Source organism: Lolium rigidum, chromosome 4 (genome assembly GCF_022539505.1).
Source record: "Lolium rigidum isolate FL_2022 chromosome 4, APGP_CSIRO_Lrig_0.1, whole genome shotgun sequence".
NCBI lineage: Eukaryota > Viridiplantae > Streptophyta > Magnoliopsida > Poales > Poaceae > Lolium > Lolium rigidum.
In genome coordinates this window covers 175,053,155-175,121,880 of record NC_061511.1, presented here as the reverse complement: position 1 = coordinate 175,121,880, position 68,726 = coordinate 175,053,155, and the positions used below count along the sequence as shown (strand labels likewise).

Sequence of the window (68,726 nt, the reverse complement as noted above, 5' to 3'; positions counted from 1 at the left end):
AAGCCTCGTCGCGAGAGCCCTCGAGGCGAAAAACCACGATACGGAAAACCTTCCCGAGGCGCCGCGCGCCGCCGATCCCATCTCGGGGGATTACGGGAGATCTCCTCCGGCACCCTGCCGGAGAGGATTCATCTCCCGGGAGGACTCTACACCGCCATGGTCGCCTCCGGAGTGATGAGTGAGTAGTTCACCCCTGGACTATGGGTCCATAGCGGTAGCTAGATGGTTGTCTTCTCCTCATTGTGCTTCATTGTTGGATCTTGTGAAGCTGCCTAACATGATCAAGATCATCTATCTGTAATTCTATATGTTGTGTTTGTCGGGATCCGATGGATAGAGAATACCATGTCATGTTAATTATCAAGTTATTACATATGTGTTGTTTATGATCTTGCATGCTCTCAGTTTACTAGTAGAGGCTCACGGCCAAGTTTTTACTTTTAACTCAAGAGGAGTACTTATGCTCGATAGTGGGTTCATGCATTGACACACGGGACAGTGATGAGAAAGTTCTAAGGTTGTGTTGTCTTTGTTGCCACTAGGGATAAAACATTGGCGCTATGTCCAAGGATGTAGTTGTTGATTACATTACGCACCATACTTAATGCAATTGTCATTGTTATTGCAACTTAATCTTTGGAGAGGGTTCGGATGATAACACTGAAGGTGGACTTTTTAGGCATAGATGCGAGTTGGATGGCGGTCTATGTACTTTGTCGTAATGCCCAATTAAATCTCACTTATACTTATCATGTCATGTATGTGCATTGTTATACCTCTCTATTTGTCAATTGCAGGCTGTAATTTGTTCACCCAACATGCTTTTATCTTATGGGAGAACACCTCTAGTGAGCTGTGGACCCCGGTCCATTCTTTTTTATCTTGAAATACAAATCTCTTTGCAATACTTGTTTTCTGTTTTCTCTGCAGGCAATCATGAAACATGCAAAATAGATGAAATAACATAAGTATCATCTCCAAATATGAAATATATCAATGAATAACAGCAAATTATGATATAAAATAGTGATGCAAATTGGACGTATCAGTGATCACAAATAAAACCTGAACCACAATTAAGATTCAACCCATGTGTCATCATGTAAATAACAATTGAACCCTAGATTTGCACATCAAATAAATCTTCTGCTTCAATTCTTGAACATAAGAAAAACCTTGTGCTACATTATATGGTTAAAACCATATGTGTAGTGATCAACCATTTATCTTTGTAACCAAGATAAACCATGATGGAAACAAAACCTACTGAGATACTTTCAAATGTAGTGATAAGTATTAACCTTAAACAAGGGGTTTATCATAGATACTATAAAACTCTAATACATTGGTGCTCACATAAAATCAGGTACAAGTGACCAATTACCTAAATTGAAACCAAGTCTTAATACAACCTTTAAAATACTTTGAGTTGAAAGTATCAACTATAATAATCCACATAATTTGATTCACAAGAAAATGGAAATTATAATGAGAGCACAAAATCATGATTAATTAAAATTGCAATAGAAAGTTCTTACATAAAGATTAAATGATCATTCAAAAACAATTCAGTATTAAAATGATCTTCTTATTAGTCCTCAGTAAATTCCAATTGTCAAACACCTGCAAAATAAAAGGATTCAAATTTGAATTATAAATAGAATTCAAAAATAGAAATACAAAACAGAAAAAGAAAACAGAAATAAAGAAAAAGGAAAGGGACTTACCAGACTACCTGGTCGTGCAGCCCACCAAGTGCAGCCCAACACGAGCCTAACGTCAACCCAAGTCCAGCCCACCGTAACCCTTCCTAAAAATAGACGAAGAAGAAAAGCTTCTTCTTCCACCTCCATCTGCTCGACACCACGGCGATGCCAGTCGGCGCCGGCCACGCCGACGATAAGGATGGCCGGACATCGCCAATCATCCCGCAGCCTCGTTCTAACCCTCTCACGTCCGTGCCTATCCGAACTCGCCAAGATTCGTGCCCAGAAGCAGCACCGACATCGTCATGCATCCCGGCCAGTCACCGTCGTCGTGTCGACGTTGCTGACAACCTCTCGAGCTATAAAAGCACAAGGAGCACTTCCAGGAAACCCTAGACCACCTCCGACCCTTCTGGATCTCTCGTTCCCTCTCATTAGCCCACAATCATCTGCAGCACCTCGCCGGAGTCCATGACGCCACCGTCGATAGAGACCACCCCGGAGTCCGTGGAGGGGACGTGGAGCTCCGTCACGTCGATTTGATCATCCCGTATCAAGGAATCGGGAAGGGGAGGCTTCAATTGCCGAAATCGACCGATTCCCTTCCGACGGTTATCGCCGGAGTTGTAGACATTGGCGTCGCCTCCGTCTCCATTCGAGCCCTCTGAGCACTCCATTAGCATCCAGGTGAGCCTGCGCAACCCTGGAGCTCAGTATCATGGTTTATACTCGCGTGTAGCTAGCAGTAGCTTGGTGGCGGGGGTTGCGCCGCCGCGGAGGAGTTCGCCGGAGCCATCTCCGGTGACCTTTCGGAAACGTCGATACCACCATCGTTCTCAGAACACCAAGGGGATGCGGAAACACCTATTAGCTCATCCCGGGAGGCAGTAGAACGGCGTCGCCGCCGTGCACTTGCTCGCCGGCGTTGAGCGGTCGGCGATGCCTACGTGGCGGTGGGGCCCGTGGACTGGTTTGACCCAGTCAACTGCCAACGAGGCAGCTGACTCGGACCAGACCCCACCTGTCTGCGTCTGGGGTGCAAATCGAACCGGTATCTTTAGTATTTATAGTTGTTTCCTTATTCCAGAAAATAGTAGAAACTTTAGAAATTCATATCTAATTCATAAAAACTCAGAAAAATATAAATGAGATATTAAAATGTTCAGAAAAATAAAATCTATTCAATAAAAATATAAAATGAAATTTTTATTTTAAATAAAAATTTGATTATTTAACCCTATTAATTTAAGCTTATTTATTAATTCTAAATTCAATTAAAATTCAATAATTAGGAAACTTTCCAAATCAAATAAAAACCAGTAAATAAATAAAGAAAAATTTAAAACTAATTTTCTTTATTTATTAATTTTAAAAATTCTTATTAGAAGGATTTAACCCTAATTAATAATTACCTTAATTATTAATTCCTTAAAAATAATAAAATGAAAAGTCTAATGTTATTTTTATTTCAAAGTTAGTAATAACTTCAACTTTATTAGTGAAGTTATTAATTCTAGAAATAGGGTAATTAGTAAACCCTAGTTCCATAAGAGGAAAACTAGGAACTCATCATTTCATGTGTAATCCTAAAACCCTAAATACTATTAGGAACCCTAGTTCCATTATTACATGTGAACCCTAAATTGCTTCTCAACCTAAACCTAGGTTGGAGCATGTGATCATAATAGTTCCTTTCAATCATAGAACCATAGTAGCTACTAAATGTTTACCATGACCACATAAAATGTAGTAACCATCATTACTAAATTAGTATCCCATGTGTTCATCTTCATCAGACCTAAATAATCAAGTAGGGTCAACTAAGTGTAAACCCTAGATCCTATTACCAAAGCCATCCTCCTTATCTATTCCTATTTAGCATCACACCATTGTGATGAACCCTAATAGCAACCATACCTACTATTTTACCTTACATAACCCTGTTCCACTAAACCCTACTAGTGTGAGATACTTATGAACTATCCTATTTAGGAACCAACCATTCTCTACTTAGAGATCCAATAGCTAATAAAAGACAACCTCAACCTTAATTGTTATACTTATTATTTAAGAAGTATGTTCTTCAAAAGTTATTCTTTTGAAGTAAATAGGAAGTAGTCATCAACCTTGCCTAACAGGACCTATCAACCCTAGCTAACTATTACCACTAAGATATATCATCATGATAGCAACCATTAATTGCTTAAGATACTTATGCTTCACTAAAACCATACAAGCCCTAGTTATTAATGAATCCAACTTTGTTGAGATCCATCTAACCCTTACTCCAGAAACCAATTAGAAATATAGTAAACCATAGAACTCCACAACTCTAATTATCATACTTGTTCATTATTAAAGAACATGTCCTTCAAAAGTTATTCTTTTGAAGTATATGATAATTAATCATTAACCATGTCATATAGTGCTAAAACCAACCACTATTCATTACATGTTAGTGTTATACCAAATGTTATTATTGTGTGCTATTAGTATTATTATTATTATGATATATTACAACACCTGTTTATGATATCAAGCAACCAATCCTCAATAAGAACCTTGTTTGTGAATCACTCTAAAAGTGCAACACACCCTGAACAAATCATTACAACTCACTGATCCTAAATCACCGGGGTTAGATCACGCTTAGAGCGATTGCATCTCATACTTATGCATTATTGCATCATTGTCAATCTTTTAAGCATCGTCCTTACCGGACGATGATGCTATTTCAGAATTTGGAGTTATTGCGTATCGAAGACCTTGCCTGCATAATCTTGCAGTCAAGAAAGGCAAGTTCATCGCTTGCTCATGTCATTTGAGTATTTTTACCAAATTACTTGCAAAGTACTATGTTTATCAGTATTGCATAAAAAGCAAAACCACTATTTTCATAACTATGAATATGACTATGTGGTGGGCAATGGAACCATGGATTGTGTTGATATGGTGGAGGTTCCATTGCAAGGGTTTATATCCATCTAGGATTAAACAAAAAATGTCGTCCAGTGATTCTTGTGCCGTAATACCCGTGTTAACCATAAGATCCGGAGTGGGACGGAGTAGTCAAAAGTGTTTCCACCTCTCGTTCATCAACGGATGCTCATTACTGGGTGCACTTGATCTCGAGAGACAAGATGCAGGGGGAACCCGTAGAAGTCCCCACGGTAATGAGGTCTATGATGGGTTGCAACTACCGGCGTAGGAATGTATGGTAGAGCCCTGCATTGTCGTCGTGGTCGGGGCCCATCCTTAATTGGTGTAAGTGAACCGGCGTGGACCCAGGGTCGGAGATTGCAACAAAGGATGGGTGTTCGAGGTAGCGGAGGAACATGATTGGCTAGACCTTATACCGGGCCTCACACCAAAGGAAGTGTGGACGAGAACATGACTCGGTTGGCACCAAGGTTAAGATTTCTTATGGATAAAGCAACACACCTCTGCAGAGTGTAATGAATCGTGACCTGTCACTCCCTGTTCCGGGATATGAAACTGCGAACGCTGCCGAAAAGGAGCTCCATGAAGTTCTAGTAAACCGGTGAAGGCCGACGGACATAGTTTTTCTGAATAAAAGCAACCTTTTGAAGAAATGGTTATGAAAACCTGCATTGGTATTAGACTTTCTGGTCTAATGCCGTAGCTAGTGCATTAAACACCTCTTTCCTATAATGAACTTGTTGAGTACGCTCGTACTCATCCCACTCTTAAATCCCCTGCTTAGATATGGAGGCATTGAAGAAGGATCTACAGTGCAACTCGAAGGCCGAGGAGTCAACAACTACTTCAAGGGTCAGGAACCTATCAGAAGAGACAAACACCACGTCCAACAAGTATAAAACCTAGATTAGACATAGAAGGGAACTAGCTTCCTAAACCTAGCTCCTATTTTGCTAGAATCTATTCATAGCCTCTATAGCTAGTTAAATACTCTACAAATAGAGTTCGTGATAGGATTAGACCACGAGTCGTTCTTCTGGAGTTTATTTGCGGCTTTACCTCATTGTAAAGTAGGAGGCTCGTGTGGATCTTTTGTAAAGAGTCCGTGTTGTAATTCTATAGACATGCCTTGGACCCGCATATGTTTCTGTTGTACCACTCTGAGCGATACAATACTAGTGGAACGGTGTTTCATTGGTGTTATATCAGACTTGCATACTACACCATGCAGTGGTATGCCGGGTCACCACACCAGGGGGGCTCTGCCTTGCAGCTCCTCAGTAGCAGAAGATCCGCGGTCGCTAATTTATTCATGGAGACTGTGGTTCCCTCGTCGCTTCCATGCTCCAACCACAGGAGACAGAGGAGCAAGAAGAAGAGCCCTACTCCCCAGATCTTGCCGCCTAGATCCGAGGCACAACTCCAAATCGCCACAGAGGGACGAACACTAGAAGGAAAACCTAAATATGTACAGTCGGCGCCATCTCCTCTCCATCTTCGATCGGCTAGTCCGGCGGAGAGGAGGTGGGAGTGGCCCGGTGAGGAGGGGAGGGGGCAGCTACTGTAGCTCGATGAGAGCGAAGCAGGGGGAAATGAGAGCGCTCCTGTTTTTTTAAGCTAATTTTTTGGGAGTTGTAAATAAATACTATAGGTATGTTGTAAGCTTTTTTCACCGATTTTTCACATTTTGTAAATATGATTTTTATGAACTAATCATATGATCTCATGATCCTATACAAGTCTCCCCCATGATGTTTATGAACTATGATGCCTAGGTCGTACTATTATGGCTGGCGAGCGTTGTTCTTGTCCATTATGGACATGGTCATGTGTATCGCTTGTTTGAAGGCTTGCAGCCGCGTCCGTGGCTCGGGTGGTAGTAAGGAAGTTTGCATTTTTTTTGTGGTGCTACTTGACTACTGAGTCGTGATTTTCATGGTGAAAACTAAATGTCTAACATTCTATTGGTTGTACCAAGCAATGATCTTGTTGAAGACATCGTTTGGGGACTCGGACTTTCTCGAGGGTGAAAACATAAGATCTTCGATCGGACGACGATAACGCTTCTGCATTGTTTTCTTCTTGAAGGTCAGTCTAGGGCGTTCGAGTTTTCCCGAATTTCTGGGTCGGGTAATTAAGGATAAAATTATTTTGTGTCTTCAAAATTGACACCCGATATTTGTGTAGAAAATTTGCTACCCGAGAATTCGGGTTCGGGTAATCCCAAAATGCCCGAATTACAAATACAAAGAACTAAAGAAAAATTTGACAGCAAAAGGCCAATGCAGCTTGCCCCCTCCTCGGTCAATCGGCGTTGCAGCTTGCCCCTCCACAACCATTGCAGACGAGGCGACATCGGGGAAGTTGGAGACATCATCGTCGCGTCGCATTGAGAAGATGAGCAGAAATATGGAAGGGGCCGACGAGCTAGGGTTTGCACTTCGCGGGGAGATTTTGGGTTGGTCCTCCTGTGTGTGCAGGAATTTTATTGGGCTAACATGTTTAGTTCGGGCTATTTGGGAAATTCGGGTGCCATGACTTCTAACCGGAATTACCTGAATTAAATTGCGTTATTCAGAACTGCTTCCCGATATGACACTAGGGTTTGGGAAATTAAGATCAGATTCTGGAAATTCGGGTCCGGGGTTCGGGTATCGGGAAATATGCCCAGCGTGATTTGAAGGCGTTGCTTTTAAAGAATCTCTTTTGTAATCTGGTGCTATCTGTCGTGGCGGTCAGAGTGTTATTGTTGTGTGTGTTCGATCACCGCGATGAGTCTTTTCTCTATCATTTTATTTTATATTTTTAGTCATGTGCATCCTTGATGTTTTTAACAATCTTGTTGGGTTTTTTTTTTTTTGAGAAAGAACAATCTTTTTTTGTTGGTTTGGGTTGCTCATCAAACATATCGCTTGATGAAAAAGAACAATCTTGTTGCTACAGCCAACAATTCTCAAAAAAAAAAACAAGCTGCTACGGCCCATTGTAGAATGGAGGCTCGCCAATAACCCATCCACTTAACTGGAACCACGCGGCCCATCACAAGCCTCGGCCAGCGGCGGAAACAAAGAGCAGTGCACGAGGTCCACGCCAGCCCACGCGCATCACGTCGAATCGGTTGTGGACCCAACCGTGCAGTGAGTCACACGGCGCATTGCCCTTCTCGGCCGGGCGGAGCACGCGACGGCCGGTGGCATCGCATCCTCCGCCACACAGCACAGGACGGATCTGCCGGGCCCCACCGATCGCCAGCCTATCGTCACTGCCGTCCGATTCCAAGCGTCCAGCCAGCTAACCCACACCCAACGGTGAGCTCACCGCATCCGATCGATCGTCTTCCATAGCTCTATTCGTGTAGGCATGGCGGTCCAGTGCAAAAGTTGATCGGAAGTGAGCGGCGACTACCGGATTCACCCGAAGTGTAAGCCTGCAAAATACCTGCACCACGCTAAGATCGACACTCTTGTCATTTTTTTTTACCTAACATACATATTTACTACTACTACCTCAGTTTTCCAAACTAAAATATGTTTCGGCACCGAACGCAGGTAATATTTCACATTCGAATTTTGCTCACATATATGATGTACTAGCATCGACTACATCTAGAATTTTTGATACAAGTTTTTGAAAATTTTGAATCGAGTTTTTGTTCTCTTTTTTTCCAAAAAAAATATATGGGGCTCAATCTCGCTCGGGCTCTAAATGGCTGCACCCCTCTTTTAGTGTGAAGGTGGGACAAATCCCATCCACACGTGCGTACAGCTCCAGAGCAACCAATATGAAGATTTTTTTTTGTTTACTCAATCATAACAAAATTTTAATTTCAACTTCGTCCTTGTTTAGGTAGTAACTATTTCCTTCTTTTAAACAACCGAAAGGTCCTAGAGAATCCAGATAGACTTTCATTAGATAAAGGATCAGCGGATAGCATACAAAAGGACACCAAATAAACATAGAAATACATCCAAGTCCCTGAATTTTACATGAAGGACCCCAAACTAAAAGTAAGAAATGTGATCGGGTCCTTGATAGCCATCGTCCGGACTAAATCTCCCTGCAGCTCGGGACGAACCACTTGGCACAACGAAATCGTCATGGCACTAGAGTTTGCACACCATGACCTCCATACTGCAGCTGGAACTGCGTCACATCATGCACCCAGGCGAGGAGGAATGAAGAAAACCACCCTTCGACTAGAAAAAGCACATAGAGCCTGCGAAGATCGACATCCAGCGGATTGTGCCGTCGCTCCACCAAGGAATCCTGTACTGATTTGGTCGAACACGATCTAAAGGATTTCGATATCTGCAACGCACATGCTCTTTAACCACCACGATGGCAACATGACAAGAAAGTAGCAGCAGAGGCCAGTCCTCTAGATTAGAGAAGATATGACAACGAGCTTACTGAAGATGGAGATCCGACCAGACTCCCACACGGTTGTCGTCCATGATGGATGCCACGAAGGGGATAAATCTTCCCCCCTTCCAGTGTCACTCGCCAATGCACTTGAAGCACTCCAAGGATGACATCAAGCGAGGCAACACCATGAAGGCAATACCAAAACTAGACCTAATGTAACAGGGGAGGTAGGCCTCCTAGGCCATATCTACACTGCCCAGCAAGAGTGGTCGGATATGGTGGTTTATGGGAGACTCTCAAACGAACAATGTGGGGATTGGAATAGATTAGAATAGTTCTTCGTAGTAACTATTTCTAACTTACACTAATTGTTACATCCAAACACTAAAATTGGTGTAAGCGTAAAGGAGTGAGATGGTCTTTATTGGACTACGACCATGAATATAGATCGAGAATTAACCGCTTCCATTGCGACAATGAGAAAATTACCCGCTATATATTACTTTGAAATTCTTGACTCGCGAGATATATGAACTTAAAAGTTTAGACGTGCAAGAGGGCCCATCTTTTCCAACTTTTGTATTTATAGAATATTTACATCATCGTAGTGAAATTTTCATGGCTATTTCCACCACTTTATTTTGATATGATCTTTGTATCTCTAAAATCGTGAAGACATATATATGGAAAACAACAAAAAGATGGTGTGATGGGAGAAGAAAGGAAGAGAAGGCATGGAAGGGGGCGGGGGGCAAGAGGGTGCGTAGGATAGTGGACGGATTAAGAAGGTGAGTGATGAAAGGGAATATTCGTTTGATGCATGCTCGCACAAGACGGATCTATGACATCCTTACTAGGCTTCACTCCAATGCGAGTAAGAAGGGACGTCATCGATGACCGATGTTCCACCATTGGTTAGCCTGAGAAGGACGTGCCACTAGTATCATGGTATCATCTAGAGGTTGGTACCATTTAATATAGTCCTATTATCGAGAGACGTCTTTTTTTGCATTCACGTCTTTTTTGTAGAGACGCTAAATTGAATTATCTAACAGAACAAAAGAATTGTGATTACTTATCAATAGTAGGGACTCAATGTGGACTCATTTATGCCTCTACTACCTCTATTCATTTTTAATCGACACGTGCTATCTGCATAAGCTACCTTTTCTACACAGCTTGCCTCGATTTAATCCAAACAAAGGGATCATTTTATAGTCTGCTAATGTAATCACCATCGTACTACTCCTCCATCCTATTAAGATTGTCTAAGATTTATCAAAATTTAGATTTAGATGTATCTAGATACTAGATAGCGTTTAAATACAATCTTCACGGGAAGGAGGGGCACTATGGATAGATTGTCCACTAATGTTCGAGCTTTTTTTTAAATGTTCGAGCTTAATTAGGCTGTCAAATGGATCCCACTTTTTTAGAGACAAGTGGATCCCACTTATAATGCATTTTAGTTTTTCAGTTGGGTAGGATCTCAATAGTAGACACCTTTTAAGCTTAATCCAAAGTGGAGTGTTTTTAATGCGGTTGGGGCTTGCTGTTCCTTCCGTGCACGGTAAGCCCAGCTCGTAGTCCGCATCTGCCACGTGATGGTGTCCTCTATCCCAACCACGCGGACGCGGTAACCCCACCGCAACAAACCGCCGGAACCTTCGTCTTCGTCTCCGCCTGCACATCCTCCACTGTCCGGCACGCTCGCCTCTCTCCTCGCCGTAGCCCTTGCCATGATGTCCTCGTCGCCGCTCGCCGGCACCGGCGACGGCGACATGGAGTCACTCCCCCTCGCCGCCGCCTCCGACTACGCCTCCGTGGCCTCCACCTTCGACCCGCTCCTCTCCAGCTCACCCCCCTCCCCTCCCGCCCCCACCGCCGCCGCCTTCCCGCTCTCCCGCGCCTCCTCCTCCTTCGTCGACCCGCCCTCCTACGCCGACGTCGCCGCCGCCTCCTCCCCGCGCGCCGCCTCCTCCCCAGCCACCCCAAGATCCGCGCGCGCCGCCGCGTCCTCCTACGCCCACATCGCCGTCTCGGACCCAGAAACCGCGGCCGAGCCCGCCGCCACGTCCCTCGTCTCCGGATCCGCGCCCACCTACGTCTCCTACCTCGTCACCAGCGCCGCCCTCCCCTCCGGCCGCCGCCACGCCGTGCGCCGCCGCTTCCGCGACTTCGTCACGCTCGCCGACCGCCTCGCCGACGCCTTCCGCGGCCACTTCGTGCCGCCGCGCCCCGACAAGAACACCGTCGAGAGCCAGGTCATGCAGCGCGACGAGTTCGTCGCCCAGCGCCGCGCCGCCCTCGAGCGGTACCTCTGCCGCCTCGCCGAGCACCCCGCCATCGGGCCCAGCGACGAGCTGCGCGTCTTCCTGCAGGCGGAGGGCAGGATGCCGCTGCCCACCAGCACCGACGTCGCCTCCAGGATGCTCGACGGCGCCGCGCGGCTGCCAAGGCAGCTGCTTGGGGAGGACGCCGTCGCGCCGCCGCAGGACGTCGTGCAGCCGGCCAAGGGAGGGAGGGACCTGCTCCGGATATTCAAGGAGCTCAAGCAGTCCGTGGTCACGGACTGGGGTGGTGTCAAGCCGCCGCTCGTGGAGGAGGACAAGGAGTTCCTCGAGAAGAAGCAGAAGGTGCAGGATTGGGAGCAGCAACTCAATAGCGCATCCCAGCAGGTAATTTCCTAATTTAGCTAGGATTATAACTAGTTCTGCCCATAGTCAAAACTTTTAAGCTGCTTTTATTAGTTGAGTGATGAAATGCCTCAAATTTTCTAATTTCTGAACACTCTGTTTGTTGAACAATATTGCTCTTCTCCATTATCTAATTAAAAAACTACGGTGTTCAACTATCTAAACATTCTCCTCCATACATGTTCGACCAATGCAAGAAGATAGTGTGGTGCATTGCGGGAGCGAAAAAGCTCCGGGTTCTTAAGGAATAGGTTGTGGTCTTTAGGTTTTTGATGTGCGTTCTACGATGTATCAACGTATTTGTGGTCACCATATATCACTATTTGTATTGAGGGCAAAAGTTGCAATCTTTCGATGCAAGTCACGCAATGCCCATGTAATTGTAGCACTGTCCTGTAATTACTATTTATACCATACTACGATACTAAGGGTCTTAAGTAGTGTTGCGCTTGGTCATTTTGTGTAGAACTAGAATGCCGGTAATGCTCAGATCATCTGATGGAACGATCTTCCCAATTAGGTTTGTCTTAGGCTGTGTCTTATTTTTGTGTTTACCAATCAGCTTGTCATTGGGGTTCGGAAATATTAGGGCCACAAAGATAGATACAAGAACCCACCACTTCGACGTATGTATCTTAGTTCTTTGTTTGCTCAAAAAATGTTTGCTCAAAAAATTGCAACTTTTATCTCACGCAAGATACAAGAGCCAACTTGGCATGAGTTCAGAAGCAAATGAGGTGGGCTACTGTAGGGAAGCATTTAATGTAGTATGAGTACATTTATCGTTGTATTTGTAAGGTTTCATGTAGTTCAGCACTAAATTATGTGAGCTCATGGACGAAGAAGATATGGGAAGGGAAGAAAAATCACATCTTAGATGGAAAATTGGTAAAATACAAATGGGAATTTATTACCACACGTAGAAATCAGATATAGGTAGAAGTGCACTGCAATTAATTTTGTGAACAGAAAGGTGGTACTCCCTCTGTCTCGTGGTCATAAAAAAACTGTTCATTTGCCGCCATGCTTGATTACACAGAGATGTTACATCCTGCAAGTCTTGGTCTCATTTGTTCACTACTTCACTTATGCCTCTAATAGTCTACCCACAAATGATTGCAATCGTATGAAGTACTTACTTTATTGTTCTTAGTGTGCCAAACACATGAGCCAGCTCATCAACTTTATGGACCTACTTTGCTCCCTGCTGTAATATACCCCTTCAATACTACCAATATATTTATTATATCATGACCTATACATACACCCCCAATATGTAGCATTGCACACCAATTATATGAGGTATGAGATTGATAGGACAGCATATGGATGCTATGATGTTGCAGTTAGTTCAGTGCTGAAAATGCATAAATTTGGATAAGTATGCGGGACGAGTTAGTAGAGACATCCAGGTTTTAGAGTCGCTTCACTGCAGTCAACTAGTACTAAATATTTCTAAAGTGACCTATGCAAACCTTCTGTTTCCTATCTGTAAAGGCCATTGTGGTACTGTGCCTATCCCCAGTATGTAGTCTTTTTTTTGTTTCTGATATATCTATGCTTGGACAAGCGTTTGTTTTCTCATAGATGGAGTTCTTTTGGGTGTCGTTTCTCAATTTGATCCAGAATTTGCACCAACGTTATACACTGGAGGGAATGATCATGTCAGTTGAGCCTAGGACCACACTACTAGCAGTTGTAAGATAAAAGACCTGGTAGCATGAAGCGAATAAATGATGGGGTATTTAACTTGGAATAATGTTACTTCATGCCAAAGGGTGCATACAAAAATTTGGTGGAAGCTTTTGAGGAAGTCTTGGTAGTATACACCTGGTGCGGTTTGAAATAGTTTATCATTGGTTTATGAGTTCTCTTTGTTTCTATTTCATAGGCTGAAGCACTTGTCAAGGCTCAGCAAGATATGGGTGACACAATGGGTGCTCTTGGATTGGCATTTGTCAAACTTACAAAGTTCGAGACGGAGGAAGCAATGTATGATTCTCAGAGGATAAGAGCTGTTGACAGCAAACGTATAGCCACAGCAGCTGTCAAAGCTAGCAGGACATGTCGAGATTTAAATACACAAACTGTTAAATATCTGGTACTATTTCAATTCCTCCAGTTCTATTTTTAGAAACTTCCATAGCTATCAAGTAATTATATTCCATGGCTCGTTTCTTTTTTGCAGGATACTTTGCATGAACATTTGGGGATTATGCTCTCTGTCCATACTGCATTTTCTGACCGGGCAAGTGCATTATTAACTGTACAAACGCTTATGTCAGACCTTGCATCACTACAATCAAGGATTGAGAAACTCGAAGCTGCGTCATCAAAAGTGTTTGGTGGTGATAGAACTAGGCTGAGGAAAGTTGAAGAGCTGAGGGAAACAATAAGGGCTACTGAAGATGCTAAGTGCTGCGCGTTAAGGGAATATGAGAGAATCAAGGTAACTGGCATGCATTTTATCAAAGATAAACTGATGGATGCTTTCATAACTAGCAATGAGCATGACAAGGCCAGTGGCTGTGCAAGCATCAGTACTACTTTTAGCTGATAAAAGTGTGATGATATGTTATATCATTAGTTTCTTTGCTTTTGCAAGGAATCAGTTTCTAACAAGAGTTAGCTCAGCTTTGGAATAGATAGATTCTGCCACTTCCGTGTTGAAGTTTCTAGTTGAGCTAGTTAATAACTTTGTTGAACATTTTACTTCAGTTGATATCTTATATTGTGTAAGATACTACTCCCCGTCATGTCAACTGTAACAGTATGGTGTTTCCTATACCTATATTTGCAAATCATTTAACACATATTAACTCTAACCTGGTGCTAATAGTTGAAACCCACCTAAAAAGTTGTCTCTTCTAATTCTGTGGCCCCTCTCTTCTGCCGCTTCAGGGCGTTTTGTGCAAAATACTGCCTATGTGGCGCCGTGGCGGGGGTCAAACCTCCACGCGCGTGCAACCCAAAGCTAATTGAGCATAGGACCTGTGGTGAACAACTTAAATACTTTTAGGATCCAGATGTGCAGTTTTGGAGAATTGGGAGCAAATCTACACCTTTGGAAAAGATTAGGACCTCCGATGCATTTTACTCTATTTCAACTATTCGGTCGTATAATTGGAACTACTAGTCGAGCCAGCATAGGAAATATCATTGATCTTCCTACTTTGTGAGCATGCCATATATATTTCTTGTTTATCTGTTTGCATGAATCATAATGTGCAACTAGTGCAATGAAACCCTCCAGGGCCCATTTAGAATTTCATTGGAATTCACCCAGAAGACAGGATTTTGTGTGTGTTCTGAGCAGAGGTCCTTACTGGCCCGTAGGTGGCCAATATTACAGTGGCGGCCGTAGCTTTGTTTCCTTCGATGAACTTGTTTTGAGCATTGTGCTTTTTATTTTTTGCAGCTTTGCTTAGGTGCCCAATGTATGAATATTTCAAATTTGTGGCAGATATCTTACTCTTGTTTACACATATTATGCAGGAAAATAACAAAGTTGAACTCAGCAGATTAGACAGAGAAAGGAGGGAAGATTTCCTGGAGATGTTGAAAGGATATGTTACAAGCCAGGTATTATTTCAGATATCCGAACATTGCATTAGCTCTTTTGTGCAAACGACCCTAGTTAGAAAACCTTGTCAGGACTATTACATGGCACTGTTCTGTACCTTAGTGATTAGATAATTAATTGTTACATAGACTAGAATTTGCTCACCAAGTACTTTCTGGAGTAGATGACGCATGCTAAGCCTGCTGCCCAGATTTTTTTTGTTTTCTGAGAAACATTGGGGTTTTATTAATTCACTGGAAAGATGGTGACAATAATCTATAACTGGGCAATTGGAGAAACAATAAACACATAAGTACTACAACCAAATTTAGCTAAAGCATGCGGGGCTGTGATGCTGACTCCTCATTGCCCTGTGCGAACTCCTGCATCTTTGCCTCGGTGAAATCATTAAGCATTCTGGTATCTCATGGACCAAGGATCCCGGCATGGACAGGTCCTTCCGCAACACTACCAGGCACCTTCAGGCTACTGTTTCAGGATGGCAAACAGAGAGCACAACGATTCAGTTTTGGAAATCAGCGTTCTCAATGTGTAGCCTTTTTAGCTAAAAAAATGTCTGTGTCGTCAAAATAAAGTAACGAATAGAATTGACAGTGAGTAGATCTCTTAATGGTATATCATCTGCTTCATTTTGTTGTTTCCAGGCAGCTCTGCAAATGTTTACCCTTGATTCTAGTGGTTCCTTCTATACATAATAATATAATATACTCCTGTTTAAACCTGTTCTTGACAGAATATTTTTATTTGATATGTACACAGGCGGCATATGCAGAGAAAATAGTTGATGGTTGGGAGACGGTAGCGGAGGAGACAAGCGGATATGGGCGAAGATCAGATAACATGACATCTTAGTCTGTGGTTTATTGGATGCGTGTATGTACAATGTAATTTTAGGATGCATTGCGAATAGAAGAAAGATGGACCCATTTAATATTTTCTCAGTTATATATCAGCTGTCTCAGCTCAGATGGCTGGCGGTTTGTTGTTCACTTGTGCTTATTCTTGATTGTGTGGAATTTCTGTAACTCTCTCAACCAACTAAAATTTCACTACTAAACGGGAAACTGCAATCAGGAAGGTACACAACTTAAGTGAAACGTTAGTCTAGTTCTCACTAGCGACAGGAAAGATGATTGTTTTGTGATCAGGTTTGATTTTTACGCAAGGAAAGAACCGGGCCAGATTTGTCAAATTAAAAGTTCTGTTCGGATATTCGTAGCGCATTGGGATTTGCTTTAGATTTATTTGTTCCTGCCCGATTAACCTCCTATTCCTGATTTCATAGCGCATTGAGATTTGCTTTAGATTTATTTGTTCCTGCCCGATTAACCTCCTATTCCTGTTTGTTATTTCGGATTCTGTACTAAATGGGAAGTCGCTGATAGGGAATCTCAAATCGATTTAAAGTGGCCTTAAAATTGGATGGGTGGTAATCTTCTTACTATTGATTCAAACCTCTTCGGGCAAACGTTTGTTTTCCAGACCTTATCACTACGGTTATCGTGCCTCAGATCAGCACAACAGATAAACGACATAAAACGAAGCAGAACACCAGCAACAAAACTGAACAAAATAAATAGGAGACCAGCATATGGTGAAGGAAATGCATGGCATTCACTTCTTTTCTTTCATTTCACTTCTCTTCCAAAGATCGTCATACACGAATTTTCTTGAAACATAAAGTTTCCATGCCTAACAGAACTACAAACAAAGCACAAAAATCTAGCTTAACAAGCTTATTAGTTCTGCCAAGGAATCCAATCCGGTTGACTGTTTGATCTTCTTCATTGGAGCAGAAGCAACACCAATGTGTCTGGCAGATGCGCTAAGCCGACCAAACGCCACAAACATGGCTTGGCCGCTTGAAGGAATCACAACCCCTCGAAGAACTCGCTTAGCTCAGCATCATGGAAGCCAGGGTTGTACATGTTCCGGTCCTCTGATATCCACACTGGCAAGGGATCAGCAGACTGTAGCATGCCCTCCAGCGTGCTTGGGTCAACGCCATCCAGGTACAGAGGTTCCTGTTGGGTCATCTCTGCGACAGTGTTGGCTCCGTCCTGGCACTCGTCCCAGGAGCCCCCAGTTGCAGCCTCAGCTTCCACTGGGTCGGCCTCCATCATTCTCAACAGCTCTTCAATATCAAAGCCTTCATCCTCCCAATCTGGTAAATTGGAAATGGGCTCCAATGGCTCAAAAACATCCTCTTGAGATGTGCTCCTTGAAGTGCTTGAGCCAGCTTCAGGAACAGAATCTTGTTTGCCGCAGTCAGAGATGACAGATTCCAGCACATCTTGTTGAGACCTCACTGGACTTGAAATCTCATGAGCTTGAAGCCAATTATGTGCGGAAGACGCAATGTCAGTGTGGTTAGATGTTGTGGTAGACTGGCATGATGTTGAACCACGGAGTAGAACACCTTGAGTGGCAGCTGGTACAGCCACATCAGGAATTTGTCCATCCTGCAGCGGGAAATTAGTGCGGGCCAGTGGACCATACATCGCCCTGGCTGCCTCATCGTAAGCTCGAGCCGCTGTTTCGGCAGTAGGGAACGTTCCGAGCCAGAGCCTGCTGACCCGATTCGGTTCCCGAATTTCAGCAACCCACTTGCCCCATGTACGTTGCCTTACACCACGGAACCCACACTGTGTATTCTCAGGCCCGCCTTTCCCCTGCATACAGCCCTTCTTTGAGCCCTTTGCTGGTGGCCGCCTCGCCCGCTTTGCAGTTGATGGATCACGCTCCAGCTGTTGGTTGACCTCTTTCCATCGCCTGATCGTCTCAGAGACTGAATTAGGTCCATCACGCGATCTCCGAGGTCGCTTTTTCCTGCATAACAAGGAATAGCAGTTAGTACTTTGATTCTCTTCAGTAATTCATTCACCCAATTCAAGTAAAAAAATCAATCAACCAAAAGTACACAAAATGACAAAACCTACTACAACTAAAAGACAGTATCTCCACAGAAACGTTCAGTTCAAACGACTAACAAAACTAGGTGCCACTGACAAACCATCTCCACAGGAACAGGTGCAGATTGACAAGTAATCACTTGCCTACAGACGTGCCATCTCCACTGCTACATAACACATCTTAAACCCAAGACTGCAACAACTAACAGCATACAATTTCTACAAAAAATGACTACCAGTGTTAATCATTACATCTGCTCATTGAAGTATTCCGAACTTAAGATTGTGTTACAACTAACCAGAAATAAAGAGCCCTACAAGTCTAAAATTTTGTTTATCAGTATATCTTTTACTTATGGTCTCTCACTTAACAACAGTTGGAAGTTCGCAGTCAGTTTGATTGAGACCACATCCACAGAAAGTGATACCATAAACCAACTTTTAGACCACAGATGAAAACAACTGGTACTTAGAATCAACTAACCAGAAATAAAGAAAATAAAGAGCCCTACAAGTCTAAAATTTTGTTTATCATTATATCTTTTACTTATGGTCTCTCGAGCAACTTAACAACAGTTGAAAGTTCGCAGTCTGTTTGATTGAGACCACATCCACAGAAAGTGATACCATAAACCAACAGATAGACCACAGATCAAACAACTACTCAGAATCAACTATTCAAACGTTCAGAGATGAACTGGCCAACAGTCAGCTAGAACTCATAGTCATAGCTCACATGCTCTACAATAAATAGAGCAGCCAGACACGGAACGGTTCAACACACCGCAGAATAGACGCAGCCACTGACGGCGCAGGTCCCTTGGGGTTCTGCTGCGCCCAGAGTGCATATTCATTACAGGGAAGAGCACTGCTTCCTGCTGAAACACAAACAGTTACTTGAGCTGGTTCTTCGAGCGTCATAAGCGAGGTACCCATCTCAGTCATACTTCATGTTTTTTTGTGCACGAGAGTGATCAAAGCAGCATACCTATTTGTTCGACGAAAACATGACTCCGGGTATTTGCCTCTGCTCCACATGTTCTAGTTACCGAAAAGACAAGACAAACAGGTACAACACGTATCAGACACTGGATATACCAAGAAAACTGACAAACAAGACAACAATTTGATACAGAGTACATCAACAAGTTAAGACCAACAGCACCAAAACAAGTTAGAGAGTTCATAGTAGTCAATTATACACGGTCCTGTTATGTTAGTACTGACTGAAGTGCAGTAAACATTAATTCTAGACCAGAAACGCAACCAACCCATGAACAAATAGTCAATTATACACGGTCCTGTTATGTGGAGATGGTCCTGACTAAAATTAACAATTTCACTTCTAGTTACAAGTGAGGGAGTTCTTAGTAGTTAACAATACACGTTCATGTTGAGTTAGTACTGAGTGCAGTTACTCCTAAACCAGGAAAGGAACCGGCCGATGAACTCCAACAAACGTTCCTGTGGAGATGGTGCTGACTAAAACTAACAATTTCACAGCTAGCAACAAGAATAAATCAGAACTAACACTTGTTTTACCAAGATCCCTGACCAGAAAAAGTTCATAGCTGAAGTACACAAGCATCCCCCAGTATCAACCTGAAGTACAGAAGAACCCCCAATTTCGGGGCCTGATTTCGATTTCACCCAACAAGGATGACTCGCAACAGCACCCAATTGAAGGACTACGACCCCAACAATCACCAATTATAAGAAGGGACTCCCTATTCTAAGGAACACCAACCAGATCTGAAACCCTAACCCCAAATCCCACCAACAGAAGCCCCGACACCGGCGAAACAGCGCCGATCCGGCCACCGAAACCCTCGATCCCAACCTCCACACCACGAATCAGGCCAACCCCCGACGGATCGGACCTCACCCCCGAAAACAGTACAACGAAACCCTAGCAGAACAAGAGCAGGTTCCGGGCAAAAAGATCTCACCTTCCAGGCTGGATCGCCGGGATCTCGAAGGTGGGCGCGTACGGCAGCGCGGCGGCCGCCGCCGCCGCGGCCGCCTCCATCTGGTTCACCGTCATGGCCGATCCGAGGACCGCCGCGGCTCCGGGGCTCGCTATCTCGTCGTCGCCGATATTTTCGTTCGCGGATCGAGAGGGTTGTAGAGGAAGGTTAGGGGAGAAGGAAAAGTCGGAAATCTCAGGAACCCGTGGTGCGGCGCCAATTTATAGCCGGACGCCCACGGAACTATCTAGCTCACTCGGGCACGGTTTGGGGCGACCGGGCCCGCGTGGAAGGGGTGCGTGACGTGAGCGGTGCCGTGGCGCGCGCGGAAGGTTCGCGAGACTTGGTCCCGAAGCAAACTCTGCGTCCCACTTGCAGTTTTTTATTGTGTGCTTTTGGTGCTGATTGGGTGGGTGGGCTCCACGTGTGGGACCGGGTGTGGCGTGCGGGGTGTTGGCTGCGTCGAGAGGGAGGTGACACGTGGGTAGCCGGGATGACACGTTGGATTGTGAGATTCTGTGTGTTGTGGCGGCTGGACTTGGACTCGAGTCAGTGAGTCGTGTGCAAGAACGAAGAAGGGAGATGATCGAACCATCGATGCGCGTACATAGACTAGTGTTTACTTTTTCCTTAAGCATCAAGGCGGGGGCACTTTCTTCGTACACCCATACTCTGAAGTACTCAAGGTATCCTGTTCTACTTAGTTACTTCTCTCCTTAAGCAGTAAGGCTGCTCATAGTGGAGAGTAACATAAGGTGGTGTCATGCATAAGTTACTAGTCCATGTTACTATCTTCATAGTGGAAAGTAACTTAGAGATGGTATCATGCAAAGCCTCATTTATTAGTTTGTAGACTCATTTTATCTTGGGGTGTGTGATGTTATGGTAACATAGCTAGTTACCACCTCCCCCTCTTTCTTCATTTATTGCTATGCCATGTCACCAAAATATCTTGAAATGTGTGATGTTACTACCTAAGTTACTCCCACTATGAGCAGTCTAAGCATCAAGGCAAATATGGGACCCATAGGCCTTCCTACCTCCGTCCCAAGGAATAAAACAAAATCCGCGCGTATTCCAAGACGAACTTTGACTATAAAAATTGAGCAACAAAATCTTGATTATATTATGTATAATTAGTATCGTTGGATTCATATTGAAAAGCACTTTCTAATGTTAATTTCATACAACCAATCTTTATATATTTAAAGTAATACTTAGTCAAACGAAAAACACGTAAAACAAGGACGCCTTATTCCTTGAATCGGAGGTAGTATATCTCACTACAAATATATAACTAATGAACAATCATTATAACTGATGCACCGCAGTATCTTGTTGAGAATCGAACAATTCTGCAAAAAACATGACCTGCCGACTCAAATCCTGAAGCACTACATACAAAATATAGATAATTTTTTCAAAAGGATATGCATCGACAATGAACAGTCTATTGGAGTATTTGTAGAATTGCTACGCTCTACCTGACTCTACTTGGCCATTAGATTGTGGAACTCACGTAGTGTGCTGATTGGACCGACAAAAGGTTGCAGTGCTCCTTTTCGTCAATTAATGACATCATAAATTTAGGGTTAGCGATCGCGAGGCACGACGCACGGATGAAGATGGACTAGTGCTTGGCGGCTAGTTCTGGTTTCACTAACCCCATAATCAGTCTATACTAAGACTAGTCACATTGGTGAGTAATATAGGGTGGTAACATGTACATGTTAGTACCCTATGTTACTACCTCCATAGCGGGTAGTATCATAGGTATAGTAACATAAATGTCATATTTATTACGTTGTAGAGCCATTCTTTCTTGAAATGTGTGATGTGATGGTAACATAGCTATTTGCCACTCTCATCTCTTTCTTCAATTAATGACATGCCATGTCATCAAAGTGCTTAGTTGGCATTGCATGTTGTTAGACTGCTCATAATGGGAGTAACATAGCTAGTAACATCACACATCTCAAGACATTTTGATGACATGGCATGCCAATAAATGAAGAAAGAGAGTGAGGTGGTAACTAGCTATATTACCATAACATCACACATCCCAAGGTAAAATGAGTCTACAACATAACAAATGACACAATGCATGACACCACATATAAGTTACTACCCACTATGAAGTTAGTAACCTAGACTAGTAACATGGCATATGTTGCTAGTCTAAGTTACTTCCCACTATGACCAGCCTTAATGTTACTAGCTATGTTCTTCCCACTATGGGTAGTCTAATCGCCGCAAAGCTCTACCTTGGTCGCTCTGTTCGGAAATCGAGACTCCTCTAGATAACAACTCCACGGTGTTCACTCCAACGCCATCGGTTGATGCATTCTGCTGATGTGCTCCTACGGCCAGAACCTACATGAAGGCCTAAAATGAATTCAGAAATACGCCCCCTCCCCCAAATTTTGGCTCCTGCCGCATGGTCCGCACGCATGGCCGCCCGTCCCTATCTTGTGGAACAAACATGTATTAGGCTGGCCATAGTGCTAGTATCATAGCTAGTATCATGCACATTGGTCCCACAAAAATACTGATGTGGCAGCTAATTAAGAAGAAGAGAGGAGATTAGAGTAACATAGGTAGATACCGTATCATAGCACAAACAACGAGAAAAGTTAATGCTAAACAAATCTTGTACACAAATTTGCATTGAGATTCTAAAAAACAATAAATATATCATGACTATGATACTACTTCATGATAGTACTCACTATAAATATAGTATCATGTAGTTGTATCGTATGCATGATACTACTACATGATACTTACCATTATGGTCAGCCTTATTTGGCGAAGAAGAGTTTCTAACTCCTATGCAATGGTGTAATTACGCATGAGATCATGAGATCAACATCGACAACACCATCATCCTCCATGGCAGCGACATGTGCATACATGCTCGCCTAACAATTCTTCCTATCGCGCCAACTTGTTAAGTGGCTCACCCAAGGATCCCAAGAAGATGGTGAAGAATGCGGCTGGCAAGAAAGGTGCGACGACGCCCTTCCACAAGCCGCGCAAGGCGCTGCCACCGAAGACGAAGCCGGAGTTGTGGTCACAAGAAGCTTAGGAGGCAGACGTGGTGCAGCACAGGGTCGAGATCTTTCCGCGACAAGGTCGGCCGCGGGTATGAAGGCATCGATGGTGAACGTAGCGGCGCTAACTACGTGCGCAGAGAGGATTTCATGATCTTGACCACCGACACGTCAGGAATAGACCCCTAAGTGAAGGTGTCGCGCATGTTCTACCGCAACTTGATCTTGCAAAAGATCACTGATCGAATGGCTGTGGCATCAGAATCATCGGCTGCAGTAGCATCACTAGCAGCATCCGCAATGACATCGGCGTCGGTTTTGACGAGTACTCCTGCGATGGCTATGGCGTTGCCCATGGCTGGAGCCAGGGGCCACGCCCCCCCCCCCCCCCAACATTCAGAAATTTTTGCAACACCCCCATATTTCTTGTCTTATATGCCCATCTCGCAAACATCTATATGCTCACAGAAGATCCTGTCCTACGGAAAAGTGAGATACTTTCTTTGACTCTTCCTCATTTCCTTCTCACTTCACACACACACCAGCTTGTACTCCCCCCGTAGCTTGTCTCTGCTCCGTCGCTCCGGTCTTGCTTCGAAGCGGCAAGATGGCAAAGGCCCCAGATAATCACCAGATTATTTCTTTCCCCTGCTATTTGGAGTTAAAAGAAGCCTTTGAAATGAAATAGAAGGCGGATTTTTAAGATATTGCTTCTTAATATACATCGAGAAAGAGATTATTGTGGGTTTCTCAACGGATGAAATTATTGATGAGTTCAATGCATAGACAAGTTGTGTGCCATTCGGCCGAAAATTGTTGATTCATTGTCACCTAATTATACATTTTGCTGGCATGTCCAAATGATGTTATCAAAATTTACGGGGTTTAATAGTACATATATTCTACTAACACAGTACCACCGAAGAGCCGTCCTCGACAAGTCAAGGCAACCCATTCTTCTAGGCTGCCTCTGTTTGTAATATTGAACGCGATGATCATGACGAAAACTATATGAACTACTCCTACTTGTTTTGAACGCCACAATTGTTTTCGATTTACCATTTTTCGTTAAAATAGTTTTTTTTGGAGACACGTTTAGAGGTCATCGGTGAGAGGCTGGGAGCGCATGTGCTTCACAAAAGGCTCGATCCGGCGCTTTCGACGGCATGGCACACAACTGGAGATGCTGTGAAACCCGAGACGAACACTCGATCCACGGCGAGTCGGGTCCGACCTCGACGCAAACAAGGGCTAGCCTGGCCTCCGCCTCTATAACATCAGACCAAGCAGCCGTCTCGATCTGTACCTAAATCGATAGCTAGGGTTCCAAATCGGAAACCTACGAGCGAACGTCGGATCGAACTCGCGGCAGAGCAGAAGGCGATGGCCGGCGAAGAGGGTCACGTGGCCACCGCGCCGTTGGCGTCCGTCGTCGCAGAAGAGGCAGATGCGGCGGCGCCGGCCAAAGGCGCCGAGCCGACGGTGGCGGAGCAGAGCAGGACGTACCGGATGCCGCCGAAGGTGATCGAAGAACTCCTTTCCTTCGAGCACAAAGCCACCCCGCTTTGGGGCGACGACGACGATACCGAGCACAAGGAGATGTGGAATGAGGCGGTCGACTTTTTCAACCAGCTGAAGAAGGAGCTCGCCGTGTCCCAGGCCAAGCTGCGAGAGGAGCAAGAGACGAAGGGCTTCGTGGAGCTCGACGACGAGTACTACGACGAGGTGGCTAAGCGATCACAAGCCAGCGTAGAGGACTATCTCGAAGCCAAAGCCGACCTTGATGCTTTCATGGAAAAGTTAAACCGCGACGAAGAGGACAGAGATGAGGAGTCCAACAGAGACATGAAGACAGAGAGAAAGGACTGACACAAGGAGGTGACACAAGTCCTCAGGGCGATGGCCGACACGGGCTCCTGCGACACGGGTGACCCGGGCACCACCACCACCGCCGCCAACACCGCCGCCACCACCGCCGTCGCCATCGATCCCCTAGCTTCCTCCGATCACACCTCTGGTCAGCTCCCGGTCCACAAAGCTGTTCTGATCACGATCTCCAATGACACGATCGTGCGGAAATCGGGCTTTCTTAAGATTGCAGGGCCTAGGGTTTGGGTGTTCGATCAAAATTGGCGCCAAATTGGTCCTGATGTGTGTTTGGATTCGATTTATGGAGGCTCGAGTCGTTGGATCAATGGGATGTGGGTCAAAATTGGGCCAGAGATGCAGGTGGATCAGGTTTCACGCCGCGATTTTCATCGCGAACCGCCCTGCGTGCGCGTTTGCGATGTAGTCCGGTTGGGTGGTGAACAAGGTTTGGCCCGATCCATGGCGGTCTCTGCCTTACCTGGGCCTCAGCCCAGTACTGTGCACGGTCGTCCTTTATCCGCTACCATTCCACCACGGATCAACCCTAGATCCAGATCGACAGGCGCCGTTGTCTTCGTTCCCCAACTGCTCGCACCCAGATCTCAACCTCCTACTCCAAATCCACCACAAAATTGGCCTGGGAGCATTACCGGCGACCGGAGATCGTTCGTGCAGGTGGTGCGGTCACCTCCACCAATGGATCGACGGTATGGTGGTCCTAGACGCACCCTACCAAGGAGATCGCCGCCAAGGAACTACTTCGCCAATCGTCCTCGACATGGTTCGGAGGCGGATCGGCGCGACGAACAGCGTCGATGGGAAGAAGTGAGACGCCGCGAAGCGGAATGGAGGCTTGAAGATGAACGCCGTAGAGAAGAAGATCGAAGAGCTGCAGATCAAGAACGGTTGCGATCTGAGGAGCACCGTCGTATAGAGGAACGTCGGCGTCTTGATGAAGATCGTCGGCGGGAGGCGTCCCGCGTCTCTGAGCGTTTGGCTCGCGAAAGGGCGCTGGCAGACAAGCGGCGCCTTGAAGACGAAGCTCGTGTGCGTGATCGTTGGGCTCACCGAGCTGAGATGCTGCCTGGTGATTCTTCTCATGGGGAGGACCCCCTCAGATCGATTGATGTAAGTATGAACAACTCCTCTTCCATTCCGCCTTCGATTGCTGCTGCAGGGTCTGATAGGGGTGTTGTTAGTCTGGCTCAAAATCAATCTGCACTTAGCTTGAATCAGCAACAGCCTGCTCCTAGTTCTATTGTTCCCCCCGTACCTGCTGTTCTACCTGAGCCAGTAGGGTCCTCTGTACCTCTACCGGTTGTGGGTTTGAACACGTCTACTGCTAGGGCTGCTGATAATAGATTTGCTAAGTTCAAAGGATCTTGTATGAATTGTCGTGGGGAACATCATTTTGATGTCTGTCAGACTAGAGAGCCTTGTGATTACAATGCACCTTTTTATGGCAGTGAAGAGTTTGGTTCTGGGTTTTATTCTATCCCAGTACCTGTCATGGAGAATCAACCAGTGGAACAATTGAATTATGCTCATATTACTGTTGAAAAGGGTGATGTGAACAGCAGAAACATTGAACATGAATTTAATGTATGGGCCGAGTCTATGAAGATTCACTGGAGGTTTTTTGCCAAAGAGGTTTCTCCCACTGAGTTCAGAACCAGATTTCCTTCTGCTAAAGCTATTGATGAGCTTGCACATTTCGGCAAACTCTTCATGAAGACAGTTCCAGGAGCTATCATCTCTCTGGAAAAATGGGTGGGTGATATTCAACCAATCTCTAGAATGGAGGAAGCTTGGTTTCGGGTGAAAGGGATTCCTATGAATTTCAGATGTAATTCCACTGTTTTCTATGCTGCCAGTTTGGTAGGCAAACCTTTAGCTCTTGACAAGAACTTTCTCAGGAACTTCTCCTATGTCAGAGTTAAGATTGGAAGTCAGGACCTATCTCTGGTTCCTAACACAAGAGTTGGTGAGATGGAAGGAGGTTTTTATGAACTCCAATATACCAGAGAGCTGTGTGAACCTGTTCCTACCCCTGGTACCAGAATTATGGTTACTACTGCTAATGAAGAAGGTGAAAATGATCATGGGACACCAAAGAGGCAAAGGACTGGTAGAAATGATTCAGATGCAGGCTCTCAATCTGCTCCCCCTGTAATAACCAATAATTCTACCAGGAACAATGTGTCAAACAGGCAGACTGCTGCAGCTATTTATGTTGCTTCTGGCAGAGACAATGGGAAAAGGAAGCTGTTTGAGAGGGATATTCAGGACAAGGAAGATAATGTGGTGAATGTGGAGTCTAGCACTCCCATTTCCTTACAAGGAAAAAGTGGTAACAATATGGTGTTGTCTGAGATGCATAAATCTGTAACCAAAGCTTTTGCTCCATCAGTTTTATCACCTGGGCAGGCATCCTCTAGTGCATCTGCCCCCTCTTCTTCTTATGCACAATTCCTTCATACTTTGGTAAAGTCTGGCAGTGAAAAGGCCTTCACCATTCAGAAGCAGTACAGAAAAGAGCTGGGGCCCATCTTAGAAGCAGCTAATGAAGAAGAAGCTTCCGAGGAACAGGTTGATTATGATTCTACAGAATCTGATAGTGCTGCAACATCTGTGAGATATATAAATCCTGGTCAGGGAGTGATGGCACTAGCTGCACCTACTCTTCAAGATAGAATGGCTGTTGATAGTCCTGTCAATGATATGCAAGTGGATGTTGATGGCACACAGGAAGATCCTCTGTCCCAAGTGGACAATCCATCTGCTGTGGAATCTAACTCTGACACTGGTGTCAATATTTCTCTTCATCAAGCAGGTGGTGGCCCCCAACCTAGCCGCATGAGCTCCAGGATTATCTCACAAGACTCACACTCCACCAAGATTACAGAGAAAGCTATCAAAATTGCTGCTACAAGAGATGTGTCAGGTACAAATTTAACTTCTCATAACTCCTTTGCTTTACTTGATGATGATGCTATACATGCAAGGGCTTTAGAAATAGGGGTTGATCCTAAAACTTTTAATTTGGATAATATCAATTATTTGAAAGATCTAGAACAGGCCAGACATGCTATTGCTGTGGCACACACTGACATTGAATCAGAGGTTGAGTCAGATGTAGAAAAGATTATGCTTCTGGAATTTGACAGAGAGCAAGGAAGTGAAGATGAAGAGGGTTTTACACCTGTTTTGTCCAGGAAAAAAAGAAAGAAAAGAAGGAGTTTGATTAAGTCTGGGAAAAGAAGAGGATCACCAGTAAAATCAGGTGGTTCCTCTGAAGGAGCACAGTCAAAATCAAGTGCTGCCTTGGGGAAAGTGAACAATGCTCACCCTTTGAGTGGCATTGTCACTGGAACCAGATGCAGGAAAAAAAATCCAAGATATTTATGATAGGTGCAACTCTTAACTGCAGAGGTGTGGGGAAAAGAGGTATGAGTTGTTTTTTGGTGGATTTTATCAGAGAGCAAGAAGTGGACTTCATTGGGTTACAGGAAACAATCAAGAAGGAATATTCTCCTGCTTTTTTCAGAACAATTGACCCTCAGAATCTGTTTGCTTGGAAGTGGATTGGTTCTGTTGGTAGAAGTGGTGGAATTCTGGGTGGTTTTAGGCTATCCAGATTCAATATCACTGATACAGAGGTTGGCAGATTCTTCATCAAAGTTACTTTGATGGATCTTAAGCTCAATGTGACTTGGTGTTTGGTTATTGTTTATGGTGCTGCTCAGATGAATGATAAGGAAGATTTCTTGATTGAACTTGGCAGAGTGTGCAGTGATCAAAGGCATCCTACTCTCATTGGTGGAGATTTTAATATTATTAGATTTTCTTCTGAGAAGAACAAATTCATGAGAGCCAATAGATGGATAGATATGTTCAACAACATCATCAACACTTATGCCTTGAGAGAAATCCATTTGTCTGGTGGACAATATACTTGGTCAAATAATCAGGCTGACCCCACTCTTGAAAAATTGGATAGATTTTTGATGAATAGTGAATGGGAAGATCTTTTCCCTTTGGCAACAGTTCATAAGATGAATAGAGATGTTTCTGATCATAATCCCCTTATCCTTGACACCATGGAGGACAAACCAAAGAAAAAGTATCAATTCAGATTTGAAAAGAATTGGATCAGAGAGGATGATTTTCTGAGCAGAGTTGACAGAGTTTGGCAACAAAATGTCAGAGCCAAAAACAGCCTGGACAGAGTACAGACAAAACTCAAAGCTGTCAAGAATAATCTGAAGGGGTGGGGATATAATTTAAGGGGGAGATATAAAAAAAGAAAGGGTGAAATTTCCCTCCTGCTTGCTGAGCTGGAAATGAAAGAAGAAATATCTTCATTGTCTGATAATGATATCCAGCAGAAAGCTGCTCTCCAGCAAGAAATGCTTGACATGTTAGATAAGGAGGAATGTTTCTGGAGACAAAGGGCAAGAGATAATTGGCTTCTGAAAGGAGACAGTAATACAGCTTTCTTTCACAGATTGGCCAATGGGTGCAAGAGAAAGTCTAAGATTTTTTCTTTGAAAAATGGAGAATCAGTTATTCAAGGGGATAATGAGCTGTTGAATCATGCCACTCAATTTTATAAATCTCTGTTTGGACCTGCAGAAGATAGAGGAGTCAGATTGAATGCTGAGATATGGGAAAATGCAGAAAAACTTGATGACAGAGATAGGGAGATTTTGTCCAGAAGATTTACTGAACAAGAAGTCAAAGATGTAGTAGATCTGATGGAGAAGAATAAAGCAGCAGGCCCAGATGGTTTCCCCATTGAATTTTATCAAGCTTGCTGGGATATTATCAAGGATGACATTATGGCAGTGTTTCATGACCTGCATGCACATAAAATTGACCTGGCCAGTATTAACTATGGTGTTATTACTTTAATTCCAAAAGGTGATGATGCTGATAGGATTCAAAAGTTCAGACCTATTTGCTTATTACAAGTTTTGTTCAAAATTATCACCAAAACTCTTACTATCAGAGTTACCCCAGTGATGGAGAAATTGTTGTCCAATCATCAAACTGCTTTCATCAAAGGGAGATACATCACAGATGGGGTTATGCTTCTCCAAGAAGTTCTGAGAGAAAGCAAATTTAGAAAGCAACAGGGGGTGGTGCTGAAAATTGATTTTGAGAAAGCTTATGATAAAGTAAACTGGAGTTTCCTGTTTGATTGCTGTCATCAGAAGGGTTTCAGTAACAGTTGGCTTGAGTGGATCAAAAAGTGTGTGACAAATGGTACTTTAAGTGTGAAAGTAAATGACAATGTTGGTCCCTATTTTGCCAGCTGTAAGGGAGTTAGACAGGGGGATCCTTTTGCCCCTTTTCTGTTCAACATGGCAGCCAATAGCTTGTCCAAGATGATTTCCCTGGCTCAACAGAATGGATTAATCAAAGGGCTTGCTGATAATCTAGTGGAAAAAGGCATTTCTTTGTTGCAGTATGCTGATGATACTATTCTGCTCATTCAGGATGATGCTGAGCAAGCTGTGAATTTGAAACTCATTTTGTATATTTTTGAAACAATGTCTGGGCTTAAAATCAATTTTGAGAAAAGTGAGGTTATGATGATCCTTGAGGATGAGGTGAAATCACAGTTCTTTGCTGCCCTCTTTAATTGTCAACAGGGGACTTGGCCAATTAAATACCTTGGCACTCCTGTTTGTGCAAGAAGACCAACTGTTGCAGAAATGAAATTTCTGGGGGAAAAAACAAAAAAGAAGATGAGTGGGTGGGTAGGGAATGCCATGTCCATTGGAGGGAGAGTGGTCAAAATAGATGCCTGCCTTTCTAGTGTTGCTGTCTATCAGATGTCCATGAGGTTGCTCCATAAGTCAACAATTGAGCAAATTGACAGGCCCATCAGATCTTTTTTCTGGGCTGGGAGTGCTGATAAAAGGAAATACCACTTTGTCAAATGGAATTGGATTTGCAAACCAAAGAAGAAAGGAGGTTTGGGCATAAAAAATCTTCATTTGTTTAATATCAGCCTGATGTGTAAATGGTGGTGGAAGATTGAGAATGATTATGGACCCTGGCAAGAACTGATGAGGAACAAATATCTCCAACAGGGTGGTATATCTCTTGCAAAGAAAAAACCTGGAGACTCCCCTCTTTGGTCTGATATGTTACAGGTGAAACAGATCTACTTGAAAGGGAGGAGGATGAAAGTGGGGAATGGTAAGAACACCAGTTTCTGGTATGATGCTTGGTGTGGGCAGAATCCTTTAAAAGACAGATTCCCTGAAATTTTTGATATCTGTATTGAGCAAGATGTATCTGTTGCTGAGGCTGCCAACAGGAACTGGAACTTTACTTTCAGGAGATGGATGACACCTGATCTTGCTCTGCAGATCCATGGCTTACATCAGATCATGTCTCAGACAGTGTTAACTGACAGACAGGATAAACCTCACTGGAAATGGACTAAGAGTGGTAAATTTACTGTTAAATCAGTTTATAATCACCTTTGTAGTAATGGGATGGACAGAACCTTCAAGCACTTATGGAAAAGTAAAATTCCTTTGAAAATCAAAATCTGGTTATGGATGATATGGCACAATGCTATTGCTACAAAAGACAACCTGTTAAAGAGGAACTGGCATGGGGATGCTTCCTGTCAATTCTGCAGCTGTCCTGAGAGTATTTCCCACATCTTTTTCTCCTGCCCAGCTACAAAGTTTGTTTGGAGTGCGGTTGGGAAGTTGATTGGAGCAAGAACCAGACCTGGTTCCTTTACTCAGTTTTTTTGGTGGATTCCACGTTTTATCCCTGCAAGCAGAAACACGCAAATTGCGGGGTTGGCTGCGATTTGTTGGGCAATATGGAAACTGAGGAATAGAGCGTGTTTTGATCATAAATTGATCAAGGATCCGGTTGAACTGATTAGTTACTCTACTGTTTTCATGAAATACTGGGCAGGTTTACACGGTGAGAAGGACGCTGAAGACCTGCGCTTGGGAGCTGATGGGCTTCTGAAGCTGGCTTCTCAGAATGCCGAGGCTGGGACTCAGAACAGACCTCCCCCCACGCAGAGACCGTTGATGATCAGGGATGCAAGTAACGCTGACGTTGATGAGGATGACATGGAGGAGGATGAGCGTGTTGACATCTCCTGATGCGCTACATCTTGGTGAAAGAACTGCTTTAGTTTCCTGCTTTTGGCTGGTGGTAGCTACGATATCCTTAGTTTGTTGTAGTTGCCGATGTGGTATCTCTCTGGGTTGGGAGAAAAAACTGTTAGATGTGTTGAGTTGTTGGCTTGCCCATGGCAGCCTTTTACTGCTTTTGTGTTGTGGTGTTTGTGGTGGAACATGCATGTAGGTCTTGTGATACTCGTATGTTTCGTTATCTGATGATAATGAAATCCGATCCTTGGATCGTTTGGAAAGAGAGAAAGGACTGAACAGAGGATGCGGCTTCACGACGTGCAACGCGCCATATCTATGTTACGATCTGCTCTACTGTCTATGATGTTGCTTAATTTTTAGTTTTTTTACTGGCTGCTTCGGGAGCTAGATCATGAATGAGATTCGATTATGGCCTGAATGGGCTCATAACATTTATTTGATTCGTCTATTCATCAGACAAGCTGGTAACGAATTTGGATTCAGTTAACTTCTGGACTGTTTCTGTTTTGTCCTCTGCCATCTAGCTTGAAATTGAAGCTTTTCCATATGGGAAAAGTGTGGTAGCGCACCTGCGCGGTGCGCACCCGTATCCCGGACGTCAATTTTCTCTGGAGATTCGAGAACTTGGCCGATGTGTGTAGCATGCACAGAAGGTTAGCAGCATAGCTGCATATGGTTGACTAAGAGCAAGTTTCATAATAGAGCCAACTGTTGGCTATAATATAAGTGCCATGTCATCTATAGTCATTGTAGAGCCAACATATACAATAGTGAGCTATAAAATTGTACTACTTTATCTATGTATGGCCCACCATTCACTCTCACATAGTGCCTAGGAGCACGTGCTAGAGCGGGCTCTTGCATAAGAGCCCACTCCTCTTCTCTCTCTTCCAACTAAACAACAATATATTATTTTAATTCTTATAGCTAGCTGATTAGAACTTATTGTACTTGCTCTAAAGGTTCACTTTGTCCACTCAAGGAAAACAGGGAAAAAGCCACAGCAACTGCAGCGTGAACAGTTATCCTGCATGAGCAATTTGGGCACAGAGCAGGCAGTCAGAATCTCGTTTCTTTTCATCAGCAAGGAAGGTCACATCTCAGCCAAATTAAAAAGCCACAGAGCATGCATGCATTATAAATTTAAACAGATAAAAAGTACTTTGCATGCAGCTATGACTCTAAACACAAGTTTCTCTCCTTCAAAAAGTAAAATACACTCTCTCTCATGCACTGTGCACCATGCGTGCACTAGTCTCTTCACTCTCTCTCTCCAAACTCTCCAAAAATCTGTCGCTCTCTCTCACCAAAATCTTCTCCCTCTTTCATTCTCTCACAGCTCTCTCTCACAAATCTCATCGAATGTCCTCTCTCTCCTTCACTTTCTCAAGATGCATGCAGCACAGGTTTTTCTCTCTCACGGGCTGCGAACAGAAAAATGACGGCAAGAAGTGGGCAAAAACTGCTGTTCTACTGTAGCTACTGTGTGTGAACAGGCACTAGTAAATGATGGAGGGTGTACAGTACAGGTGCGCGATGCGATACTGCAATGGCAAGAAGCGGCCAAAAACTGCTACGATGGGACTGCCAGTTACTGTAGTTAATGTGTGAACACGCGCCAGAACCTGCTAATGGAAGGGTGTACAGTGCGGGTGCGCAAAGCGCACCTGCTCCAAAAATCCAGCCTCTTTCCATATTCACATGATCCGTTTGAAACACATTATATGATATCTATAACAACAATATATGATGTGAGAGAAAATATATATGAGATCAGACATCCACTATTGTTTTGGTTCCTTTAGTTTTTTTTTACACGATAACCACTTTTTTTAGATGGTTCTAAGACCAGTAATATGAAGTTGTGAGATGATCATGTTAGTGAAACACATATTAAAAGATTATATTACCTGAGGTGAACTTTTTAACTGTTAAATTATTAGACAATTTGAGAGTGAGTTTAATTACCGAAAGCAACATCGCATTAGCAATAGCCAATACCTGACTTAACCACATGAATAAGACTGAGTACATCCACATGAAACAAGAACTAGTACAGTGTAAGAGAGGATGAGCATGTACGCACATTGCGATCGGGAAGGTCGTCACACCAGCTTCATTGTTGAGGTCACCCATGGTGTTGTCGGGGTTGCCAAATCCGCAGAGGCCGGTGATAAAGCAGCAAGTCATCAAAGAGGAAGTAAGCCTGCGATGAAGAACTCGAACAACATTGAGCAACTGCGTTGAGTCGCTCCTAAAAATCTTATCATCCTTCCCCCGGTTCAACCGACGGGGTTTCGAAGGCTTGCTCTCCCGGACGGTGGTGCACGCAGTTATCGGGATGTGAAAGACCAGAGAATGGCGCATTAAAAGAAACCCACAACGAGCGAGAGACTGAGAGAGGAGTGGTCGAGCACACAACCATATACAAATATTGAGTTGAAACTTACCAATGCAATTTTTTTTATCAAATAACATGACTATTTGCTTCAACTTTTAATGAGAAAATTAAAAAAGGTAAGATTTAGAACTTGCTCTAGTGTTGATATCAATGGGAACAATATTTTAAGGCTAACCACAGTGGGTTGAAAAATGGATATAGTAGATACAATGTTAGATTCTATTTATTTATTTAAAGGCTTGAGTGAGTAAGGAGTTGTCACCTCTTGTTGACAACTCGCCTACCATATATGGCGTTGTAACTATATCATAACGTTGGGACCGAACCGATATGTGAGGAGGCATGAGAAGTGATCAGGAGGCGGCAATCACAAAACCCATCTAGGGTTAAATTTCCCTCGTCGGCGACGCTGCCGGTCCACTCCATCTTCGTTGGTCTTGGGGACTTGGAGGTGTGGCAAACCACGATCCCTCGCCGGTGGGGGTTTCCGTTCTTTCTTTAGACTATTTTTCATTGTTTTATCCAGGATGGTGAAGCAGTGGCTACATCCTCAAGTCAGAATAAGGTCCTCCAGTCCTGCCCCTCGATCTAGTGGTGCGTCTAGTGCCAACAGAAGACACGTGAAGTCGTGTGCCCGACAGATCTCCTATGATTCGATCGGTTTGCATGTTCGTTGATGTGGTTTTAGATTAGTCTCTTCCGATCTACGATTGTCATTATTGACGATTGTTGTTGCTCTGACGCTGGTACTTTAGGGTATTAACACAACAACATCCCATATATCTACCACAACAAACTCTCCAACGACAATCATTGCCCGACTTCGTGATAGAGACGCGAGGACAACGACACACCTTCCGCAGTTTTGCTCGCGCTAGTGTATGCAGTCACTCCGATCGAGAAAGATTGACGCGAGTGGTGTCCATGACTAGCTTATGTACATGCACATGCCAGCGTCGATTTAAGATGATCAGATGGAGTAGATCAATAATATCGTAATTTAATGTTACATATGTTGCTATTTTGTATAAAACTTTAATTAAAATTTAAAAATGTTTGACTTCGAAAAAAATACACTTATTCCCGGAGGAGGGAGGGAGTACATATCCCTATGGTCTGTGCTTGAAATAATTAATAATTAAACAAAATTAGGTATGGAGGCCACCTCTATCCCTTTGACGTGCTACGGCCGCAATGATTTGCTCACCTGACGCCGTCAGCTTCGGGAGGAAAAAGCTAATCGCTCAACCAGAAACACCCGGTCCAGGAACCCACCCACATGGTCACGAATCTTAACGCGCGTTGTACCGGTCTAGATATCCCGGAGTCCATACACCGCGTGCACGGCCTAGATATCCGCACCGCCGCACGACTCGTCACTGGAAAGCGTAGATAGAGTAGAGTAGAGTCCGGTAGGTCGCGGGCAGGCTCTCCCACCTCACCTCCATCTCCCCCGATTCCGGCGATCCAAGCCGAATCCGTGCGGCTCGAGGCGGATTTGTGGGGCGGGGAAGAGCAGAGGAGGCCAGGAGGGGAGATGGACCAGGTGCTGAACAAGGTGGGGAGCTACTGGTTCAGCAAGAGGGCCAGCAAGGAGATCGACTCCATCGGCGACGACCTCAACGTACGCCCTCTCCAATCCTTTTCGAATCGTTGGCCTACATTGCGTTTCTACTAGGAAAGGTTTCCTGCTGTTTGCGCCGGCGCTTTGCCGGAAAAGTGGGAATGGGCTAAACTATATTGAGGATTATTCGCTTGGGTTTGCCATGCGATTTTAGATGCCCAGATGTGATCTGTGCGCTTTGTTAGACCGGTTCATTTTCTTGCGAGCACTCTGTTCTGCTGCGGAAGTAGGATTCAATCTGAATTGCTTGAGGATTTTCAGCTGCTAGATTGCTTAGTCCCAAGTACTGTATTAATTGTCACAGTTCACCAACGAGCTTTCAATTTCCTTGGGAAATGACTCCATACTAGATGGACCAGGCGCGCGTTGTCGCGCCCGCTTTGTTCATTTAATGTCTAATAACTTCATTATCGAAGAATAAAGATGGCACGAATCAGGACCAAGGAAGTGAGGAATCAACATATGATACACTATCTTTGCCAAGAAAAACTGGAAATAAACAACAAGATGGATGTCCCAAATTTAGAACCGGAGGAAATCAGGTAGTGCAACCAAGCATTTTTACTAATTCTCATGTCAATGGCTACCAAAGCTTCAACCAAAAAACACACAAGAGCAATGCTATTGACGCTCCACCAGTACACATCAGTATTAAGAAGAGAAAGCAGCTGCTGATGGTACATGGATACATTATGCAGTCCAATTCTGTAATGAGATGAACACAATGATAATGCATACTACTTTTCGGAGCTTGACACTTACTATGCCATGAAAGTGATAGCAATACACATGCATTTATCTTTTTGGTAATGCTATATAGTATATACAACATGATTAACCAAACACGAAGAAAATAGCTAAAAAAACTGAATGTGAAGAAAGAAGTTAATTAAGAATTAAAAAGCCGTATGACATTGCACAAAGTCCAGTAGATTAAAGTCCCTAAGATATTACAGAAACTCATGAAGCCACAGCCTTGCTAACTCGCGTTCAACTGCAGTTTCTTATTTCACTCAGAAGGCATTATATTCATATGCTCACTTTCAGAAGTAGAGTAGAAAATAAGGTGCATGTGAGGTCTGGACAGAAATGAAGCTATTGTGCACTGGTTTGGCCTGATGTAAACCAGTACTAAGAAAAAAGGAGACATTTGCCTTGTGGTTTACTTGTTTCCCTTTTTTCTATGAATTGATGTCGTATGCATCTAATGAACTAAATGTGCATTTATGATGTCACCATTTATCCTCCAATCTGCAAGCATGTAAATACTGTTAATAAATAAATTTATGCAATGAACAAAAACAGACAGGAAGCATATTTAGTATGAGAAGGTCACTACTTGACACTAAGATTCCCACAGTACAATCCATGCTTCTGTCAACCTAGACCATTCAACAACAAAATTCCCTAACTGAATGAAGTAACCAGGAGCTTTATGCCTGATCATGTGCTTGCCATCCTCAATACTTGTTTGTATCCAGAATCAACAAAACGGTGCTAATGAATTTTGTGCTTGGCCTCAGCATCTAATTTTAATCACTAGGCCAGAAACATACTACTACAGTTTACTATCTCCAGTGCAAATTCCAGTAAGCAAATAGAGCACAGAGAAGTACACCGCGTGTCATGTTCCTTGTCCCTGGATGCAACCAAGTAGACGGCGACGCGTGACACCCGTCCAACACGTTGCCAAACCTGGAACGCCCAACACTAAGTAAATACATACGCACGACACCCGTCCAACACATCGCCGAACCTGGACACCCGTCCAATTAATTGGATCAAACATTGCAATTGTACAATGAAATGCTATGGAAAATGTCTTGAATGGGAAAACATTGAGCAATCAAAGCTGGTTGCTGTAAATGTACCCTGAAAGTTACTAATGGTCTGATTCGTATTTGTTTAAATAAACCTTTCTTGACAATTATATTATAAAAATGCACTCAGGATCACAAGTTAATGACACAATATATATTTAGTGAGCAATTATTAGGGGTAAACAATGCTCATGGCTAATTGTATCATTCAGGTCCATCATTTGGAGGAGACATGCTCATGGCTAAGCTGGAGTATGGCAATACATTATGCGTAAATGAATGGGAGGAACCAGCTATGGTTCTAATCTACACATCATGAAGTGTAGATCATTCCAAGACGTGAATCTAGAAAGAATTATTATTCGAAGGGAAGATTTCAAGCCATCGTAATTTAGTACACCAAAGGCCATTAAGCCACAATTCAATTCATCATACAAACCATTGTTCCTGAATTACACATAGGTTTCATGACATTGCCCATCTGCATCTAGAACTTAGTGGCAGCAACTCAAACCAATCTATCGTGATTTAAGTTGAAGATCGAAAGAACGATCAATATCAAATTACTATGAATGAGAAGGTTAAATACAGCTTACTTCTCAAGGATCATTTGTCAATGCATCTATTAATATCCCTCCAGATAATCAATGGAGCACCAGTCTCCCCTCGCTCATCTGAAAACAACAAAAAGTATCTGAACCGTGCAATAGAACAGAGTCAACTGTGAATAAAATTCCAGAAACATTCTTTGATCTCCATAGGCAACAACAAAACCTGCCCATGAATTCCTGTTGTGGCCAGATAGAAGATAGAGGCGTGGTGAGAACCGCCTACTTGCCTCGCCTCGCAACCCCTGCATCTTCTCCTGAACGGTCGCCCGACTACGTCTCCAACAACGGCCAGAAACACACACCAATGAAGGATCGCCTGCAAATTGATACATACCGCCATGACTGGTTTGGTGTAGCACTGCAACGCCCCAGCGTCGATCCGGGGGGTTTAGACCCGGATGGGTCACCGACGACTTGCTGCAATCCAGCTCCGTCCTCCTCTAGCGCGCCCTCAATAAGTCCTCGCGGTGGGCGAGGCTATGGTGGGAGTGACTGCGGGTGGGAAGCTTAGATCAGGCAGTAGCTGCCGGGGCCGCCGCTCGCCGCTGCAGCTAGCCCGACACCCGCTGGATCTCCGCCGCTAGGCCGGCGCCGCCGCTCGCCCGCCGCTGCACAGATCGCAGGGTTGCCGCCGCCGGCGTTTCAATGGAGGGCAAGGCGGTATCGACACAAGTGGCTGATGGAGTACCGGCTCAACAGTCAACACGGAAGCGACCGCCTTCTGCGCAGCGCACCCCGAGGCGGCGTGTGTGGGCCTTGTGCGACCGCCTTTGACACCAGAGGGGTCCGCGAAAAGGACGTGCAGCCTCACCAGGGGCGTCGCCAACCCTGGGAGCTTAGTGCTCTTTAAGGATAGACCGGGTTTACAAGGAAAGATGTAATTTAGCAGGAACCATGTACTTCTACCTGTAGCCCCGCGTGGGTAGTCGATTTAAGTTAGGTTCTACAATATGCTCATGCGATTTAAGTTTCGGCCTACAGGCTTCCAAGTTCCAACACAATTACAGGCAATATAGTTTGTGCAACTCCATGAGTACACACTTGACCTCTCCGCTAGCAATGAATTTGTCTCTCTGTACAAACATTACCTATGAAAGTGTGCAAGATTGTTTACCAAATACACTCCCAGCTGGCAGTAGGCAACTTCTAATGTTCTTTACTTGCTGATCTCAAATGGTATCTGATTCGTAAATATACCGAATAGGCTAGAAAAGTCAGACATTTTTTAGTTATGAATCTACTTGCGCTATTCTGATGGGCCAGCTTAAAGATACTAGAAGTAGTGGTTGCATCATCTGCTGTTTTTTTGGCCAGCACGTCTAGTAGTACTAGTAACAATGTATGGCTAGTACCTTCATAATTCCTAGTTCACCGAGTAAAATCTTTGAAACTATGGTAGTATATCCTACTCATAACCCTCCGCAACTATTCAGTACTGCATGGTATTTGCTGTAAAAAGGAGGGGCTGTAGTGATGAGAGGCATGCTTGTAAATCCACGGTAGGGCTGTAAAATGGATATGATGGTCTGGTTATACTTATATCTACTGGACAGAAAAATGTAGTAGCTGTGGTAGAAGCTGATTGCTCATGGCCTGTGGTGGTGGTAGGAAGATAGAGGAAGATGTAGAAACATACCGTACCTATTTATATCCATTACTAGGAGACTGTGTGCATACGTTGGTCTATTAGGGCACGTACAATGGGGTGACGTCAGCCTTCCCTTCGAGGTGCCACATCAGATTTTTGCTTAGTTGGAGGAGAGAGAATGAAGGGAGAGAAGGTTGTCTTCCCTTAGCTAAGAGATCATCTCTTAGAAAATAAGGGAAGGCATTTTCTCCATTGTACGACATGTCTTCTCGTAGCAACATAATTTCCTACCAATTCTAATTAATTATCATTAATTGCTAGGGAAGGCTATAAGAGATAACACATTGTATGACTTATATCTATTGTCATCTCTAGATGATGTGGCGGTATAAGAGAAGGCGTGTCTTCTCTACCATTGTACATGCCCTCTGACACTGATTGCGTTCTGCTGAGTTCTGTGACTGGAGCTTCTTAAATTTTCTCTTCTGTTGATTTAGCCTAACACACTAGCACGACTCCTGTAAGACTACCCACAATGGGAGTATCATAGCTAGTATCATGCATCACATGCATGCAAAAAGCTGATGTGTCACATCAATAAATGAAGAAAGAGATGGTAGTAGTATCATAGGTAGATACTGTATCATAGCACGTAGAACTAGAAAAATTAATGTCAAAGCAATCTTGTACACACTTTTGCATTGAGATTCTACAAATCACTAAATATAAGTAATCTATGATACTACTACATGATACTATGCATTATGAAGATAGTATCACACACTAGTACCATATGCATGATACTACTATATGATACTCCCCATTGTGACTAGTCTAATGTATTCCTCTTTTACTCCTAACTTCACTCCTAATAGATAATTCTAATTTTGTGATGTAGCACTGAAATTTATACCAATTAGATTTTAGATACTTAACATATGCTTTAATTAAATACTTTTAGTTGAAAATTCATGTCTATTAAAACCCTGCTTATTATTTGACGAACAGAGATCTAAAAACACATATCTATGACAACCTACAAATACTTTCGGAGTACTGTAATCATCATTCAGAAAACTCTGCAGCAAAAGGCGCAAGGTTGATAATAGTCATAATACTAGTTATCTCTGTTGTACTATGCTGTTAGGTTTTCACCATTGAAAGATCTTATTTTTCCAATAATGTATTTTAAGGGCTCTTTAATATTGTTGTAGTATCAATATAAATATACGAAGTAAAACGTTTGCCACCTTTTATGATGTTTTACTTTGTGTTCCAGACCCTGCTTGTATGTAAACCAAAGATCTTTATGCAGTTCTAGCTTCTAACATGCTATTATTTACGTTATGAACCCAGTCGGTCTCTTCCAGCATTGGTGGGGGAGCTAAATGGATGGTGAACAAAATCAAAGGTATGACATGTCTATTCTGTACTTTTAATGGCAAACAATGCTGTAGCAAATATCTGCACCACCTGATAAACTGTACGATCTACTGCTGGTACAATATGTCAGCAGTATTTAGAACTTCACCATTATAAGGATGACACAATATATCGCATACTTCTGATGAAGCTCATTAATTAATACACATAGGTATGCGGTACGCTGATGAAAAATAACAAGTTCTGTTTCCACGTTATAATCGAATATAACTTCTTGAATGTGTGATTTACATGAAAGAAGTTAAATTATGTACTTCAAACCGTTACTTACTGATGGTCGTGGTTTATTAAGTTGCAAAGAAGGAAGCTGATCTTTAAATTTCAAGTATTTCTGAAAGCTATTGTAATAATGTTGACCTATTACTGTCTATCATTTCAGGTTCTAATAAGTAAGAGAAAAACATGTTATACTCAAATGACTATTGTCTTGTTAAGTACCATGAAAATATATCACTTACCAGTAATGAAACATGAATAATAATAATTAGGGGTGTGCAAAATTGACACGGGGTGGAAACAATTTCAAACCGGTTAGTGAAGGTAGTTTATTTCCTTCCACAAATCTAATCTCCACTTCCATTTTAATAAAAAAAATTACACTAAGCTCAAACTAGCTAAACCATGAAACCGTTTTTTCCCACTCCTAAGAATAATACTAGATTATTCATTATTCTGGAAGGGGACACATTTGCTAGTTTTTGGAGCTGTGCAAGGTCTTAACGAGCAAACTAGTGATGCATTGAAGGAAAATATCCACTCTTATTTCCTAATCCTGTAGTAGTCTAGTACTTTACTTAATGCATGTTCCCTTTTTGTGATAACCTGAAATGTGGGGTATCGATTTAATTGTATTGCTAGAAACAAAAGGTACTATCATGTTTTGAAGATAAAAGTCGTGCCAATATCATCTTGAAACTATGCCCTTAGGCAACCCCAGTTGTTTGCACTGTTTTGTTTACTCAAATGGGCATCAATTTCAGGTGACATATTTTGGTTGCTCAAATCGACTCAACATCCATGTAAAGTAATGCTTAGTAAGGATCTGAGGAAGATGTTACACTAGGAAGTACCATGTTATGTGGATTGAGTTGATGGTCTTACTCTGGCTCCCCACCTATTTATAGGCAAAAACTAGTTGTTTTGTTCCTTTCTCTCTATCTGTTCATCTTGTAACAGAAAATGCTTCTCATGCACGTGCAAAACTTTCGGATGTTCTCTAGAAAAAGCCGGATTTCTAATGCTAACTGATTTTTTCTTTAAAAAATGCAAACGTTTACTGACCCGTGTGCACCATGTCTTGGTCGTAGGGAAGCTGCAGAAAGCATTACCAGATCTTCTGAAAGAATATGACATGCCGGCAGGCCTCTTTCCAAGGGATACAACTAATTATGAGTTCAATGAAGAGACAAAGAAGCTGACAGTGTACATCCCTTCAGCTTGCGACGTCGGGTACAAGGACTCATCAGTGGTGCGGTTCTTCACTTGTGTGACTGGCTACCTTGAGAAGGGAAAGCTTTCTGATATCGAGGGCATGAAGACCAAGGTCCTTGTATGGACCAAGGTGACCTCCATCAAGACCGAGGGTTCAAAGGTCCATTTCACTGCTGGCATGAAGAAGACCCGCAGCCGTGATGCATATGAGGTCGTCAGAGATGGTATCATCATAGACAAGTTCTAGAGCATATCTGGCCTCACGGATGAGCATACCTGGCCTAACAAATGCAATGTAATTACTTAGATGATGCTTCCTCTCCTAGCTTATATTGATATCTATTGTGCTATGGGCATATAACTAATGATGGTGGGATAAACTTTGATCTCGTGACTGTTCCTGTATCTTAAAAATTGGTGATTATTGTCTGTGATTCTGATTCTTCCATCAAACCGGAAGCGGTCAGGCCACAATATATGAGCTGGTTTTTCATTCTGAGTGAGTTAACACCAAACTTAGTTTTACGGTTCGATTCTGAAATCATTGCAACTTGCCAGAAGTCTTGTGAATTTGTGATCCAAAGAGGTTGTTCTGAACAAGAATTCTGTTTCTTTCAGAATATGTGGTTACTGATTCCTGAATGAAGAGGATTCTGCAAGTAGGAGCAGGAGGTTTTCAGAGTCAAAATGCATCTTAAAGAGCATTCACATTTTCTAAGCGTTAAAGGTTGTACCTTTCTCCCTTTGGTTATCAAGTATCAAAATTACGAAAAGTGATATCAGTACAAGCAAGCAGTATATTTGGATAACTAGAACAAAACTTTTAAATAAATAGATCATTTGTTCTATTTTGAATTATTATTTATGCTGTGAAAGAAATGAGATGATATGTTACATATTCACTATATTAATGTTACAGAGTGATCAACTGGCACCAAAAATAACTTTGGACATTTCTCTAGTTCTTGGCGACTACCATCATGCCCACATGCTTGAATGATAAATTTCAGGGAAGTAACTTCGTCGGGAACCTGGAGATTTGATACATAGAAGGCTTCAACACTTGCAACTCCAAGAAAACTTCTGGAAGCCTTAGCATTTGAATCTGCAGTTAACTTCTCCACATATACATAATACTTCATGAATGATGCCTGACAGCTGGTATTCAGCTTCCAGCTAACTTTCAAACTCAGAAGCTTAGATGTGTTGGAATTTTTCGACCATGATATGTACCCGCCTTCTGTCATCCATGATTTTGCTGGTGGGAAGAGTTTGTCATCATTGCTGTTCCGAATACTTACGTGGCCTAGCGATGCAAGGTAAGGTAATGATCTGTTTCCATTTGCTTCCGAGCTTCCATCTTCCTCTGATTCTGTATTGACTTCGCCAGTAGTTTTCAGTGTGCAGACAATGTTGATTCCAGTTAATGTGTAGCTGGCACTGGACTGGACAGTTGCTTGGTAGAGGACCCAGTTTTGGTTATCTGGAGCTTGTGGCGCTACCTTATCAGATTGAACAAACGAGCTATATGTGCGATTTTGTTTGTTCCTATGGAATGTTGCTATGTCGTCTGCAATGAGAATGGAAGTATTCCCCTTGTTTCTAGATGACAAGTCCAGAGACAAGCCTACGACACAGTTTGCATCAGCATTGACCTGAATCAATCAACCAAGAAGGAACTATATCATTTTTTCTGAACAGAATATGGCTCAGAGAACACTAAGTTAAGGGTTGACGTCAAGTGTTATCATGGATTCAGGGGCCTAATGTCAATGTTCGTAACAAGAAACATTTCTATAGTGTGATTGTGAATGAAAGTTAGTTTTCATAGAATTTAAGTCTCCATTCGCTTTTGCATTTAACAGAACAAGAGAGTATGCTCAGTGATCAACTGGAAGAGTTAAAATGACATAACAAATGAAACAGATCTTCTCACCGAATAAAACAGAAGTACAGATCCATCTTCCATGTATAGTCCACCGTTAAAAAGCTGCTCTGAGAAAATAACATTCTGCTCGAGACTTCCTTTGACTGTCACAGAGCCCCCACCACTGAACTGCTCATCCTTGAAACTATATATCAACCAGCGAAAAAATGTTATAAATTGGAAAAGACCTGTACAAGCAATAGTATGAAATGTAAAGGGAAAATAGAAATGACTTGCTCTCTGATCAAGTGCATAAGACGGGGATGAACATTGCAACAGAGTTCCTCACTTCTTTGAGAAAACCCAAGGGCAAGGGGTCCCTCCCTATCCGGTCCCTTTTTTTTAATAAAATGCACAATGAATGCAAATGTGACCACAAGAAATAATCAACAGTCATTCCACTTGTTTGGAAAGTACACATTTTTAAAACCTTAGCATAAGTGGAAAGCATATGCAAGAATTCAAGGCACCCATAATTGCGTCTCACTTGTGGTGAGCTTACTTGATAGAAGTTTGCACCGATGTCTGAACTTCATCTCCAGTGTATTTAAGAATAGGCTGACAAAAAGTGGCATGATGACAGGTTAGTTAAGGTTGGGTTGACAAATATCACTCTTAAATCCATAAAAAAAACACAGCACTTTTTACAGACAGAAATGGTAGTACTAGCATTTTGAAATGGAGTTTCAACCTGCAATTCAAACCTTTACCTGGTAAGAAACTTATTTATTGAAGTGCAAGAAACATATTTTTTTGCTTATCATCAACATTTATGTCAATAGGGTTTCTTTTTCAAATCATGCAGGACAGCATATATCTGTTTTTAGGTATTACTATCAATTAGGTGTCAGGGTGTCTAGAGTGTGAACAATGCTATGCAGAAGACATGACCAACAGGATCTGGCAGCATAGTACCTGAAAGCTTTGGCAAGAAATATTGTTCCATGGATCACTAGAGACTTGTAGACCTTCATAACATACCTGATAACCATGACCCTGGACAGAACATGCAAAGGAAAGAACTTTAGGCAACTTTGATACTATTTACAAATTATACTCAGTGCTAAGTATCAAGTTACGCATGTCAAACATGGCACAAATAGCTATTCACAAGTTAGCATTGAGGACCAGCATTCCTGGGGTTAGAGGTTTTGTAAACAGCTTCAACATCATATGACATGCGTACGCTGCAGGTACTATCATGATATAGATTCTCGGTACATGCATTTATTTACGTCTGCACCCAATATAATAAAGAATGATGTTCAGATAATTGGTGCAAATACTAATAATCACTGGGAATCTACCTGATTAAAATCTGAGTAGAAAGGTAACTCTTTGGGATAGCTCTGAAGAACACCCCATGAATTTTCAACAAGGCCCCACCAACTGCAGCATTTCTAGGTGAATACTTTCCGAATAGTATGTTAGAACATAGAAGCATGACAATAGTACATTACCGATTTTGTGCACTCTGAAAGTCAGGTGGTTGGTTAGTTTCATATATCCATCCAGGAGCAAATATGGCGGTAGAGATATCATCTTTCTTCAGTAGATCAAGGGCAACATTTGTCTAGCAAAATAGATATTAATGCTTAAAACAAGGTGATGAAGAATAGAATGCATTTACAATCTAGCAAACTGAAATTAGAGGGATGATCTACAGTAGCAGTCCAGTAGAGTTGTGCAGTCAGGATGTTTTAAACTAAAACATGATAATGTAAAGTACTAGGCCCAGTGAGATATTTAAACGTAAGCATATGCATCGATTATACAACCATATCTGCAGGAAAATTGTTGAGTTACACTGAAAATATCTTACTACATTAGTTTGGTTGTCAGTTTCAAAGCAGAGTACAAATAGAGAGGTATGCATTTTTTTTTGTATTAACTCTGCGAGTATAATTCCTATTGGAAATAATTGACCTTCATGACCTGAACCAAAAACAGAGAAGCGTTCACATACATCCCACTGCCCACCACCATAAGTATTTCGGCCAAAAACATCAATACCCATGTACACATCGTACTTGCGGTCTCCAGCAGCTGCAGCTGAATCTTGTGGATACTTTTCCTACAAAAAGCATCCCAATATTTTCAGGTCATCATCTAAGCGAGATTGCGGGGGACCATAGAAAGAAACGAAGGTTACCTTCCAAGTATAGTTGACAAATATGCCGTCACACAAATCAAAGAACGGCTTGTTGTATTTATTGAGCTTATCCTGCCAGCCGAGGTCGCCATTCACAGTAACTGCATCATACCTGTAGAGCCAGGAAAGTAACACCAATTTGTTCATCAGACAAGCTCCACAACTGAAAATCGGTGATGCTTATCATCGCAGAGTATAAAAGTACCATATGACTAAAGATCCTGGCACAGCAGCATGCATTGTCTTGGTTAGATGATTGACGAACTCTTTGAGGTTATCGATGAACTGAATGTCGAGTTTAACCTCAATATTGATCTGAGAGATAATAATTTTGTATCAGCAGCAGGCATATCTCTAAGCACGGCAGGACAGATCAGATAAAAAATGTTATGGCGTAGTACTATAATTTAGCCCATAGTGTTGGCCCAATTCAGTCAGAAAATGAGAACAATTGACTCTGATGCGTAGCAACTCACCCAGATCCCATCTGCATCATGATCATGCATTCAAAAATAGTGCATTTGCTTTTTTTTTTCTCACTAAGCACTGTATCACTTCAGAATGCAAAATCAAAAGGTGAAGTACTACCAGCCAGCCATCGAAGCCTAACGCAGCAGCCAGCTCCGCGAGCCTCTCGGCGTACATGTGGGCAGAGTCCTCTGTTGCGAACATCTCCCTGCAGATCTCTGCGCCTTTCTCCCACTCTGTGATGAACGTTCCCAAAACCTTGGATCAAAAAAGGGAAAAGGTAGAATTATATGTCCAATTCGGCGAAGTCAAGCAGCAGGCAAGAGCTTGGAGACTTCAGACATGGAGCTGGGAGTGTTGGAGCATTGGAGGAGGGAGGTGAAAAAGCGAAGGCGGCCGCACCTTGACGCCGTGGAGGTGCGCGGCGTTGGTCCAGCAGGGCGGCGGGAGGGTGACGAGGTAGTGTGAGAAGTAGACGAAGACGTCCATGAGGTGCCAATGCCAGAGCGCGTATGCGTCGGGGTTGGCGCCGCCCTGCGGCGCCGCGTCGTCGCCGTACCCGCCCTGCATGTCGTGGCACACGAGGAGGCGCCGGCGCGCCGGGAGCGGCGCCCCGAGGCAGGGGAGCGGCGTGGATGCGCGGTTGAAGGGGAGGTGGAAGTTGGAGGCCTCAGAGAGGTAGGAGCGGGAGGCGAGCGCGGCGAGGTCGGTGATGGGGTAGGAGATGGGCGGCGCCGGCTTGGACGCGTCGAAGGGCGGCTCCCACGGGCGCCGGTCGTCTTCGGAGACGGCGGCGGTGTCGTCGGCGGCGGAGGAGAGAGCCATGGTGCGGAGGCGGCGGAGGAAGCGGCGTAGAGAAAAAAACATTTGCTCTGCCGTGAACCGGCGGCGAGGTGGAGGTGGACTGGTGGGGTGCCTGCCTACCAATTTACTCCTTCAACTAGTCAACTATCACGAAATGATCAATTTAGTCCTAAACATCAACAAGGGACCGGCCTGCCTTTTTAGCCTTATAAATGTCATCAACTCTCATAACAGCCTCCTTAATCCCTAAGCCAAGCTAGTCATAATTGTATGAAATATTTATTTAGTTTCCAAAAGTTTGTAAAGTGTGTCACCTCAAGTCTTACCTAGATATGTCGGCGTGGCGACGTTGATTCATGCCACGTAGGCAACACTTGAAAAATCAGAATTTTTTTCTATCTTCCAAGTTTCCGCCTCCTCCCTCCCTATGTCTTCCCGGAGACGAGCGCATCCAGCCCTGCCACCATCCCCATTCCCCACCTCCTCGGGGTGCCTGTAGCATGCTCCATTTCGTTCCCCTCCTCTCCTCGGGCCGCCACTTCCCCAAGCTTTGGAGGTTGCGCCTCCAACGACGATTACTACACTACCGAATTGGATGGGTCGGAGGATATATCCAATGAAATTTTAGGGCACTGGTGCCCTGCGTCGCACCACACCTAATGTAGGTAGCGTGGGGACCAAGGGTGACCAGAGTAGCCGATGATGACGACTACACCAACGGGCGGTGGCGGTGCCCAGGTTGAACCGACGCGTTGGACTCACACGTGCTAGGAAGAGAGGAAATATGGTGGGGCTCACCACTAAGCTAACTAGGATCTTGACGAGTTCTCAAAATCATAGGAGTGTGATGATAACGACAAAGAAAAGTGGTGGTCGATTTTTGAAAAACTTTATGGTAAAAATAACTGCATATGTGACACAAGTCAACATGCCACGAGGGTAGATCAGACCCGAGTAGGACTTGAGGTGACAGACTTACGAACATTTAAGATTTAAATATGCATTTTCATATAATTAAAACTAACTTGACATCCCAGTACATTTATGATCTCGGGTGCATTTAACTCTTTTTAGTGGCCTAGCTAAAGTAGGAGCTTCACTATATGTCCGGTTGGTGTTCGTTTATGGGTAGTGTTGTGCTAGAGATGCTATAACATTTGGCTTTTTTGAAAAGGGGAACTCAGGCACTACATCAATCGATGTATACAACTTTTATTTAGATTTTATTTAATAAAGATCTGCCAAGAGCATACATTACAAAGCCGAGGCCACCACTCAACAGGACAAACCTGATAATGGGTGAAGAAACATGTCATCATGGCCTTATCAGGTGCATCACTGAGTCACCCTATGACAAAACAGGAGCACACATCCGGTCTAGCAGGCCCTCAACAAGCGACCTTCACCAAGGCCCCACTGCACCACATTGCCGAGACTCGCCATTGTCAACTCAGTAGAAGCACACATGTTGTGGGTATACTTCATGGGTGTACCATCGATGGTGGCTAGATCCGGCAAGGCCGGGTGGCCCAAAGACGGTGATGGTGGCGTATGGCCCATCGGGCGGCCCAATTGTTGTAGATCAAGATGGATGAAGTCCAGCCCAGGAACGAGGAGCCTGATCCACCGACCAACCCTGGAAGTCGGATGGGCCTGGCCCATCAGGGGTAGCCGGATCCAGCACGGCGTATAAGGAAAGTCGGATCCTTGACGTGCACGACAATGTAATATTCCGTAGTTAGGAAACTTGTATTCCGGCTAGGACTCCCCTTGTAAACCCTAGATCCTAGCGCCTTTATAAGCCGAATCCCGGGAGCCCTAGAGGCACAACCACAACTCATTGTAACAACGTGAAAGCACCCAGATAATTCCAGACAAGCAGCAGTAGGCCCTGTCATCGTGCATGTGTTCCGAAGCTGGGTAAATCGCGTACCACCGTCCCGAGGACTCTCCGCCCGATGGCCCCTACTTCTTCACCCCCTCGTGAGGATCCCTCCTACGAGGTACCGTCGAATAGGCAACGACAGTTGGCGCCCACCGTGGGGCCAGCGGCGTCTGGAGGTCGGAACCAGGAGGGTTCCGCCATGGGAAGCTTCAACGACTCCATCGTCGTGGGGCATGTCCTTTACGCCAGGAATTTTCCAATCGTCCCTCAGGACGAGTGCTAGATTCTGGCTAATACCGACCCCGTCAAGCTCTCCATCATCCCAATCAGCGTCATTCACATCTTCATCAGCGAGACCGTCGATTTCGACGGAAACGCCCTGGTAAGTAACGCTGACGCGACCGCTGCTAAGCAGGACGTAGTCGCGAAGATCCGATCTGAGCCGCAGGAACCTCCTAAGGAAGATTCCGCCTTAGATCTAGAAACTTCAAAGCCCACCCAATCCACCCCTGAGCAGGAAATAACGGTGGAAGACCAATGCAGATCTGCCTAGGTCTCCCAGGTTTTAGAGAAGCAAAGGTGCCACTTCGTACATTTCCTCACACATACCGCAGGAACCGCCCCTCCTCAGGATGGAGCTGGACCCATGCAGGTTGAGGCTACCGGAAACAGCGCTACTCCGGATCAGCAAGAGGTTGTCGGAGACAACAATGCTCCGGATCAGCAAGAGGATGCCGGAGACAAAGAAGAGTCAATACTTGACAACCTAAGCCCACTATCTGACGATGCGTCCTCCATGGACACATAGGAATACAACCGTGTTATGAAGGAGTTGGAGGATGACGAAAAAGCTGAGGCAGAATCTGCCCCGCCAAAGGAGGTCCTCGTGACCTTAACTGGGCTGGAGCAAGGAACTGACGCAGAAGCGACTCCGCCCGATGCCGGAATTCTAGGCCCGTCAAATCTGGAGACCCTGCAACGTGTGCGCTATCGCATCGTGCCGGATCCCTGAGAAGGACGTGTCCTCGAACACGGGGAAGACATGTCCATAGAAGACCTCGCTAGGGCAGCAGGCCAGGGTGCCATTGCGAACTTGGAATTCCTAACCAAGCCAATAACTCTATAAGAAGCCGCAAACCCGAAAGCTCTAGAAGCCAAAAGGAAGAAACTACTGGCTACCGCTGAAAGATTTGCCAATACCGCAGTAGTAATGCTGGAGGAAAGGCAACATGCAAAAGAGCTGCTGGAACGAGTCGAGGAGAAAGAGCGCACTACTGTAGAATACTTGCAGAAGGCCAAAGCACTCAGAGAGCGGTGGGAGATGATCATAGGTGATGCCAGCAAGGAAGCAGAAAGGATCCGATAGGAAGCCATTCGCCCTCGCAAGATCAATTTTGACACCCCCACCAATCATTAGCCGCTCGCAACTCCGAAGGATAACATGATGAAGGCTGTGAAGATTTTGGCCAAAAACGATGAGGAAATCGACATCAACCACCTCCGCACACTCGTCGCTTCTGCAATGAAGCAACAGAGTAAGGCAGATACTTCGCGCAGGATGGAATCCAATCCGGAGCTATGTGTATCCACCGCGCAGAAGGATGCCTCAGGAAGGGAGCGTCGTGACGAAGAATCGTGCACCGGATCCACGAAGTGCAGAAGAAGAACCAGAGAACATCCAAATCCGATCCTCATACCCTCGAAAACACCTCCGACAGATCCAAACAAGGGAAAGGACCCGATGTACAGTGGAAGGGACAAGTACCGAAACCCGTCACCTCCGCCCCGGAACCCGTGTCCTCCTCCGCCACCTCGCCGTAAACACCAGACCCCATGGGCCTGGTGGAATTAACATCCGCGACAACATGGTCCCTCAGAGGAATCGGAACAAGGAGCGCACGCCTGAGCCCCGCAAGAGCCGGAACGAAGAACGCGAGCCCGAGCCCCGTAGAAGCCGGAACGAGGGAGGCGACCACCATCATGGAGAAGGAAACCACCAAAGCCGGAGTCAACAACAAGAAGGATGTGGAGACCAAGAAGGTGGAAGCAAAAGGTCTCACCGGCCCCCTCGCAGATCTCCCTCCCCACCACCCAGTGGAGGAGGCGGAGGCGGAGGCCGGAGATCCCGTTCTCGCTCAAAATCTCCCGCCCGCAACGGTTCGCGTGACGCACAGAAACGTCTCAACGAGTACAGAGATGAATACATAGGCCCAAAGTGCTTGGCAGGATGATCCGAGAGGAGCCAATGCCAAAAGGCTTGAACCTCAAGCTACCCGGAAATCTGAAGCATTATGATGGCAGTGAAAGGCCCAATACCTGGATTGATGACTACTTCAATGCAGTCAGCTTTGTCGAAGGGACCCCCAATGTGGCCTGCCGCATGCTCCAGTTGTACCTTGTTGGTCCAGCCCGTACTTGGCTCAGCGACCTTGAGAAAAACTCCATCTTTTGCTGGTTTGACCTGAAGATCGCCTTCAAGAAACACTTCAGGGGCACCTACAAAAGACCCGTCACAACAAGTGACCTACAAACATGTATCCGGAAGAAGAACGAAACCTCTCGAGCTTTTCTTACTCGGTGGTTAGCAACAAGAAACGAGTGCGAGAATGTGGATAACCGCACATCAATGCTAGCTTTCATTGGTGGCTTGCAAAGAGGGGGCTGCTCCGGCACAAGCTAACTTGCCTTATCAATGAGAATAAACTGACATTGGATGACATGATCAACATCGCCAGCACTCACACCGCCGCTGATGACGACGCAGGTGGAGAACTCTCGGCCACAGCCATACCCCTGCATCAGCAAAAGAAGAACCGTGATAGCAGCAGCAACAACAACAAGCGGAAGAATCCCTCTGACGACAAAAAAGCTGCGGATCTGACATGGTAGCCATGACGTTCCAACGCGGAGGTCAAGGAGGTGGAAGAGGCCGCGGTCGTGGTGGCGGAGCTGGCAGGGGCCAGCAGCGCGCTGACGAGGTCACCGGCGGTGGGTTCCGCGCTCTCCAAACTTTCGAAGAGTACAGAGACATGCCCTGCCTGGCCCATATTGATCCGGCTACTGGCAAGTCCTCTCACACCAATCGCAACTGCAAGTGGGTCAACGATCTCAAGACCGACCAGGAAGCAGGATACAAGCGCGCTCGGAAGCACCGCCCACGCGGCAAAGGAGGCAAAGGCAAGAACAAGGAGAAGGACGAGGACAGTTCCGAGGCGATGGAAGAGGATGAAGATTCGCCGGATCCCAAAGAGGGTTCCGCATCTAACAAATCCAATCCCTTCATCAAAAAGAGTGCGGGTGCATACCACACCTTCCTCGGAACCCCGACGGTCCGGGCCAAAAAATCAGCCCTCCGGATCTTGAACGCCACGCTTCCGGCCGTGCCACAATACGTCAAGTGGTCGGAAAACCCTTGCACCTTTGACAGGGCAGATCATCCGACGGTCATCCCCAAAGAGTGCTATGATTTGGTTGTGAGTTCCCGCATTGATGGGTATAACTTCTCCAAGTGCCTCATGGACGGTGGAGCCAGCCTGAACATCATGTACCTAGAGACTATGGAGAAGATGAAACTTACCAAGGAGCAGCTCAAACACAGCACCACGGAGTTCCATGGTGTGGTTCCGGGTAAAAAGGCAAACTCTCTAGGCAACATCAAACTTCCCGTGGCCTTCGGTGCTGTTAACAATTTCCGCGAAGAGATGATCACGTTTGAGGTTGTGCCCCTCAAGAGCTCCTACCATGTCATTTTCGGCAGGCCCACCTACCACAAGTTTCACGCAATGGCGTGTTACGTCTACAATAAGCTCAAGATTACGGGTCATAACGGTATGATCACCATATTCGGAGACTACAAGAAAACTCGAAACTGCGAGGAGGGCGAAGCCGCCTTTGCAGAATCAGTACTATCTAGAGAGGAGCTGCAAGGCTACAGGGCCGCGGTGGATACAAATGAGATGCACACCACCAAGAAGCAGATCTCCAAACAGAAGACCTCATTTAGGGCCGCGATAGACACCAAGAAGGTCGACCTCAAGGGAGGCGACAGTTCCAAGCAAGTGTCTGTCGGAGCTGGTCTGGACCCCAAATAGGAAGACACGCTTGTCGAGTTCCTGCGAGCTAACATGGATATCTTCGCATGGCAACCTTCTGACATGTCCGGAGTACTAAGGGAACTCGTCGAGCACTACCTCAACATAAATCCGGGTGCGAAACCGGTGAAGCAAGCTATGCGACGCTTTGGAGACAAGAAGCGCCGCGCCATAGGGATGGAATTAGCAAAGTTACTAGAGGCAGGATTTGTAGTAGAAGTTATCCATACTGATTGGGCCGCAAACCCCGTCCTTGTACCCAAAAAGAATTCTGAAATACTAAGAATGTGCATCGATTACTCCGGCTTGAATAAGCATTGTCCGAAGGATCCGTTCCCCTTGCCGCGCATTGACCAAGTCATTGATTCGACGGTAGGGGCGGAACTTCTGTGTTTTCTTGACGCATATTCCGGGTATCACCAGATCCAGATGAAGAAGTCCGACCAAAAGGCGGCCTCGTTCATCACACCCTTTGGCACTTACTGCTATGTCACCATGCCTTTTGGTTTGAAAAATGCAGGTGCCACTTACCAACATACGATGCAGCGATGCTTGAAGGACCAAATTGGCCGGAACGTGCACGCTTACGTCGACGACATCGCGGTCATGAACAGGAAAGGATCCGACTTGATCAGCGATATCACGGAAACCTTTGAAAATCTCCAACGGTACAAGATGATGTTGAATCCGATGAAGTGCGTCTTTGGCGTGCCAGCCGGAAAACTCCTTGGCTTTATTGTATCTCACAGAGGCATTGAAGTAAACCCGGAAAAAATCAAGGCTATTTTGTGCATCAAGAGGCCAACTTGTCTCAAAGATGTGCAACGATTAACTGGTTGCGTTGCTGGAATCAGTAGATTTGTTAGCCGTCTTGGCGAGAAGGCACTACCTTTGTACAAACTGCTGAAGAAAACAGACAAATTTGTCTGCGACGATGCAGAAGATGCAACACTTCAGGGGTTAAAGGATATACTCTCTTCCCCGCCTATCTTGGCAGCTCTAGATGAGTCAGAGCCTATGCTCCTCTACTTGGCAGCTTCCGACAAGGTCATTAGTCTCGTTATCATGGTGGAGCGAAAGGAATAAGGTCATGAGTACGAAGTCCAAAGACCAGCCTATTACATTAGCGAGGTATTGACGGAATCCAAGCAAAGATATCCTCACTTTTAGAAGCTGGCCTACGAAGTATTCCTAGGTAGCCGGAAGCTGAGACACTACTTCCAGAAGCATCCTATGATAGTTGTGAGCAAAGCTCCATTCTCAGCCATTATCAACAAATCCGACGCAACAAGGTGCGTAGCAAAGTGGGGCATAGAACTTTCTGCCTTCGACATCAACTACAAAGCCAGATCCTCGACCAAGTCCCAAGTCTTGCCGGAACCTGAAGCTTGGGTCATGCACTTTGATGGATCCAAGCATCATCAATGCTCGGGGGCTGGAGTTACCCTGAAGTCACCAACCGGAGAAGAACTGCAGTACGTTCTGCAGATTCACTTCGAGGCTACAAATAACATGGAAGAATATGAGGCTCTACTACACGGTCTGCACATCGCTAAGGAGATTGGGATCAAGCACATCATATGCTACGGAGATTCCGACCTGGTGGCACTTATGGCGGCTTACAGAGATGAAGTTGACGAGATCGCCAAGTGCTTCCTCGGATATGAAGTCAAGTACGTCAGGAGAGATGACAATACAGCGGTAGATATGCTGTCCAAGCTCGGATCCGGCAGGAAACCCATTCCACCTGGTATTTTCCTTGAGCACCTACGGACACCCTCAGTAAAGGGCGCTAACCCCAGAAAACCCAGATGTGGCGGTGTCTCCGGCTAAGGAATTGATGGTTATCGCTTGATACGTCTCAAACGTATCTATAATTTCTTATGTTCCATGCTTGTTTTATGACAATACCTACATGTTTTGTTCACACTTTATATCGTTTTGATGCGTTTTCCGGAACTAACCTATTGACAAGATGCCGAAGGGCCGATTCTGTCGTTTTACGCTGTTTTTGGTTTCGAAATCCTAGTAAGGAAATATTTTCGAATCGGACGAAATCAATGCCCGAGCATCCTATTTTTCCACGAAGCTTCCGAACACCCGAGAGCCACCGAGGGGAGCCTCGGGGGCCCACACAGCAAGGCGGCGCGGCCAAGGAGCCGGGCGCGCCGCCCTCCGTGTGGTGGCCCCGTCGGCCTTCCGACTCCGCCTCTTCGCCTATTTAAAGGTCCCCGACCTAAATCTTCGATACGAAAAAGCCACGGTACGAGAAACCTTCCGGAGCCGCCGCCATCGCGAAACCAAGATCCGGGGGACAGGAGTCTCCGTTCCGGCACGCTGCCGGGACGGGGAAGTGCCCCGGAAGGCTTCTCCATCGACATCACCGCCATCTTCATCACCGCTGCTTGTCTCCCATGAGGAGGGAGTAGTTCTCCATCGAGGCTAAGGGCTGTACCGGTAGCTATGTGGTTAATCTCTCTCTCATGTACCCCAATACAATGATCTCATGAATTGCCTTGCATAATTGAGATCCATATGATGAGCATTGTATCACTATTAGTCTATGTGCTACTCTTGTGATGTTATTAAAGTAGTCTATTCCTCCTTCACGGTGTAATGGTGACGAGTGTGTGCATCGTGTAGTACTTGGCGTAGGTTATGATCATAATCTCTTGTAGGTTATGGAGTTAATTATTACTATGATAGTATTGATGTGATCTATTCCCCCTTCATAGTGTAAAGGTGACAAGTGTGTATGCTATGTTAGTACTCGGTTTAAATTGCAAAGATCTATTATGCTCTAAAGGTTACTTAAATATGAATGCCGAATGTTGTGGAGCTTGTTAACTCCGGCATTGAGGTGCTCTTGTAGCCCTACACAACGAATGGTGTTCATTATCAAACAAGAGTATATGTAGCACAAAGGAAGAGAACTTATTTATTTATGTGATCAATGTTGAGAGTGTCCACTAGTGAAAGTATGATCCCTAGGCCTTGTTTTCAAATACTGCAATCATCGCTTCTTTACTGTTTTACTGCATCTTTACTTCCTGCAATATTACTACCATCAACTGCACGCCGGCAAGCACTTTTCTGGCGCCGTTACTACTGCTCATATTCATTCATACCACTTGTATTTCACTATCTCTTCGCCGAACTAGTGCACCTATACATCTGACAAGTGTATTAGGTGTGTTGGGGACACAAGAGACTTCTTGTATCGTGATTGCGGGGTTGCTTGAGAGGGATATCTTTGACCTCTTCCTCCCCGAGTTCGATAAACCTTGGGTGATCCACTTAAGGGAAACTTGCTCGCTGTTCTACAAACCTCTGCTCTTGGAGGCCCAACACTTGTCTACATGAATAGAAGCGTGCGTAGACATCAAGCACTTTTCAGGCGCCGTTGCCGGGAGGTAAGGTAAAAGGTATTCACATCCTCCGACTACTAAGCTATTTCCTAGCACTCGTTGCCGGTGTGTGAGTGCTCGAAGCTATTTCCTTTAGATCCTGCAATTGCATCTTTTTGTTTCTTGTTAAACACTAGTAAGGCATAATGGAAAACATCTCGTGAGCTTTTTATACTATTTCCCGAGTCAAGACATGAATGGTTTAATGCAAAAATTAAAAAACCTATGGAATCTTATTTGCATGCTAGTAGCAATGATATTAGTATGAACGCTTTGAACACCATTGTTGCTAATGATATGGAAAATTCTAAGCTTGGGGAAGCTGGTTTTGATGAGCATGACATTTTTAGTCCCCCAAGCATTGAGGAGAAAATTTTCTTTGATGATACTTTGCCTCCTATTTATGATGATTATAATGATAGTGGTCTTATGGTGCCGCCTACTATGGAGGATAAGTTTAATTATGATTACAATATGCCTCCTATATTTGATAATGAGAATAATAGTGATAGCTACTTTGTTGAATTTGCTCCCACTACAACTAATAACATTGATTATGCTTATGTGGAGAGTAATGATACTTTTATGCATTTGAATAAGAATACTTTATGTGATAGTTACATTGTTGAGTTTGTTCATGATGCCACTGAAAGTTATTATGAGAGAGGAAAATATGGTTGTAGAAGTTTTCATGTTACTAAAACACCTCTCTATATGCTGAAATTTTTGAAGTTACACTGGTTTTATCTTCCTATGCTTGTTACTTTGCTATTCATGAACTTGTTTATTTACAAGATTCCTATGCATAGGAAGCATGTTAGACTTAAATGTGTTTTGAATTTGCTTTTTGATGCTCTCTTTTGCTTCAACTCTTATTTCTTGGGAGTGCATCATTGAAATTACTGAGCCCATCTTAATGGCTATAAAGAAAGAACTTCTTGGGAGATAACCCATGTGTTTATTTTGCTACTGTTTTGTTGTGTCTTGGAAGTTTTTACTACTGTAGCAACCTCTCCTTATCTTATTTTATTGCATTGTTGTGCCAAGTAAAGTCTTTGATAGCAAGGTTCATACTAGATTTGGATTACTGCGCGTGAAATGCATTTACATCTGTCACAAATTTGGGCGGGGTTCTCCGTAGGTAACTCAGAAAAATCTGCCAATTTACGTGCGTGATCCTCAGATATGTACGCAACTTTCATTCAATTTGAGCATTTTCATCTGAGCAAGTTAAGTGCCCCTGGAAAATTCGTCTTTATGGACTGTTCTGTTTTGACAGATTCTGCCTTTTATTTCGCATTGCCTCTTTTGCTATGTTGGATGGATTTCTTTGTTCCATTAACTTCCAGTAGCTTTGGGCAATGTCCAGAAGTTTTAAGAATGATTGTGTTATCTTTGAACATGTGAATTTTTGATTATGCACTAACCCTCTAATGAGTTTGTTTCGAGTTTGGTGTGGAGGAAGTTTTCAAGGGTCAAGAGAGGAGGATGATACACTATGATCAAGAAGAGTGAAAAGTCTAAGCTTGGGGATGCCCCGGTGGTTCATCCCTGCATATTTCAAGAAGACTCAAACGTCTAAGCTTGGGGATGCCCAAGGCATCCCCTTCTTCATCGATAACTTATCAGGTTTCTTCTCTTGAAACTATATTTTTATTCAGTCACATCTTATGTACTTTACTTGGAGCGTCTGTGTGCTTTTATTTTTGTTTTGTTATTTTCATTCTATGAATAAATTCATGCTTGTGTGGGAGAGAGACACACTCCGCTTGTTCATATGAACACTGGTGTTCTTAGTTCTATCTTTAATGTTCATGGCGAAGGTTGAAACTGCTTCGTTCATTGTTATATGGTTGGGAACAGAAAATGCTGCATGTGGTAATTGGTATAATGTCTTGAATAATTTGATACTTGGCAATTGTTGTGCTCATATAGATCATGTTTAAGCTCTTGCATCATGTACTTTGCACCTATTAATGAAGAACTACATAGAGCTTGTTAAAATTTGATTTGCATGATTGGTCTCTAGAGTCTAGATATTTTCTGGTTAAGGTGTTTGAACAACAAGGAAGACGATGTAAAGTCTTATAATACTTACAATATGTTCATATGTGAGTCTTGCTGCACCGTTTTATACTTGAGTTTGCTTCAAATAACCTTGCTAGCCTAAGCCTTGTATTGAGAGGGAATACTTCTCGTGCATCCAAATCTTTGAGCCAAACACTATGCCATTTGTGTCCACCATACCTACCTACTACATGGTATTTCTCCGCCATTCCAAAGTAAATTGCTTGAGTGCTACCTTTAAATTTCTATTCTTTATCTTTGAAATATATAGCTCATGGGACAAATAGCCTAAAAACTATTGTAGTATTGAATATGTACTTATGCACTTTATCTCTTATTAAGTTGCTTGTTGTACGATAACCATGTTTCTGGGGACGCCATCAACACTTTGTTGAATATCATGTGAGTTGCTATGCATGTCCGTCTTGTCTGAAGTAAGGGAGATTTACCACTAGTTGAATGGTTAGAGCATGCATACTGTTAGAGAAGAACATTGGGCCGCTAACTAAAGCCATGAATCATGGTGGAAGTTTCAGTTTTGGACAAATATCCTCAATCTCATATGAGAACATTAATTGTTGCTAATTGCTTATGCATTAAAGAGGAGTCCATTATCTGTTGTCTATGTTGTCCCGGTATGGATGTCTAAGTTGAGAATAATCAAAAGCGAGAAATCCAATGCGAGCTTTCTCCTTGGACCTTTGTACAGGCGGCATAGAGGTACCCCTTTGTGACACTTGGTTAAAACATATGTATTGCGATGATAATCCAGGTAATCCGAGCTAATTAGGACAAGGTGCGGGCACTATTAGTATACTATGCATGAGGCTTGCAACTTGTAGGATATAATTTACATAATGCATATGCTTTATTACTACCATTGACAAAATTGTTTCTTGTTTTCAAAACCAAAGCTCTAGCACAAATATAGCAATCAATGCTTCCCTCTGCGAAGGGCCATTCTTCTACTTTTATGTTGAGTCAGTTTACCCATTTCTCTCTATCTTAGAAGCAAACACTTGTGTTAACTGTGCATTGATTCTTACATGCTTGCTTATTGCACTTGTTATATTGCTTTGCATTGACAACTATCCATGAGATTTACATGTTACAAGTTGAAAGCAATTGCTGAAACTTAATCATCCTTTGTGTTGCTTCAATGCCTTCTACTAAGAATTTATTGCTTATGAGTTAACTGTTATGCAAGTCTTATTGATGCTTGTCTTGAAAGTACTATTCATGAAAAGTCTTTGCTATATGATTCAGTTGTTTACTCATTGTCTTCATCATTGCTTTGAATCGCTGCATTCATCTCATATACTTTACAATAATGTTGATCAAGATTATGTTGGTAGCATGTCACTTAAGAAATTATCATTGTTATCGTTTACCTACTCGAGGGCGAGTAGGAACTAAGCTTGGGGATGCTTGATACGTCTCAAACGTATCTATAATTTCTTATGTTCCATGCTTGTTTTATGACAATACCTACATGTTTTGTTCACACTTTATATCGTTTCGATGCATTTTCCGGAACTAACCTATTGACAAGATGCCGAAGGGCCAGTTGTTTTCTGCTGTTTTTGGTTTCAGAAATCCTAGTAAGGAAATATTTTCGGAATCGGACGAAATCAATGCCCAACATCCTATTTTTCCACGAAGCTTCCAGAACACCCGAGAGCCGCCAGAGGGGAGCCCTGGGGGGCCCACACAGCAAGGCGGCGCGGCCAAGGAGCCAGGCGCGCCGCCCTACTGTGTGGTGGCCCCGTCAGCATTCCGACTCCGCCTCTTCGCCTATTTAAAGGTCCCTGACCTAAATCTTCGATACGAAAAAGCCACGGTACGAGAAACCTTCCAGAGCTGCCGCCATCGCGAAGCCAAGATCTGGGGGATAGGAGTCTCTGTTCCGGCACGCTGCCGGGACGAGGAAGTGCCCCCGGAAGGCTTCTCCATCGACATCACCGCCATCTTCATCACCGCTGCTGTCTCCCATGAGGAGGGAGTAGTTCTCCATCGAGGCTAAGGGCTGTACCGGTAGCTATGTGGTTAATCTCTCTCTCATGTACCCCAATACAATGATCTCATGAATTGCCTTGCATAATTGAGATCCATATGATGAGCATTGTATCACTATTAGTCTATGTGCTACTCTTGTGATGTTATTAAAGTAGTCTATTCCTCCTTCACGGTGTAATGGTGACAGTGTGTGCATCGTGTAGTACTTGGCGTAGGTTATGATCATAATCTCTTGTAGGTTATGGAGTTAATTATTACTATGATAATATTGATGTGATCTATTCCCCCTTCATAGTGTAAAGGTGACAGTGTGTATGCTATGTTAGTACTCGGTTTAAATTGCAAAGATCTATTATTCTCTCAAGGTTACTTAAATATGAATGCCGAATGTTGTGGAGCTTGTTAACTCCGGCATTGAGGTGCTCTTGTAGCCCTACACAACGAATGGTGTTCATTATCAAACAAGAGTATATGTAGCACAAAGGAAGAGAACTTATTTATTTATGTGATCAATGTTGAGAGTGTCCACTAGTGAAAGTATGATCCCTAGGCCTTGTTTTCAAATACCGCAATCATCGCTTGTTTACTTGTTTTATCGCATGTTTACTTCCTGCAATATTACTACCATCAACTGCACGCCGGCAAGCACTTTTCTGGCGCTGTTACTACTGCTCATATTCATTCATACCACTTGTATTTCACTATCTCTTCGCCGAACTAGTGCACCTATACATCTGACAAGTGTATTAGGTGTGTTGGGGACACAAGAGACTTCTTGTATCGTGATTGCAGGGTTGCTTGAGAGGGATATCTTTGACCTCTTCATCCCTGAGTTCGATAAACCTTGGGTGATCCACTTAAGGGAAACTTGCTGCTGTTCTACAAACCTCTGCTCTTGGAGGCCCAACACTGTCTACAGGAATAGAAGCGTGCGTAGACATCATCGCTCCGGCTTGTACTCAACCTTTCCTGGATTACCTCATTGACCAGAAGTTGCCGGAGGACCAGGTCCTCGCACGACAGGTCGTCAGACGAGCAAGGTCCTACACAATAGTCGATGGACAGCTCCGAAATGCAAACGGGGTATTTCTGAAATGCGTCTCGAATCAAGATGGGATCGAAATCCTCAGAGAGATCCACCAAGGTGATTGCGGGCATGACGCCGCTCCCAGGTCCCTCATTGCAAAAGCTTTCCGGCAAGGTTTTTACTGGCTGACAGCTAAAGAAGATGCTGAAAAGATAGTTAAAACTTGTCGTGGTTCTCAGTACTACGCTACTCAACCAAACGCTCCGGCTCAGGAGATGAAGACCATCCCTATCACTTGGCCGTTTGCGTTTTGGGGGCTTGACATGGTTTGAAAATTGAAGAAATCATCTCCTGGCGGTTTGAGTACCTCTTGGTCGCTATTGACAAGTTCAGTAAGTGGATCGAGACAAAGCCAGTGAGAAAAGCCGATGGCGCTACGGCGCTAAAATTCGTTTGCAGCCTCGTAGTGAGATACGGCATTCCACACAGCATAATCACAGATAATGGCACGAACTTCGCTCAGGGAGAACTAAAGGATTATTGCAATGACGTAGGGATCCGGCTTGACCTAGCCTCTATGGCTCATCCACAATCCAATGGGCAGGTCGAGCGAGCCAATGGCCTCATACTAGCCGGAGTAAAACCTCGCCTTGAAGAACCGCTGTAGCGAGTAGCTGGAGCTTGGGCTGATGTCGAGGGTACTCCTCGGCAATGCCCTCCGTACGGGGCTTAGGGTTGATGGAATCCTATAGGCTGACACGAGACATCGGTTATCAAACAAGTGGGGAGAGCGATTTACCCAGGTTCAGGGCCCTCGATGAGGTAAAACCCTTACGTCCTGCCTGTCTGATCTTGATTATGAAAATATCGAATTACAATGGGGTGCCGAAGGTTTCGACTGTGATCTCGTCGAGAGGCTAAGTTCTGTAATGACCTAGCTCTAGACTTGCGGTGGCTAAGATTACTAAGATTGCGTGTGTCCCTCGGCAACCCCTCTCCTGGCCCTTATATTGGGAGCCAGGTCTCGAGAGATCTATCCGGGTACGACTAGGTTACAGAGAGCCCTAGATCTAAACTTTCCTTGTATTCTTCGTCTTCCCGTCTTGTTCCTCAAGAATTCTTATTAGGAACCGACGTAGCGACCCACCTGGCCATCGAGTGCCTTCATGGGCCCCTGGTTGGTCCGCAAGAGGTAGTGCAACACTAGTTACCCGAAGGGTAATGCCCACATCAGTAGCCCCCGAGTGACTGGCCGAAGATACTTCGGGCAGGGACTAAAAGCATGTCTTCTATCGAATGTTCGCGTCAACTGATAAATCTTGACCTCCTCGTAACAGTAGCGTCTTCTTTTATTGGGTGCGCGTTCAGCGCTCCCAATGGGAGTAAGCCCTGAGTCTAGGTACGGATGCTTGCAACCGTGCGTAGACTCAAGTTGTACTACTCGAATGTTTTCTTCTGCCGAAGCTTTCTGCAAATTTCCAAGATCATCCAATACATTTATCTCGGGACTTAATACTTTCAAGTAAGGTTTAGTACGTAAAGGATATCGAGTAACGCGCCCAGCTTTGCCGGTTAACTGCGGATGGCAAAACAACTCTACCCTACACAGAATCAAGTCCCCGGGCATGATTCTGGACCGTGCAAAAATCTTCGAGTTCACAACTTTTATCGGGTGTGCACTCAGCACTCCCGATGGGAGTAGCCCCCGAGTCTGGGCGCGGATGCTTGCAACCGAGTGCATACTCAGTCCAAACCACTCAAATATTCCAATCTTTCTTCAGATACTTCTGATGCAATCTTTTTTGTAAAAAGTCTTCGAGCCCAAATTCTATCAGGTGCGCGTTCAGCGCTCCCGACGGGAGTAGCCCCCGAGTCTAGGCACGGATGCTTGCATACGTGTGTAGACTCAAGCCGATCCACTCGATAGTTTTAATTTTCTTCGGATGCTTTGCGCGAAGTCGATACTATTTGTGACATCATTGATGACGCAACTACTGCTGCGATCTGACTGATAGGACATGACCTAGCGGGCCCACCCTGCTTCTGCGTACTTCAATCTGGGGAATGACCAGTATTTGTGCAGTTACCAAGGCATCTCCTCGATATCCACGCACAGTGATGAAAAAGACCCTTTAACAAATTAGAAACAACGACACGTGGTCGTTTAATCTCAAACTTCCTTTAGTTTATAACCGTAGAGGGAAAATTTTACCCTTTCCACCCTTTCTTCTCGCAACCCTTCTTTCTCGCTCATCCTCCTTACTTACAACTGCTGCGCCGCCGCCGCCATTTTTTAGACCTCCTTCAGATCTCGCGATGGCGAAGAGGAATCTCACTCTCGCCGCCAGCACTACGACTAGCGGCGCTGCCACCAAAGCACCACCAAGAGCGATGAGAAGAGGGCTCGGAGCCTCGGTATAATTTCATCTGATGGGGGGAACGTCATTCTCCTAGGTGCGTCTTCACACCCCAATCCCCCCGCCGGTTTCACTATGATGTTTTTGTCTTTTCTTTATCGTGGTCTCTCCCTTCATGCTCATGAATTCCTCCGACGCCTCCTTCGTGTGTACTAGATCCAATTGTGGCAATTAACCCCCAAGTCGATCCTCCATCTCGCTATCTTCATCACCCTGTGTGAGGCTTTTCTGGGCATTGAGCCTCATTTTGGTTTGTGGAAGAAGATTTTCTTCGTGAAGAGATACAACTGCAGTAGCGGGTCCTTCGTTATCGGCGGAGTTGGATTCGTCGTCTGCAAAGAGGTCAATTACTTCAATTTTCCAATGAGGGAATCTGTCCAAGGATGGAGGTTGAAGTGGTTCTATATCAAAGATTCATCGGTAGCCGACACGCAACTTCCTCGATTTACTGATGTCCTGGAGGACATTCCTAGGAGGTCTTGGAAGAATATTCTCTCACCCGAAGAAAAGCCAACAACCGACAAATTATTCTCGAGAGTTCTTCGAATCAAAGAATCCGATGGCCAAACCATGATAGGTACCGAGGTAGCCGTCGTTTTCTTAAAACGTCGAGTCCAACCAATTATGTCTAGGGCCCACCCAATGTGGTTGTATTCAGGCCCCAAGGACGAGACTAGAGTGAACGTTGCCGAACTATCCGAGAAAGAACTGCTTGATGAAGTTAGGCGTTTGACTCACTTTAGTCAAGAAGACTCGATTCCACTTCTACCTCTTCAATCACCTTTCGATGCTGACCATCCGCCGAACGAGGTAATTTCCTCTTTGTGTTTGTATTAATTTATTGCTTCCAAACTTATAATTTTCATTATCCTTACTTAATTCTTTCGACAGATCCTGATAGCTCCCGAACGTTTCAAGACTTGTCGGATAGCAACCCCGAAGAAAGAAACTCTTCCGTTCTTGTAGAATCCCATACTGAAGAAAATATAGATCCAGAAGATGAAGACAATGATCCGATGAATCCTGAAGCTTTTTCCATAGATCCTAAATCCCTCGCGGATGACACATGTGATACGGCATAGTCGATCCATGATGACGATGCTGATCGCGCTGCCTTTGTTGATGCAGCTGCAGCGAAGGCCAACGTGCTACCCTCAAAGAGATCGTCCGGCGGCTTTGCCGATGAAGATGATTTTTTGATCTGTAAGTCCTTACTACTTACTCCAAAGTTTGACTTTTTGATAGAGTTCATCTGTATTCAACTCCCATTTTGTCTAATTCACATACATGTAGTGATGAGGGCTTCATAGAACCTCCTCCAAAGAAGGCCAAGATGAGCTCCAGCAAGCCAGCCCCGGCAGCCTCGGAGGCTTCGGCTCCTTCTACAGCCCCAGCAGCTCAAGTCTCAAGAGCTTCTTCCCTCTCCAAAGGGAAGGAGATTCTTTCGACTGCTGCGGTTACAGTTTCTCCTCCTGAAAAACCAGTAAGCCTTTCCTGCTTTGATAATATATTTGACTCTGGCAGCCCCCGAGTGGGTCTTCATCGGATTATAAACTTTCCAAAAAGTATTTCATTGCTTATTGTTGCGGTCAGAAACCCACCGGCGAGCAACGACGGGCAACACAGGAGAGCCGGGAGCAACTTAGGGCTGCGGCTGGCCCTGGTCCCTCCGAGCGATGGCCCGCACAAAACTCCGGCACGCACGTCCGATGCTGGTGCAAGGGCGTGCCACCTGACCTATACCTGGTCAGGAAGGTGATGGAGATGCCTCGCTTAGTTTCCTGCATGGCATACACGTAAACATTAAATACGAGCCTCGATCGGCTCTCGAGTTATCCCGTGAATCGGCTCAAGGAGCCGATCCACCCATGATTCGCACGAGGTGTACGAATATATGGTGGTCCTGCTGATCAAGATAAAGCTAAAACGATCTACGACGATTTGGGGTTTTCACCGCATAATCGGATCATCCTACTCGTGATTGGGCCTCGCGGTCACGCACGGTGATCGTAAGCCGATCCTAGACAAGGCCTAAAAACCAACACGAGGTTGATCCCCGGAACATCCTGTCTAGGGCTAGCAAACTACACCCTACGCGTCGCTGGATCCTCCAACCCTTTGTAAGGCCTAACTATGCAGATATTAAACTAATCCTTGAAGAACAAGGAGCAACCATAACGAATCGGATCTACTAAATAATGATCAAGCGGGGTGCCGCCCCTACACCTAAGATAGGTGTAAGGGCGGCTAGATGTATAAGGGTTGCACTACGACATCATATGATACGAAGAACAATGCAAACCCTAACACATCTAAGATAACTACGTTGCTCGCCATCAAAAAAGCTTCAGTACGAGCAACGCATGAACGACGAATAAACTTGTACAGCGATGCGATCTAGGCAGCATGATGCTTACCCGGAAGAAACCCTCGAGACAAGGGAGTTGGCGATGCGCCTAGATTGATTTGTGGTGAATGTGATTGTTGTTTATTTCATAAACCCTAGATACATATTTATAGTCCGTAGACTTTCTAACGTGGGAATAATCCCCATCGTGCACGAGACAAACTCTAACTAACCGACACGTCTCCTACTATATTACAGATACACGGGCAAACTAGCCCAAACTTTGCATAACATGCCGATTCACGTATTTCTTCCATGTATATTCTTCAAGTCCATCTTGATCGCGGCCCACCTCTGACTCGGTCAAATTCTGGTGATAACACATGCCCCCCTGGTTTTGGAATTGATAATTCCAAAATCACTCTGCTTTTCTTCGTCGGGTCATGTCGTGGCAGAACAGAACCGTCGCAGTATCCTTCATCATGATGCCTTGTCTTCTCGACTTCTCTACAAAATTTGATAGCTTTAGCACCACTTCCTTGGAAACTACAATGGCATTAAATCTCCATTAGGCTCCCCCTTATTTAACTGTGCCGACTGATTCGCTTTTTTATCCCCCTCCTCTGTTCTAGCTATCGGCACCGAAAAGCCCTCTTTCCCTGTAGCAATGTCTTCTTCTTCCTCCATCTCCTCCAGCCTCTCTTTCCAATATTCTTCCTCGAGTGAGCCGATGTCAGAGCCCGAGTGGGACTTCGACTTCATGTCAGATGGCGACATGCCCCTGACTGATGGGGAGGGCGACCTCCAGTTTCTCATTGAAGGGGAACTGGAGAGCGAGAGCGAGGATGACCTCCACTCATGGAGGAACCCCACTTCCTCCGATAAGGAGGAGGAAGAGGAAGACGAGGAGGAAGAGGAAGAAGAGGAGGAAGACGACTCCTCTTCCTCC

The 68,726-nt window shown here is 44.4% G+C and overlaps 4 protein-coding genes across 8 annotated transcripts; 2 read left to right on the top strand and 2 right to left on the bottom strand.

Moving 5' to 3' along the window:
* Positions 1-10,735: 10,735 nt before the first annotated feature.
* On the top strand, positions 10,736-16,277 carry LOC124706383 (sorting nexin 2B-like). Its single transcript, XM_047238053.1, has 5 exons — positions 10,736-11,689; positions 13,599-13,808; positions 13,896-14,156; positions 15,203-15,289; positions 16,050-16,277. The coding sequence occupies exons 1-5, from the start codon at positions 10,751-10,753 to the stop codon at positions 16,140-16,142; spliced, it is 1,590 nt and encodes a 529-aa protein (XP_047094009.1). The 5' UTR covers positions 10,736-10,750; the 3' UTR covers positions 16,143-16,277.
* Positions 16,278-16,882: 605 nt separating this feature from the next.
* LOC124706381 (dehydration-responsive element-binding protein 2B-like) lies at positions 16,883-20,326 on the bottom strand. Of its 5 annotated transcripts, none has more exons than XM_047238050.1 (4): positions 20,152-20,326; positions 19,191-19,243; positions 18,987-19,080; positions 16,883-18,119 (listed from the first exon to the last, which is right to left on the bottom strand). In XM_047238050.1, the coding sequence occupies exons 1-4, from the start codon at positions 20,244-20,246 to the stop codon at positions 17,162-17,164; spliced, it is 1,200 nt and encodes a 399-aa protein (XP_047094006.1). In that variant the 5' UTR covers positions 20,247-20,326; the 3' UTR covers positions 16,883-17,161. The 5 variants fall into 5 exon arrangements, with proteins under 5 accessions (XP_047094006.1, XP_047094007.1, XP_047094008.1 ...); XM_047238051.1 differs by having other exon boundaries at positions 18,987-19,077; XM_047238052.1 differs by lacking the exon at positions 18,987-19,080 and having other exon boundaries at positions 20,152-20,219.
* A 15,725-nt stretch (positions 20,327-36,051) lies between these two features.
* On the top strand, positions 36,052-43,662 carry LOC124706380 (uncharacterized protein At5g01610-like). Its single transcript, XM_047238047.1, has 3 exons — positions 36,052-36,276; positions 41,652-41,706; positions 43,046-43,662. Exons 1-3 carry the CDS (start codon positions 36,190-36,192, stop codon positions 43,414-43,416), a joined length of 513 nt encoding a protein of 170 aa, XP_047094003.1. The 5' UTR covers positions 36,052-36,189; the 3' UTR covers positions 43,417-43,662.
* A 385-nt stretch (positions 43,663-44,047) lies between these two features.
* Positions 44,048-48,541, bottom strand: LOC124647825 (cytosolic endo-beta-N-acetylglucosaminidase 1-like). Its single transcript, XM_047187693.1, has 11 exons — positions 48,119-48,541; positions 47,837-47,974; positions 47,454-47,563; positions 47,249-47,360; positions 47,063-47,170; positions 46,557-46,669; positions 46,404-46,485; positions 46,012-46,092; positions 45,599-45,654; positions 45,106-45,241; positions 44,048-44,824 (listed from the first exon to the last, which is right to left on the bottom strand). The coding sequence occupies exons 1-11, from the start codon at positions 48,539-48,541 to the stop codon at positions 44,072-44,074; spliced, it is 2,112 nt and encodes a 703-aa protein (XP_047043649.1). The 3' UTR covers positions 44,048-44,071.
* Between the last annotated feature and the right edge of the window lie 20,185 nt (positions 48,542-68,726).

Coding starts and splice junctions, on each gene's coding strand:
- LOC124706383 (XM_047238053.1), top strand. CDS start 10,751: ATGATGTCCTCGTCGCCGCTCGCCGGCACCGGCGACGGCGACATGGAG. Junction 14,157..15,202: donor GGGAATATGAGAGAATCAAG/GTAACTGGCATG, acceptor CATATTATGCAG/GAAAATAACAAAGTTGAACT. Junction 15,290..16,049: donor AAGGATATGTTACAAGCCAG/GTATTATTTCAG, acceptor ATATGTACACAG/GCGGCATATGCAGAGAAAAT.
- LOC124647825 (XM_047187693.1), bottom strand. CDS start 48,541: ATGGCTCTCTCCTCCGCCGCCGACGACACCGCCGCCGTCTCCGAAGAC. Junction 46,093..46,403: donor TCTACTCAGATTTTAATCAG/GTAGATTCCCAG, acceptor TGTTCTGTCCAG/GGTCATGGTTATCAGGTATG. Junction 45,655..46,011: donor TTTCTTGCCAAAGCTTTCAG/GTACTATGCTGC, acceptor ACTTTTTGTCAG/CCTATTCTTAAATACACTGG.
- LOC124706380 (XM_047238047.1), top strand. CDS start 36,190: ATGGACCAGGTGCTGAACAAGGTGGGGAGCTACTGGTTCAGCAAGAGG. Junction 36,277..41,651: donor CCATCGGCGACGACCTCAAC/GTACGCCCTCTC, acceptor TTATGAACCCAG/TCGGTCTCTTCCAGCATTGG. Junction 41,707..43,045: donor GATGGTGAACAAAATCAAAG/GTATGACATGTC, acceptor TCTTGGTCGTAG/GGAAGCTGCAGAAAGCATTA.
- LOC124706381 (XM_047238048.1), bottom strand. CDS start 19,389: ATGAACTCTCTAACTTGTTTTGGTGCTGTTGGTCTTAACTTGTTGATG. Junction 19,081..19,190: donor TGTTTTCGTCGAACAAATAG/GTATGCTGCTTT, acceptor TTTGTGTTTCAG/CAGGAAGCAGTGCTCTTCCC. Junction 18,120..18,986: donor GTGGCTGCGTCTATTCTGCG/GTGTGTTGAACC, acceptor CTTGTTATGCAG/GAAAAAGCGACCTCGGAGAT.